At 35.2% G+C, this 72,089-nt stretch overlaps 3 protein-coding genes across 4 annotated transcripts; 2 read left to right on the top strand and 1 right to left on the bottom strand.

Annotated features, from left to right (window-relative positions):
- Window positions 1-30,327: 30,327 nt before the first annotated feature.
- On the top strand, window positions 30,328-40,283 carry LOC108343505 (uncharacterized). Of its 2 annotated transcripts, none has more exons than XM_017581830.2 (8): window positions 30,328-30,578; window positions 30,847-31,329; window positions 31,506-31,677; window positions 36,668-36,971; window positions 37,654-37,726; window positions 39,363-39,453; window positions 39,559-39,638; window positions 39,775-40,283. In XM_017581830.2, exons 1-8 carry the CDS (start codon window positions 30,510-30,512, stop codon window positions 39,970-39,972), a joined length of 1,470 nt encoding a protein of 489 aa, XP_017437319.1. In that variant the 5' UTR covers window positions 30,328-30,509; the 3' UTR covers window positions 39,973-40,283. The 2 variants fall into 2 exon arrangements, with proteins under 2 accessions (XP_017437319.1, XP_052735293.1); XM_052879333.1 differs by having other exon boundaries at window positions 30,329-30,578; window positions 30,893-31,329.
- A 4,036-nt stretch (window positions 40,284-44,319) lies between these two features.
- LOC108343096 (uncharacterized) lies at window positions 44,320-64,063 on the bottom strand. The gene is made up of 11 exons (XM_017581160.2): window positions 63,745-64,063; window positions 63,558-63,640; window positions 63,384-63,459; window positions 63,209-63,276; window positions 59,445-59,529; window positions 56,501-56,622; window positions 56,319-56,402; window positions 54,576-54,722; window positions 45,233-45,341; window positions 45,028-45,147; window positions 44,320-44,664 (listed from the first exon to the last, which is right to left on the bottom strand). The coding sequence occupies exons 1-11, from the start codon at window positions 63,830-63,832 to the stop codon at window positions 44,600-44,602; spliced, it is 1,047 nt and encodes a 348-aa protein (XP_017436649.1). The 5' UTR covers window positions 63,833-64,063; the 3' UTR covers window positions 44,320-44,599.
- Window positions 64,064-64,638: 575 nt separating this feature from the next.
- Window positions 64,639-65,769, top strand: LOC128197397 (uncharacterized). Its single transcript, XM_052879129.1, has 3 exons — window positions 64,639-64,699; window positions 65,302-65,470; window positions 65,625-65,769. The coding sequence occupies exons 1-3, from the start codon at window positions 64,639-64,641 to the stop codon at window positions 65,767-65,769; spliced, it is 375 nt and encodes a 124-aa protein (XP_052735089.1).
- The last annotated feature ends 6,320 nt before the right edge of the window (window positions 65,770-72,089 follow it).

Here is a 72,089-nt window from a genome sequence, read left to right as displayed (position 1 = left end):
CACAATGCATTCTTCCTATACCTCCATTGTTTCCTCCTTTAAATATTTCTTTCTTTTGAGGAGTTCTTTCAAAAATTTAGCATATTCAGGAATCTGCTGCAGTGCTTCACTCATAGGAATTTTTATTCCTAATTTCTTGGAAATTTCTTCAATGCACCCTAATTGTTTTTCTTTTTCTTTTCTAGAGCACTCTTTAGGGTAATTGAGATTTTTCTCTACGTTTTCTTTTTTTCTCTCAACCTTTTCTTTTTTCTCTCTCTCATTCTCTTATCTTTCTTTTTCTTTCTCAATCAAATTTTCTTTTTCTTTTCTCTCAATTTTTTTCTCGTCTTTTTCTTTTATCTCACTCTCTTCTTTTTCTTTCTCACTCAACTTTTCATTTTCTCTCTCTCTCTCTCATCTTTCATACTCACAATGGTCTTACATTCTTCTTTGGGGTTAGCTTCAATATTAGCCCCAAAACTTTTGATAGGCATCTCTTCCAATTTCTTGGCCATTTGGCCAACCTACATCTCCAAGTTTCTTATAGCAGCTTCATTGCTTTTCTGAGTGGAAAGAGATGCCTGCATGAATTGTTGGAGGGTCTTCTCAAGCATTGTAGTTCTGTCAGATAGAGAGGGTTGTTGTTGCCACTGTTGTTGTTGCTGTTGTGGTGGTCTATTGAATTGTCCACCAATTTGCCCAAATTGGCTTTGTCATGTGCTTGGATGGGATTTCCACCCTTGATTGTAGTTGTTGGGACGGAACTGGTTGCCCATGTAGTTCACATGCTCATTGAGATTCTCAGGCACTGCACATTTACCATTAATATGATCACCACCACATAGCTCACAAAGTTGTTGTTGAACCCGTGAAACATTCTGGCACTCCTTTGATGGTTGAGAAAGTTTTTTTGTCAAAATCTCCAACTGTTGAGTGATAATTCTATTTTGAGCAAGCAAGGCATCATAAGACTGTAGCTGTAAAAATCCCTTAGGTTGTGAGGAAGTTTTTCTTTCATTGTTAATCTCATTATCATTGGTAGCCATGTTGTCAATTAGGGATACAAGAAATTCAAGATAAAAGAAATATGACTTGTGAATTAGGACTTTCAAATTTCCTTAAAACTATAAAACAAAGTCCTTATTCTAAAGTTACTTACATAAAAAAATTCTTTCTTGGATTGATACTAATTGGAGATATATTTGATGCTTATTGTAGATATAGTTTTGATCCAGGAGGAAAGTGACAAACCAAAGTTGTGCTTCTTTATATCTTCTCGATTTGAGGACAAATCTTTTTTCAAGAGGGAGGGTATGATGGAAACCCATTTAGGGCATTTCATTCAAAGAAGTACGAACTTAAGTTAAGGCTAAGAAAGGGAAGTTGGAGAAGGACTTTTAGAAGCTCTTTCTTGATTTTCTTCTCTAAGTCTTAGTAGGATTCTCTTTAATATGTTTATGTGTGTTTTGTATGGTCTAATAAAGCTAGGAGATCATGGATCAAGTAGCCAAGAAGCTTGATAAATCAAGAAGCAAGGAAACATCAAGAATGAAGAAGCAAGCCAAATCTTCACTTGGAGGAATGTTGGAATCTTCACTTGGATGCATAGCAAGCTGCTTTGGAAGCCCACATGAGTCACATTCCAACCAGCAGCTTGGTTGAAGTTGAAGAAAGCCTAGTGCTCAACAGATGAGGGCTTGAGCCCAGGGTCAACAAACGTACCAGCTGCCACTCACGTTTCTTCACCAGCTTCTTACTTGATTGGCCATGTAGCCACTCACATTTCTTCACCCTTCACAGCTAGCACTTGCTCCATTGCATCATAGTTAACATTAGCTAAATAGGCGTGAACTAGGAGCTTTGTTTCTCCTTTAAATAGCTTGTTTCATTCTTGTAAACTGCACCTTTGAATGAAATTAGAGCATTTCTGTTGAATAATTTCCAGAATATCTCTTCTTCAAGGTCACGGCTAGGAGAGTGAATCTCAATCTCCTCTAGCCACCTTCCCTAGTGGAATCACGCTAGGACTCTACTTGTACCTCAATTCCATTTTTCCTTACCTTTACACAACGAGAATTTCTCTGTTTCCAATCCAGTTTTCATCCATTTCACTTCATTGAGCCACTAGAACTATTTCAAATCCTTGTTCTATTCATTCCATTGCACCACTTCTAGATTCAATATTCCTCTTCCTCAACCTTATCTTCATCCATCCTAATCATCATTAATGATTCATTCTACAACACCGAACACCGCTTCACCTATTTCATGTTCTAATAATTTTGCTACTTTAGTTTTCACTGGATGATGCTCATAGAAGGTTCGGTCTCTGCTTTGAACCTGAATCGGCTTGGAGCTTCTTCCATCATCGTGTTTGCTAGATTACGGAAGAAAACATATGGGATAATGATTGAGGGTGGTGGCATGGTTTGTATGGGTTTGAGTTGGATTAAAATGTGCTATTGTGTTATGAATTTGATTTAAGTATGTGTGTTTTGAGTTTAAATGTTATTTGATAATTGTATTATGATAATTGTAATGTTATATGTTAATTTCAGAGGAAGTGAAATAAGAATAGTAGTTTATGGAATTAAAAAATGAGATGCACATTAATTGAGAGTTAAGTTGTTGAAACTGGAATAATGTTAAGTGATCTATATAATTTAGCCATAGGTAATATGAAGTATTGTTAGAGCGGTTGTAGCGGAATGGTTAGCGTGGAACAACAAACCAAGAAGGGGGGTGAATTGGTTCTTAATAGAAACGTGTGCCTTTAAAATTTCTACTCAATTAAACTTACTAAGCAATTAATAATGACAAGTAAAATAGAGTAAGGTTGAGAGAAATTTGCACAGATGATTTTATCCAAGTTCGGATCTTACCAATCCTACGTCCAGTCGCTTATCTCAAAACAAGATAAACAATTCATTAATCACAAAAACAATTACAAACAACAATCACAAAGATACAATTTGTAAAAGTTTAGAAAACACCTCTCTTGATGCCACAATTGATGAACCTACACCTCCTTTGAATCTTCACAAAGGATGAAACACTTCCTCCGAATACTCCATGAAGGATGACTTCCTCTTCCGAACACTTCCTTAGACACACCAAGGATGAACCAGCTATTCCTCCGTCACCGTAGCAGCACTTCACCAGCTCCATAGACAAGAGTTTCCTTAGTTGAGCAAGAGAACACAATTCTCAAAGATTTCTGAGTACTTGAGTGCAAGGGAAGAGTTGTTGTTGAGAGAAAATGAGAGTCTATTTATAGACTCAAGTAAAGGCTCTTCCATTTTTCGTTTTCAGCCTTTCTGACTAAGTTAATCGATTTACTTAAGTAGTTAATCGATTAACCACTAAAAGACAAATCAACGGATAGTCCAACGACTCGAAAACGGAAAATTTTTCAAACGGTCACATGGTTAACCGATTAACTACCCTGGTTAATTGATTAACTCTAATCGATTAACCCCTCTGGTTAATCGATTAACTTGTTGTTGCTGTGATTTTTCGTTTGGCTCTGGAACAATCAATTAACACCCTTGGTTAATCGATTAACCCTGCACATTTTTTACTCTAAATACAATTTTACATCTCTTTTTAGTGCAGAATTAAAAACCACTAATTTCCTAAGTTCTAAACATCAAAATACAATTATTACAAAAGCTATCAGCTATGGTACAACTCTTCAAATAATTCTTCATGAATCTTGGTTGTTCTTGACTTGATTTGGACATCATCAAAACTTCATCTTTATCATTTTGCTAACAATTATATGATTAAATGTTAAAGGGTAAAATATGTTTCTAAGTTGAACTAGTCTTAGGACAAACCTCGTATTGTTTGAATGATAAATAAATATCTTTTGAAATAGTTGTTATTATTGGTTGAACTATGAGTGTGCTAAGTTGAAGTTCGGTTATAGTAGTATGGAAAAACGTTGTGTGAAAAATTTATTCAAGAAAAGACTATTAATAGTTGTACTATAATTAATTTGGGATTGTAGAAGACATGCCAGTATTCTTAAAGAATTCAAGAAGGTAAGTTCCTCAATGTTTATGGGTATATAATTGTACAAACATTGATTGGTGTGAAAATTATTCAATACATGGTAATTAATGTGTTAGTTATTTATATTTGAATGCATATGCTAATGAACAACTTTCAGAGTTTAGAGTGGTGTACTCTTGACAATGCTACTTGTATGATGTATAATATTGTCTTGTTTTCTTTAGTATGAATGTTTAATATTTTATGTTGATTGGTGAATAAATATTGTATAAAGTGCTCCGCTAATAATAATAATTTAATGTTATTGTATTGAGATAAACTTTATTTTATGTGGTGAACTTTATTAAATTTATGGAGGAAGAGGGATGATAGAAAGTTAGAATAATTGAGGGAGAAAAATATAAGGGAGAAAGGTTGAGTGTTTGACCCTGAAGTTCGAGATTCTGGAAGTCATGAATAATTGAAGTTAACGGCGTCATTTGAAAGGCACCCATAGTCATTGGCTCGTGTATGTTTTCGCGGAAGCAGCGTCGCAGATTCCTCTCCGTCACCGTGACGTCATCATTCGGGTGTCATACTTTTGTTTCTTTCATTGTGGGGACTGGGTTGGGTGGGATCCGAGACTCTTTACAAAATACAAAATCTTTTTGACTGCTAAAATTATTTCTAGAAAATTGTAAACAATATTAAAAAGAAATCTAACCATACTTTTGTTATCATAATCTGACATAATTGTCTTTTATTCTTTAAAAGATAATTATACAAATTATTCTTTTAAAATAGTCTTATTTCTGTTTTTTTATTTCCTTACCACTTAATTAATAAAGAAAATTATTTATGCACTTCCTCATGTTAGATTAAACTTTTGGTAATGAAAATAAACATATCTCATCATTTTCTTGTTAAATTTAGATATGATAAAATTTAATAATTGTTCCGGTTGAAATTAGAAGGTTTCAATCTTCTAACTCTTAATATTTGCTTCTTTTTCTTTTAGTATGTTTATACTTCTCTTAGTATTTTCATCTTTAGGATTTTGAGTATTTTTTTTAAAGCTATCTCAACTTTACGAGGTCATGTTTGCTTGGTATGTTAGCAGAGGTTATTTTTTTCATATTTAAGTTATTATGTAATTTTTCAATTACATAATGATAAATTTTATTTTATTTTCTTATTACTTTAATTTTTCTATTCAATATTTAAATTTATTTGATGTTCTTTATGTCCATGAGTTCTACTAGGTGGGGATTAATAAAATTTATCGTGGTGGTGCTCGCTATTATTAGGAAGGAGACCTATTATACTTTTTTTTATGGAATGAATCAACTTGTTTTTTCTCTTTATTTTGATTTGTTTTTCTTCTACTTCTACTCTCCTAGTCTTAGCTTGAGTTGATGCTCTTTGGATGGATATCCATTTAGTTCTCTAAATGGATTCCATCAAAAGGTTTATCTAAAATGCTTACAAACAATTCTACATATTAGGGAGACTAAAAAGGAAACAAAGCAATATAAAAATGGAAAGTAAGAGGAATGTAAATGCTATGTAAGAAAGATAAAAACTAACGATGCTATGTGAAAATGCAAGTGACACTAATCCCTTAACACACCTTCACTTTTAAGAGTGGAAATTAAACTAAAGCTTCAGATTTAGAGGTAGATCTGATATAAGAGAGAAGGAATTTGTGAAGTCAGGCTTCAACACAGTTCAAACATGAAAATCACTCTTTTGATAACTTAATTTGAATTTTAAGTTGGCTTTACAACACTCTAAACTTCCACGCTCACACTCTCTACACAAAAATAGTTTTACATCATATTCAAACTCGTTAAAACATTGGTATTTATGTCAAATCCATATGGATACAACACTTGTTTACTACAACAACCTAATATTTTATTGGTTACTATTACATTGATTTTTACCACTATTTCTGCATAAATCTTGTGTTGTAATGTTGTTCTCCATTGTTTTTAGTTGTTGTGTATGCAAAGAAGAAGAGAAAAATAAGTTCTGTTGTATGATCCAGCGGTAGAATGAACACTAAGAAGGTGCAATAATAAGAATAAAAAATAGAGAAAAATTCTAAAGTCACATTTGTAGCCGCAATCTGAAGTCATGGAGCCAAAATTTGATTTTAAGGTAAAATTTTTTGTTTAAATGGGTAGCAATCAAAGAAGATTACTTAGAGATTACACTCAATAAAAGGGGATACGTAACTTCTCAAGCACAATGAGACCAACAAAGGGAGTAAAGATGAAGCCTACCTTACGTTCTCTTATCACAACATATCAATTTGTTGGATTAGATAAAAAAGATCCATTCAATCATTTAGCCATTTTCTACAAATTGTGTGAAACCTTGACGACGAATTTTAATGATGAGGAAGTTGCCTACCTCAGGTTGTTTCCATTTTCACTTACAAGAAAGGCTAAAAGTTGGTTACAATTCACCCAAACCAAATCTTGACAAGTTGGGAAGATATGGAGAGGAAGTTTCTAGCTAGATTCTTTCCTCCATCTAAGTATATCAATGTCAAAGCTACTATTGTAACCTTTTCTCAAGGACTAGATGAACACTTCTGCAAAGCTTGGGAAAGATACAAGACTTTACTTAAGAAATGTTCTAACTTGATATGGAATAACATGCTTAGAAAGAAATAAGCCTAAGACTAAGCAAGACAATTAAGCAATGGAATTAAAAATATTAAAAATGGAAGAGAGAAAGGACATGAAAACTTAGGGAATTGAAGACACGCCACTTGAAAGGATCCAAGATAAGTGTCAAGGAGATCGTCACTTGCTCTTCACAAGATAAGACCTTAAAAGATGACTTAGAGACATAATTCTATCTCAAAGAAGATAAACAATTCAATGCAAATCACTCTTATATTTATTCAATCAAAGGTATGTACAAAAGGAGACCACTAAGTTGCTTATATAGCCTTAAGGGTGAAGTAAGTGGAGAGAACTAAAGGATGTGGGACTTGAAATTCCTTCAAGTCTGGACAGCAGCACCTAAGAGTGTTTCTAAGTCCCACATCTCCCAATTCTTCCACTTCTTAAGGGTTTATAAGCTTTCTAACTAGTCTAGAAATCAAAACTACAACTATACATGTGCTAACTTGCATTACAAGCAACTTTTATGAGAAGAAGGCTTATTTATTTTCCTTTTTTTTAACTCCAAGCTATGTGAAGTCCCACATTGCTTGCACCTTCAAGAAAAGAAGAATATATAAGCTTATTTACAATCAAACAAAGAGAAAGAAACTATAAACTAGAATAGGCAAAACACAAGCCTAAGAAAACTTATGCTATTTCTTTTTATGCTTCTTGTCACTCTTAAAACTCTCCATTGTTGTCCCATTTGTGATCATATAACAACTTAACTTAACATATTTATAGTGGATTAAGGCCACAAACTAGAATGTTATTGGACACATCAATATGAGGTACAATGATGATGAAGAGTTTTGAGAAGAAGGCTACAACCATCATTGAAACAATATCCATTTGTGATAATCAAGCACAATATGACAGAAATCAACCTTCCAAAAGACAAATACTAGAGCTAGGAATGCAAGATGCTATATTAGCACAAAACAAACTCATTTTTCAATAAATGGAAGAATGGCAAAGCTATAGCTCGAGCCGAAAACTCACAGCTTAACACAACATTTATTGAAATGTGAATTTTATTCAAGTGAACACCAAAATGACCACTACTCTACTATTGAATCTGCGAAAGAAGAAGAGTTACACTACATGAATGATAATAGAAGGTCAAACAACTATTTCAATAGTTGGATATCTAATCAAAATCAAAATTAATATTAAAGTTGGAGGCAAGATGGAGGTTCAACAACCAAATATGCACAATCAATCTACCAAGGACAGTAGCCTCAACAACCAAATAGAATATAAAAAAATTAAGGATGCACTAACACAATTCATCCATGTTTCTACCTCCAATCAAGAGAACACTAAAGCTTCACTTAGAAACTTAGAAGTGTAGGTTGGACAGCTAGCACAATAATTAGCAGAACAACAAGAAGCAAAGCTCACTGTCAATACTACAATCAATGTAAAGGAGAAATTCAAAGTCATCACAACAACGTGAGGAACTGTCATTGGTAAGGGAATTGATGTTGACTTGAGTGATGAGAAAAAGGGTGAGGAATCTGAAAAAGAAAAGCTAAGAGAAAAAGAGAAAGAGAGTGAATCTGAGTATGAAAAATCAAAAGAAAAGAAAGAGAATGACATTGAGTGTGAAAATTTAAGAGGAGAAAAATAGGTTGAGTGTAAGCAAAAATATGAGAAAAAGAGAGAAAAATATTATGCAAAAAAACAAGAGAGAAAAATATTATGCAGAAAAACAAGAGAGTATTCGAAAAGAAGGACAAGTGAATGAAAAAAAAGGAGAGAAAGACAGATCAAGAGGGAATACAAAGAGAAGAAGAGATAAAAAAAGAGAAATCAATCAAGAATGATAACCCCCTATCACGCACATTCCATATCCACATGGACCAACGAGAAAAGACAAAGAAAGACAATTCAAGAGGTTCTTGGATATGATAAAAAAGTTGCAGATCAAGATACCTTTCATAGAAGCTATAGAGCAAATGCTTGCATATATGCAATTCATGAAAGATTTGTTGACCAAGAAAAGGATAATCTTAAAAGAAGAAACTCTGGAATTAGAGGTTAGACATGGTGAAATCATTCAAAAACCTCTACCATAGAAAATAGTTGATCCAAGTAGCTTCACACTATTTGTAACAATAGGAATATTAACGGTTTGAAACAACTACCTCCTCATTTAAAATATGCTTTCCTGGAGGAGGAATGTAGTCAAATAGTGATTCTAAGCAAATCTCTTACCACTATAGAAGAAGAGATGTTGCTTAAAGTTTTAAAGTGCAACAGAAAAGCGATAGGGTGGACCCTCATTAATTTATGAGGGATAAGAAGTTTCTTAGGGCATGTAGGATTTTATAGAAGATTTATCAAAGACTTTGCTAAAGTTTCTAGGCCTCTTTGCACCTATCATCAAACCACCTAATTGTAGTTGTGTTAGGGTAGAGAAAAGAGAACAAATTTCATGTCATTCATTATGCATGCAAGGTTCTCAATGAAGCTCATGTCAATTGTGCTACCACTAAAAAGAGCTTCTAGCCATTGTTTATGGCTTAGAAAAGTTTAAATCATATATAATTGGCTCAACTATCATAATCTACATAGACCACGCAATAATTAAGTATTTAATGAAGAAGCAAGATTGTAAACCAAGACTCATTAGATGGATATTTCTTTTAAAAGATTTTTGTGTGGTAATTAAAGATAAAACATGAAATGAAAACCACGTGGTTAATTATTTATCAAGACTAGAGAATGATGAAGTAACTCGAAAAGAGATAGAGATATGAAAAGAATTTCTATATGAAAAGCTTTTCGCTATGAAAGAGAGACCACGGTTTGTTGACATAGAAAATTACAAGGTTATTAGAGTCATACCACTAGAATTCAATTAGCATCAAAGAAAAAGATTGGTCAAGAATGCAAAAGCAGTTTGTGTGAGATGATCCTTATTTATTCAAAATTTGTGCTAAGATGGATATTTGGAAATGAAGTGAGAGATATCTTATGGCATTGACAAAATTCGCCATATAAAGGTCATTTCAATGGAGAAAGGACTACTACAAAGGTCCTCAAAGCAGGTTTCTTTTGGCCTTCATAAAGATGTTTTTAATCATTGTACAAGTTGTGACAATTGCCAAAGATTAGGTAACTTCTCAAAGAGGCACGAGATGCCTCTACAAAACATAATTGAAGTTGAACTATTCAACTATTGAGGCATAGACTTCATTGGCCCTTTGCCTAAGTCTAATTCAAAAGAGTATATTTTAGTGGTTGTAGAGTATTTTTCCCAATGGGTGGAAGCAGCTGCAATGCAACAAGTTGTGATGGAAACCCATTTAGGGAACTAAATGGATACCCATTCAAGGAGTATTAACTTAAGTTAGGGCTAGAAGAGGGAAGTAGTGAAAGACTTTCAAAGCTCTTTCTTGCTTTTCTTCAAGCCTTAGAAGGACTTTAATAAGAACCATGTCAAGGAAAAATTCAAGAGGAAGAAGGATTACAAATCACATTACTCCTATGGAAAATTAATCCTTCATTCTCTTTTAAATACTTGTATATTCAAGTTTTGTAAGATTCAATAAAGCTAGGACACCATGTACCAACCACCTAAGAGCTTCTCTGGAGAAAGGAGTCAAGTGAGAAAAACATGGGAGTTTTTCTAATTAGCTTCCGGATTAGAGTTACAAAGAGAAATGGCTTTTGGATTCAGAAATTGCCCAAAGCAAACCCTTGAAGCTCAGTGCCTACGAGTGGCATTTTCCACATGCATGCTTGGTTGTCCTTGTGAGCAGGCATGGACCTTATGTTTAGCTAACTGGCCTATCCAGCTGGAATTGTTTGAAATTTGGAGGGAATTTTAGCTCAAATCAGAGGCTCTCCCTTACCTATAATTAAGAGAGCTTAATACATGTAAAAACACACTTTTGACTTAGTGATATGATGCAGAATTGAATTTTCAGCCAACCTTTGCTCAATGGTCACTCTTAGTTTCAAATTCTCTCACTCTCCTCTAGCTTCCTTCATTAGTAGGAAGCCCTTCTAAGCTGTGAGGCTTCATACATACACCAAATCTTCATTTGAACCACATCAAAACACCTTCATTCCAACCATTTCCAATGGAGACCATCTGCTACACCTCTGGTCTGGAGTCTTTTTCTTCATGAATTATGCTTGGAGGAGCTTCCATCAAGTGGTAGGCAGAGCATAGGTCATCCAACCTTCAAGGGATAGATGCCTTTCCATCCGCATCCATGTTGTTCCTTTCAAACTTGTGTTCTATTTCAGTGTTTTATGCTCACTATTTTGGTATTTTTTTTGTCAAATTTTGTGTTGCTCATTCAGTGTTTGTGTAATTCCAATTTTTATTCATGTATCTATTGTAGCATTTTAATCGGTGAAACTGTTATTTTACTGAGTCATTTATTTCGTTTTTAATCCAATTCAGTTTTGTTCATGGTCATATGCACTTGTTGTTGCAGTTTTATCATTGTTTTGGTTTTGCAAATGTAGCCATATATCAACCAAATAAGGTAATAAGATTATATTCTAGCCTTAGTGATATGAGCAAGAACACTAAAAATTTGTTTCATATTCTAATTTTGCTTGAATTTTCAATTTTTGTTTAGGCCTTATTGAATTTTATTCAAATCTGTGTAATATTGTTTGGAGCATTTTTCCAGCACTTTTTTTGTATGGTCAAGCTTGCAAAGGAGTGGTAAACCGAAAACAAGCAATGAAATGCAATTATCATAGCTTGGTTACCTCAAATCCAGAAGCACCTTGTTATTTTGACTTTAATTCTAGCTTTTCACCGTGCTAAAATATTTGAATGGTCCATTTCGAGTTTGGTCATGTTAAGGCTTCTATTTCTAGCTTAGTTCAGTGCATTTCCACTTCTTTGAGTCACTTTTAATACTGCTTTGTCATTTCATTAATTCAAACTTAATTTTGGTGGTGTGGTTGTGAAAAATTCTAGATAATTAAGCCATTAGAGTCATATTTCGTGTTGCTTTATTTTTGTGCAATTTGGCAGTTTAAGCAAGTAAAAATCAATGTTATAAAGCTATTGAAAATTTTCATTTGGAGTTCAAATGACCTCTATGCAATTCAGTATGTCAAACCATCATATTTAAGTCATTTTTGGAACTTGCAAGGTGAATTTGATAAGCAGTTTTGTTTTGAGCCAAAATTGAGTTCAAACAAGTGTATTTTGATGAATTAAAGTTGGTGAAATGGTTATTAAGGTGTCATAATAGCTTTGTAGAAATTCACTTCCAAAACCATCAATTTTGTGTCATTTTTCTAGTGTAGAGTTGAAAAATCGGTTTTTATTTTGATGATTTGGCTTTAAAATTCATTTGGATTGCAGCAAGAGCTAGTTCAATGGCTTAAAGTGAAAATAAATGATTAAAAGAAGTGATACAAAGTGTATAAAAGGCTTTAGATTCATGGAATCTAGTTAAGAGATCAAGTTGTAGAGCAATAAAGTCCAATTAGAGCAATCAAGTTGTAGAAAAATTTCCCTACCAAGGTAACCTCTTAGGAAGTGGAGAGGAAGCTGAAATTGAAGTTAAAGGCGGTTGTCCAATCCAGCAGCATAAAAACCCACTAGAAAAAGCTATTTGCCAATTTGTTTTTGTAGAAGATAACACAAGGCTGATGTTTGAGGCACATACAAGTTTTAGGCAATATTTAAAGTGTATTTGGGTACCAATATCACGAACCATTTGCTATGTAAGAGTATTATATGTTGTTTTGCTTAGTGACTCAGGAAAATGCCCTTGGTGCAATTCCAAGATCACAATTGACTTTGTAATAGCTTAAACAAATAATGCATTAGTGTTAAAGTGTGTCAAGGGACTCCAAGTATCACTTGCACTTTCACTTAGGACCTTCTAGCATTACAACTTTCATCTACATTTCCATTACTTTCCTTTAAATTGCTTGCTTGTTTTCTTTTTTTAAGTCTTCGTGATATCTAGGATTGCATTGCATCTTAAATCAACCTTCTTTTGGTTTAGGAGCATTTGATCTTACATTTGAAAAAGCTTTTGAAAGTTTACCTAGAAGCTTAGGTAAACATAATCTAAGGAAACTCTGGCTAGGAAAGACTTGATTCTTAAGCTTGTCCATTGTAACTCACCTCTCCTTCTTGGGAGCTACTTGGAGCAACTATACATTTAGTTTCTCTCTATAAATCCTTCAATAAGAAACAAGAAAAACTTTGTGAAAATCTTTTACTCATAGCTTGTGAAAGTTCTCTGAAACTTTTTTGAAAATAATTTCTATCACTTCACAAGCATGAGTCAATCAAGTGTACAAGATAGTGTGAGGCATAGCCACAAGAGCATGATACTAAGAGATGAGCTCCAACAAAAGTGCCAATAAACAGATAAAGAGATTAGTGAGCTTAAAGATATGGTTACTTAATTATTGGTTAATTAAAATAAGGGTAAACAAAAGGAAGAATCCTCACATAGGAGGAAGGGTGAAATGTATAAAACAGCTAGGAGAGATATAACATTCTTTTGGTAAGGACGTCAGTGCTTTAACATACTTAGCTTAGGAAAGAGAAATTGATAAGATACATCCCTTCTTTGCTAGAGATAGTGAATCCTATGTTCTTAGTTTATACATTTCTAGATTTGAAGAACATGCATGTGAGTGGTGGAATCAAAGGAAATCTAGTTTCAAGAAAGGTAAAAAATCCTCCATTCATGATTGAAATTAATTAAAAGCTTACATTAAGAAAGTTTGTACCTCCTTCAAATAAGAGAAACCTAGAACTAATGAGAGATCTCATTCAAGAGGGAAAATATACTCGCCCGATGAAGCTCTACGAGAGTGGTGGGAAGTACTATACTTGCCTAGTGAAGCTCTAAGAGAGTGGTAGGAAGTTGGTTACTTGCCGATGAAGCCTTCAAAAGAGTGGTGAAAAATATCGTACTGTAATGGTGTCATAAAGTGTATTGTCCTAGTGAAGCTCTTTAAGAGAGTGGTGGGAAGTGACACTCGACCTTATGATGTATGTGAGTAACCCGGTGGTGATTCAATATATAGTGAGTGGTTTCAAACAAATTAGGGTATGAGTTGGTGAATGATTGAGTGAGTTTGGGTGTGAATTGGTTACTTGACCAAATAATTGTGTGGTTATATGCGGGTCATTTTGGATTATGATAGTACAATTGTTTATGATTTCATGATTCGTGGCATATTGAGATGTGTGTAGGTGTATGGATATATGTATTATTTGGAAATCTTATTCTAATTTGATGTTTAATATATATGTATGTTTATATGACTTGTTTATTTTAGCTCACCCTTGTATGTTGTGATTGTGGTTTCCACCTACGATGATCGTACTTGTACGGGAGTAAACGTTGTTATAGATGTAGCTAAAGCGGAGTTGAGCAACGATATACATGGGAGAACTTTGGGATTTTAATTTCAGTACTAATAGTTTTGTAACACGATTCCATGAATGCTTTATAGTTACATTTGATTTATGAAGTTTTCTAAATTCAGTTAAAATAAATAAAAGTTTTTATTTAATTTGTATATCACAATGGTATCAGAGTTAAGTTTTCAAAAGTTTTTTAAACTCGTGGCATCCCAAAACCTGGGGTGTTAGATTTGGTATCAGAGCTAGGTTTTCGGAAAAAAAAAAATCTTTTGGGGCTTTTGGGGAGTAAGCTCGCAGTGTTTTTGTTTTGTAACAGTGTGGATTGCATGCGTATATGTATTATTGTGTGAAGTGCATGCGGAGGTGCATGACTGTGTAGATCTTTATGTTTAAATGAGTGTTATTATTGTTGTATTATAATTAAGGATGTCGAGCCCAACAAGAACACCTACACCTATCAATGCTACTATTGAGCTTGCACATGCTTTTGAGCAGAAAGCACATGTTCTACAAGGACAACAAGCGCAACTAGCGTAGTTGGCGCAACAAGTGCAGCAAGCTGACCAAATACCCAAGCATTGGGTGGGCATGAATGACTACTTGCGTCCTAATCCTGCTAAATTCAATGGGAAGGCTACGCCAAACGAGGCCGACGACTGAATTTATAGCAATGAGAAGATTTTTTAGGTGATCGGTTGTTCTCAAAGATAGAAGCTAGTATTTGCTACCTACATGTTAGCCAGGGAGGCTGAGTACTGGTAGCGTGATATGCGGTTGGAGATGGATGCTCACGGGGAGGCAATCAGTTGGGAGTACTTCAGAGCAAGATTCCTATAAAGATACTTTCCAGTTAGTGGTAAGTTACAGCGGGAGGCAGACTTCATGACCTTGCGACAGGGGAGTTTGTCGGTGCAGGCTTATAAGGAGTGGTTCGAGTATCTACCTTGATTCTACACTCAGAAGATGAGCGAAGAGTGGAAGTGTAGAATGTTTGAGAGAGGCTTGCGTCACAACCTATTGAAGGCACTCATTCACTTGAAGATAAAACAGTTTCCGAAGTTGGTGGAGGAGGCCACTATGGCAGAAAGGATGGAGGAGGATCTGAGTCGTGTGATGAAGACGCAAAAAAGGCAGTTCCTCTAGGGAAAGACGTCAGAAGAATCCGTACGAGCGACCTCAGCAGTTGGGACAAGGAACCTTGAAATGCTTTGAAATGTGGGGGAGCTCATCTCAAACGGATATGTCCTAGACTCTCAGGTGATAAGAAGGAAGAAAGGACAGAAGGAAGAAAGGACATGCTTCAATTGTAATGAGCCGGGGCATCTGTCTTATCATTCTTCCCGAAAGAAGACGTCAGATAGGGCATCGCAGAGGAAGGTGACGTGGGGAAAGTGGCAAGCAGTTGGCAAAGTGTTCACTATGATAAGAGTCGAAACTGAAAAGGAAAAAATTTCACACGGTAGAGCTATGGGACTCGAGATGTGATTTTGGATTTATAAGAGTATATGAATAAGTAGTATCCATTTATATATATATATATATATATATATATATATATAATAGAACAATTTTCGAGGACAAAATTTTTGAAGTTGAAGAGAAGGTAAGACTCGTAGAAAATAAAAATAAATATATTTTTATTTATTTATTTTTCTAAAATAAGTTATTTTGATAGTGTATTTGTGTTAAAAGGTAGATAAAAATTAATTATAATTATATTATTTGTCACTATTTGATACATGAAATAGGAATTATATTTGGTTGTTTGCATTTATGTTCAGTCAAAGTGAGTTGGTTTAGTGGTGATCCAAAGTGGACGTGGGAAAGTGGAGGTGTTTTATTGGAGAGAGAACATGGAGAATTATGGGTTGCTTTGAAAAGTTAAAATGATGAGAGAGAAAGAGTTTTTTTAAAGTGAAGCAATGCATGGTTTATTTTCGGAAAAGAGATAGATCGTGGACATGAGTACTTAGCGAATGCTTTATTTTACACTAACTGAAAGTTGTAGAGGTAATAGTATTAGGATAACTTACTCAATTTTATTTTTTTAGGTTTAAAAGTGGGAAATCTTAGTATAGTGAGGGAGTTTAATAGGGTGACAAACACCCTTTAGAGGCCAAGTGTTAGGGCCTAGTTGTGAGAGGAATTTAAGAGTTATTAGGTTAGAGTTGGAAGGAGAGCACCATAGCCACGTGAGAGGGAAAAGAAAACCCTAAAACTCGTCTCCACACGTATCTTGAGCGTTTGAGAAGAGAGTAAAGGATCCTTGGGGTTGGCTTGGCTCTTCGAACGTGACAAAGGAAGAGGACGAGAGGGAAGGCGTCTTGCTAAACATCTTTGAAGTCTGGAACGTTTTCAGGAATCCTAGGTAAGGGGAGATAACTCTACTTGTTTGGTTGGATGGTTTAATGTATCTCTGGTTGATTGCATGAGTGTTGTGATGCATGTATCTTTGCTACTTGGAGAATTCGGTTAGGCTTTCTTTTGGTCTTGTCTAGTCTTCATTGGGTTATCTGAAGAATGTTTTTGTGAGCCATATGGTAGGAATGTTAAGCCCTTATGATAATGGTTGTTGTCTTGTTCATTACATTCATGGTTTTAAGTTTCTTGGAAAGATATTGGTTATGCATATGCTTGTCCTGGATGTTTTTCTTGTCCATGAATCTGGTGTTTGTGACGTTTGTGGGATCATAGAATCCTTGGAGAATGCATGGGTTATATAGGTTGGGGTACATGAAGAGTGGAGTTGGGAAAGTTATGTGGACATGGTAAAACAGGCTTAGGAGCACGTTGAATGGGTAGGATTGGTGTTAGAAGAAAGGATTGAAGAGTTGTATGTTGAGTTGAACGAAACTGTGGTGATGGAAGAAAGACGTTGGGTTACTGGAAAATGGATTTTGATGTTTTATGTAATGTAAGAGGTAAGAGAAACCAAATGGTTTTACATGTTTAATATAACCAGGTGCATGAAATAATTGGTGAAGAGGATTTTGGCACGGGGCCACGGCCTTAATGAATGAAAGTGGTATGGGGCCTTGGTGTTTTCATAAAGTAGAAGTGAAGGCCTGGAACATGTGAAGAATGGGAAGGAAAAAAGGTAAGTTACTTAGAGTAACTAAATGGTTAAAAGAGAAAGGTGGGACCATGAGTGGTTAAGAAAAATTAGAAATAAAAGGGAATATGGAAAATGTTGGTGGGTTACGTATGCTGTAGGATTTCTTTTTTAGATCAATGTATACTTTATAATATATTATACTATATTATATATTATATCTTATGCTTATTCAGTTTTTTTTTTGTAGTTTTTTTATACTATATGATAATATATTATATAAAGTTTGTCATAATCATTATTTGATTTCTTCGAATACTATTTTATAATATTAGTTTAGGAAGATACACTGATGTTATGTTTTAGAGAATCTAATTAGAAATTGAATAAACTATAAAAGTATGAAATAAATAAAGTAAACATTTTTAACATTTGGAAAACTTATTTATTATTAATTAAATGGTGGTTTAGATTTTATAATGATATTGTATATGCAACTAAATTAATTTTATGTGTGACAATTCGATGTATTATTTTACAAGAAATTGTAGAGTTTTGTGGTGTGATTGAGATAATATGACAAAATGGATCTGTTTGAAATGGTTGTCGGACTCGTGCTATGGTGTTGGGTATAATTTTAAACTATTGTTATATAGTTTGAATGTTGAATAAATTTGGAAGAGTGGGAAAGTAGTTCTGGTACTTGCCTAGTGAAGCTCTTTGAGGGTAGAGTGGTGTGGGGTGTATACTTGTCCAATGAAGCTCCAAGAGAGTGGTGGAAGGTGTATACTCGCCCGGTGAAGCTCTACGACAGTTGTGGGAAGTGATATACTTGCTCGGTGAAGCTCTAACAGAGTGGTGGGAAGTTTGTTACTTGTCGATGAAGCCTTCCAGAGAGTGGTGGAAATGTAGTAATGTAATGGTATCGTAAAGTGTATCGTCCTAGTGAAGCTCTTTAAGAGAGTGATGGGAAGTGACACTCTACCTTATAATGTATGTGAGTAACCCGGTAGTGATTCAATATATAGTGAGTGGTTTCAAATAAATTAGGGTATGAATTGGTGAATAATTGAGTGAGTATGGGTGTGTATTGGTTACTTGACCAAATAATTGTGTGGTTATATGCTAGTGATTTTGGATTCTAATAGTGCAATTGTTTATGATTTGATGATTTATGGCGTATTGAGATGTGTGTAGGTGTATGGATATATGTATTATTCGGAAATCTTATTCTAAGTTAATGTTTAATATATATGTATGTTTATATGACTTATTTCTGTTAGCTCACCCTTGCATGTTGTGGTTGTGGTTTCCACCTACGATGATCATACTTGTACGGGAGTAGATGTTGTTACAGATGTAGCTAAACCAGAGTTGAGAAACGATATACATGGGAGAACTATGGGATTTTAATTTTAGTGCTAATAGTTTTGTAACGGGATTCCATGAATGCTTTATAGTTACATTTGATTTATGAAGTTTTCTAAATTCAATTAAAATAAATAGAAGTTTTTATTTAATTTGTATATCACAATGGTATTAGAGTTAAGTTTTCAAAAGTTTTGTAAAGTCGTGGCATCCCAAAAATTGAGGTGTTACACCCAGACCATGTGAGGGTCTTTTATTACTTGAAGATGAGTGATGGAATTCTCTGTTCTAAAGTAAAGGAAATTGATATCAAGCTGGCAGAGGAGGTCTGGACCTCCATTGCTAGATTCCACCCCGGGACGAAGACTCATTTGGGGATTGAAGGCTTACACAAATTTGCAATGTATCAAGATTGTCTCAGAGATCCAAATTAGCCAAGAGATTATTCTTTGCATAGAATAGGCGACATGAAGAGGGATGACCGTCTCTGCGCATTTGTGATTGCTTGGATTCTGCTTCCAAGAGGAAGCAATCATGCACAATTAACCACTTAAGACGTGTTCATCACATATGCTCTTAAAGAGAATATTCAGACTGATTGGGCAACAACTATTTCTGACAACATGCTCAAGGTAACAAGACTTGAAGCTTCTAGTTTGCCCTATGTTGTTTTCATCTCCAAGGTTCTTCATCATTTTCATGTTGACTGTGTTGAAGAGTCTTGTGAAACGTGTGGCAAGAGGAATCATGTGGAAAAAATTGCTTTGCATCATATGGGACTTAAGCATGGAGTGGATGGTTGGATATTCAAAGACAAGAATCAGAATAAAGAAGGAGCTCCTACTGGATCATCATCTCCCTCTTTCAGACGAAAGTCAAAATTTGAGAAATACATGGTCAGGCAAATGCATTCTCTATCTACTCTCTACAAATCTTGGCTTGAAAAACTTGACAAGGACATTGTTGTCTGATAACGGTTGATTTCACCGTTATTTGAGAGTAAATTTTGATAACAAATGAACCCTTTTTGACTTAGGAGCTTGCTTGTTCTCTTGTTTTTAGCTTATTTTTGTGAATAAGAGAGTTGAGGTTATACTTGAAGATTTTATCACTAAATTCCCTTGATTTTGTAGGAAATTGGGATGAATTGGAAGAGGAGTTAAATGTCATGAAGTTAGAACTCAGAAAGGACAGAAAGAGCACCAAAAGAGAAGGCTGTTAAATGTCGCAGAGGCTTGGGCGCCCTCCTCTAGGGCCCTCAGCGCAGAAGTCTCGCATTCACGCCTGAGCGCCCTTTCAAGGATGCTGAGCGCCAATTTTCCTGTAACGTTTCACGCTTGGGCTCCCTTCTTGGGGCGCTGAGCGCCACTCCTCTCGCAAGCTCGCTTAGGCGCCCTAAGTAGGGGCACTAAGTGGTGTCAACGTTGGCCCATGATCTAATTCAGCTCTATTTAAGGACTTGGACGTCCTAGAGGGAGTATCTTTTGACAGAATTGACACAAATTCAGTTTTCTCCAACTCTTTGGAGGCAGAAGTGGATGCGGAAGCTCTCCTCTTCGTTTTTAGGGTTTATCTTTCATCATCATTCCATTGTTCATCTAGTTTCCCCATGACAAGGGGGAACTAAATTCAGTTTGGTGTTAGGGGATGATGTAACCTTATGAACTCTCATGTATTTGAATTGATTCCAATTTATTTATGCTTATTTCATTAATTGTTAGGGTTATTCTTCTTTGCTCTATGTTTGTTATGTTTAACTCATTCATGACATGATCATTGATTTTCGTGATATGGACACATACGGTAAACCTAGATCTGGAGAATTTCTCCCAAAAGCAGTATTTCCTAGACATAGGGATATGAGTTTTGATTATCTTAAGCTTCTAATCGTAATGCAGAATGAATTACTAGTGATACAAGACATTGTGATCTAGTAATCAAGGATAGGCTTTCTTCGCCGAGACATCGGGTTTTAAGTAATTTTGAAAGTTATATTAACATTAATGAAGAAGATGAATTCATATATGCATGAGAGTAAACTAGGTAAAATCAAAACCCCAACAACATATTCATCTCATATTTTCAATATCATTCATTCATCTTTGTGTTTTTCTTCAATTGATCAAAAGTGCATTCATATTTTCTTTCTTGTTTTTGAATTCAAAACCTTCAAAATTTTCTTCAAAGTCTTAATTAGTTAAGTAATTACATGACTGTTTAGTGTCGTAAGTCTCTTGGGAAACGATACTTGGTCTTACCAATTATTATTACTTGATACTATTCGGTACACTTGCCGACATCTTAACATTACCATCCAAGAGAAACTGGGATTAAGAGTTTGGATTATGATGGTGAGGATGAAGAGGATTATGATGGTGAGGATGAAGAGGCCATGGAAGAGGATGATAATGAAGATGATGGAAATGATGATAAGGAGGAGATTGAAGCAAATGAGAGCGATGATAACATTCTCCTTAGGGACATGATATAGATTAGGATAATGTTCTGTTTTAAGTTTCGGTTTTAAATGGTTGTAATTAAGCCATAAGGCTTTTATTTCTGAACAATTTACTGTTTGATGTTTGGATGTTTTAATTTAGTTTAATCATATTATCCTGGTTTAGATCAATATATTATGATTAATGTTTGAATGCCATCTGAATGGTTTGAAACTGATATTTGATTGAATCTGGAATCATTTTTGTGAATGAATGCAATCTGGAATATTACACTATCACATTATCATTGTTCATTCATAGATCATACATTACTTCACACCTGTTGATCTTATCATGTTTATCATTGTACTAACATTGTACTCTGCTGAGAAAGTTGTGCTTGCAGGTTGTAACATGATCATCATAGGTTAAATGATCCAAGTCATGATATTGATCATCTCTGTGCAATTTAACAAATTAAAAGGATTCATAATCTGTTAAATAATTTGCACTACAGTTATCTTAATCTATTACATAAATAATTTAATCGATTAAGTGGTACAAAATTGGTTTACATGCTTATAATTGTTGATTGTCATTGCTAAACATGTTTTAAATTTTTTTATATATGCTTCATTAAATTTTTTTAAATTGAGCATTTCATACATGTCATATGTTGCATATTGATAAAAAATGTTTTGAAACTCATTATATATGCTTCATTATGAAAAAGGCACCACTGTGTCATATATTCTTAAACATTTGTTCATATATTTTGCTGTTGAATTGGCTGGTATCATACATTTATACTGTAATAATACTATGTTCATCATCTCATTTGCATAAATCATATTAAGTATTTGTTGCACATGATATCACACTATACATTCATTTTAAATTCAGTATAAATACTCTGATCTCTATACTGTTATATATTGTTATATTGTTTTCAATATGATCAACTGAGCATTGATTCTCACACTGTGATAAATCTTGTATTGCTCATTCTAGTTAAGTGCTACATTGCTTAATGGTAGAGGGATTATCACATTCTTCAATGGTTTGTAAGGATTACTTTTGATGTTTCTTTCATCACTTTATTTTCATGTTACTTGTTCTACTAATTTTTGCTAATGCCCAAAGGGCGATAGTAACTAGAAAATAGATTTCTTGTTATGCATCATCAAAAAAGAGGGATATTGTTGATAGGGGAGCTATATCTAGCAAAACTTATCTCACATATGTGTTTTTGATGATGAACAAAAGAAATGTTTTATAGTTTCTTGCACAAAAAATGGCATAACAGTTGCTTGATCTTTACTATATTTGTGCTTGAAATGATTGGTATATGAATTCATTGTATGGAAATGAATCATAAGTTGAGACATATTGCACATTGTATATGTGGAAGAAATAATTGATTAAACTGTTCATCTAATCTGTTAAATTTCCTTAGATTTCAGTACATGCTTAACATGGGCAAAACAATTGTGAAATAATCGATTACATTAGTTGTTTAATCGATTAAAACACATTGCTATGCCAATATGTGTTTGCTGAGTGCATTGATGTGTTTGGAAAGAAAAATGATTTGATAATTTGCTTAAGTATGGAACTTAACTAATCACATAAGTTTCATAATCGGTTAAAATGTTTATCTTGTGAAAATCATTTTCATTAAAAGCCATAACTACCTATAACGGTCATATTTGTTAGTTGTTGGCTTGTATGATTTATTTAATCGATTGCATGTATTGTTTAATCTGTTAAATCTGATACAGATATAAAACTGTTAAAGCAGAAAGAAAAGCTTAATAGATTACATTAAAAGCGTAATCGGTTAAATTGCGTTAGTATTTGAAAATCCTATAAATAGATGTCTTGCGCGCTGATTCAATACATTGACATGAACTTACATTTTCATAACTTACTTGTTTGTTAAGTATTGATTGTAGGAGCGTCCTAAGACTTCTTTGAGAATCAAGATCATACATTTTGGTGAATTCATAAAGATTCCTGCAAGAAAGCTGAGCTGATACATTGTTGATTATATCTACACTTCTGGTGTATTCTTTGAGGATCGGTGTCCACATTACAATCAAGAGGATTGTATTCTTGTTGTTGTTGTCCCGGAGGAGAACCTGAGTGTTCTGCATTGAGAGTTGGGATTGCTCTCAAGGTGTACAGAAAGATGGGATTGTTTTATGGGTTTGTGAGATTGTGAGGTATTCACATCTTGTACTGTAAGTGATATTGAGTACGAAAGGATAGTGCATTGAGAGGGGATATCTCTATATTCTTGCTTGTATACTCTATCATTATAGTGGTTCCCTTCAACTAAAGTTGTTGAAGGAAGACTGGATGTAGGCTTGGCCGAACCACTATAAATCTTTTTGTTGATCTTTCTCTCTTTTCTCTTTTATTGTGGATTCATATACTTGTCATATTGATTTCAAGAAATCTTGAAGATTTTGCAAAGCTTTTTAAATGAACTATTCTTGAAAACAAAATCCAATTTACTCCCACTCTTGGCTTGAGATATTGGAATCACTTTTTCTATATAAATCAACTAAACTAATATGTGATAATGTATTTTAAATCCTAATAATTATGCACGATTGTATAATTTGATTAGACGTTTTGCAAGTTCCTTCCTTAAGAAAGTAAGAGGCTTCTTAGGAATTGGAATAAGACACTTGAATCTTTGCACAAGAAACATGATTTTAATTAGTGTATATGAATTCCAAACGATGGAGAAAAACAAAATTAGTTAAATCCAAATATTATTGTTTCCTAGCCACTTGTAATATGAGCACGAATATTGTGTGTAATCCAATACATTACATAGTATCTGCACTTATATGACCCACTTTGTCTATTACACTACAATATATCATCATAGTTATAAATAGATAATGAAAATCACTAGAACAAAACAACTATAAGAAAATATGATCAAAATATCAAACCTTTAGAGCCAACCATGCAAGCTTTTTAGTATCAGCAGTTGATCTCCCAAACAACATCATATGTTCTGCAAGGGAACTTGATGAATCATTATTTTGTACTATTCACTTAACTTTCTACACCGAATTGTATTAGTGAATTGTGTTTAATTCTCCATTATTGTCTCATTTTCACTATTTGGACTTAATTTAACTAGTAATTCTTATTTTAATTAATTTGAATTATTTGGGCTTAATTATTTCAATTAATATTTGCAGAACAATTTTGGAATTATTATTGGGACTTCAAGAGGGCTGTCTCATCAACATTTTATTCTAATTTCGTTTTTAATAACTTTTGGCCCATTTTTGGGCAAATTTTGTATAAGCCCATATAAAGGACAAAATTGTAAAATGGTCTTTTAAAACCCTTGAATCAAATTTTAGAAGTCTCTCCTCTTCTCACTTTTTCATTTTCTTAGGCTCTTCGACATTTTCCAACCCCTCCCTCCTTAGGGGTTTAGGTTTTTCTTTCTTTCTTCTTTCTTTTATGTATTTAATTTCATTCTAATTGCAATGTTGATTCACATTTTATGTTCTTGCTTCAATTTACTTCTCCAATTGCATTTTCGTGTTCCATTTTAGTTTGGTTTACATATTTCCAATTCGTTTTCTGATGCAATTTCATTAGCAATTTAATTGTGCAGTTTCATTTTACCAATTCTATTGCGTTTTTGAATCTGTTTTGCAATTCCATTTTCTGCACTTTCGTTCCATATTTAATGTTGTTTTCAATTCTCTTTTTATGTGTTAATTTTGTTTTAATGATAGCCTAAGTGTTATTGGTTGGTCATTAGCAACATTGCATCGTTTCCATGAGATTTCTACACTATGAATGTCATTTTGTTCCTCTTGCCTCACTCAGTATTGAATATGTTTATGCACTTGCAATTGGGTATACGCGTAGTTGCCTAATTGGTGTTTAAACTCTACTTAATTGATGAACTGTGTGGTGCAAAATTGACTGAATATGAGCATTGCGTTTGCTTAATTCGCTTTTATGAAAAGATGGTTAGTCTTCGCTTAGTTGGTTAATTTGTGTTGGATTAAGGGTTAGAGGAGTGGGTAATTGTTGTTAATTTGTTATTGGAACAATGAAATTGAGCTAGTGATCAAGCACTTTCAATTAGTGTTTAAATCCATGCTTTAGTTATTTAATTTCACTTAGATATTTTGTCCAAAAATCACCCCCATCATGTGTTCGATCTAATGACTAAACTAATGTTGGTCCTTGAGAGACGATCTAGGAGTCACTTCCTAGTTTATATTTCACTTTAATTGCATATTAATTTGATTGGATACAGCCTCGATCAGAACTATTAAAAAAACGGCTTTAACATACATTTATATAACAAAGAAAATCCAAGCATTGAGATTCTTACCAATCTACTACTTGCCTGAGATGTTTATGAGAAGACTTGTGCAATGAGGAAAACCGCACAAAATGTTCTTCGATATGGAAACCACAAGTAGATGCCAATGGTGCCTGAAATTGATAATAACTTAACTGTTATATATTAAAATCACAAATGGAACTTTGAAGTTAACAAACAAAACTTACCCATAAGGGACGAAATATATGTCCTTCCCCCTTCCAAAGTTGTTAGTGAGGTATGTTTGGATGTCATCAAATTTATTTCCTTCGTGAGTGCCTTGGGGATTAATGAACCCATAGACATCATTATACCCAAATTGTTACTTACACCAAACATATACCTGAAATCAAAAATTACATTTGATATAAGTAACTTGATATATAAATCAATTTTATATAAATAATTGCACATAGGCTTACATCATCCATAGCTGAATTAATGTGATATTCAACTCTTCTTTTCACGATGCTTCCATGACATCTTGCTCATGCAAGTACAATGGGATCTTAGAGCCTCTCCCAAATACATTAGGATCCCATTTAACCATCATCAACTTATCTTTTATACTTAATTTTCGAAATTTATATGAAATAAGGCTTAAGTAACATTGTTTGCATTAAATTATCAATAAATTTGAAATGGTGTAGTGGTTAGTGCATATATATTGATGTTAGAGAACATGAGTTCAATTCTTATCCTTTTGATCTTGTGAACGTGAATTATGCAGGGGTTGTTCTTCTTTGTTTTTTTTCTTTTCTTTCTTGTTTCTTCCATGCATAGTTAGATCTAGAAAAAATTAAAGTGAGAGTAAGTTAGAATTTTTTTGTAACTCTAGGAATGGTTATTCACGGAGAAGGTAGTGTATTTGTTTTTTTTTCCTCCTTTAATAGTTTGGTATTATGTGCTTTTGCATGGGATTGGAGAGGTGGTTTTGTGAAAAAACAAAACCCGTGTCTGATATGTTTGGGTTTGTAGTGAGCAAAGAAATATTTGCAAAGACTTTGGAGGCATAGGAGGGACTCACCTCATTGTTGTTTTGTTGTGGACATTATTTTTTTTTAGTCTGAAGTTGATTAGAAAAGAGAGGAGGAGGGGCTTTTAAATTAGCTTAATTGGTGAGTCAGAGAAAAACATTTTGCTACTATTCTTACAAAAAAAAAACAGAACACTAGTAAGAGAGGTGTAGAGACTTTGTTCTTCTACTCTTAGTGGAGTTTCAAAGAGGATCCAAGAGGGTGGAGTGACTTTGGGGTACATCAAGAGGAGAGAAGCTTTTGGTCATTTCATTAACATCAAAGAAAACTCTAGAAAATTTCTACAACAAGAGGTAAGGGGAGCTTGTCTTGCTTTATTTAGTTGTGATTTGGTGAATGGTGGGAATGGGTATATATTTGAAAAGGGTATAGCTTGATATATGTGTTGCATGGGGTATAACTTTGATATATGCTTTCTTGGGGTATAGCATGATATATGTGTTGCATGGAGTATAACTTTGATATATGTTTTCTTGGGGTATAGCTTCATATATGTTTTGCATGGGGTATAACTTTGATATATGTTTTCTTGGGGTATAGCTTGATATATGTTTTGTATGGGGTATAACTTTGATATATATTTTTCTTGGTTATAACTTGATATATGGGTTGCATGGGGTATAACTTTAATATATGTTTTCTTGGGGTATAGCATGATGTATGTGTTGCATGGAGTATAACTTTGATATATGTTTTCTTGGGGTATAGCATGATATATGTGTTGCATGGGGTATAACTTTAATATATGTTTTCTTGGGGTATAGCATGATATATGTGTTGCATGGAGTATAACTTTGATATATGTTTTCTTGGGGTATAGCTTGATATATGTTTTGCATGGGGTATAACTTTTATATATGTTTTCTTGGGGTATAACATGATATATGTGTTGCATGGGGTATAACTTTGATATATGTTTTCCTGGGGTATAGCATGATATATGTCTTGCATGGAGTATAACTTTGATATATGTTTTCTTGGGGTATAGCTTGATATATGTTTTGCATGGGGTATAACTTTGAGATATATTTTTCTTGGTTATAACTTGATATATGGGTTGCATGGGGTATAACTTTGACATATGTTTTCTTGGGGTATAGCTTGATATGTTTTGCATGAGGTATTGTTTTGATATATGTTTTGCATGGGGTACACCTTTAATATGTGTTTCCTTGTTATATTTGTAATTTTTCAAGTTATGTTTTTATGGTTTCCATGTGGGGTACCTTCTTACACTCTAAATCTAGAGTGTATGAGGTGTGAAGGGGTGAGTTTTCTCTTCCTTTTAGTGGAAGAAATGAGTGAGTAAGTGAGTTAGGAAGAAGACTGAGCTTAGGAAAAAAAACCAGGGGGTGTAAACTTGGTAATTTCAGGGGGTGCACCAGAAATTTTGTTTTCTGGACACGGGGTATAAACTTAATAATTTCTGGGGGTGCACCAGAAATTCTGTTTTCTGGACAGGGGGTGTAAACTTGGTAATTTCAGGGGGTGCGCCAGAAAGTCTGTTTTCTGGACACGGGGTATAAACTTAATAATTTCAGGGGGTGCGCTAGAGATTCTGTTTTCTGGACACGGGGTATAAACTTAATAATTTCTGGGGGTGCACCAGAAATTCTGTTTTCTGGACACGGGGTGTAAACTTGGTAATTTCAGGGGGTGTGCCAGAAAGTCTGTTTTCTGGACACGGGGTATAAACTTAATAATTTTTGGGGGTGCATCAGAAGTTCTGTTTTCTGGGCAGGGGGGGTGTGAACTTAGTAATTTCAGGAGGTGCGCCAGAAATTTTAATTTCTGGACAGGGATGTGAAATTAGTAAATTTTGGGGTTAAAAAGAAAAAGTATTTTAAAATATTTTTTGAGAATTGTTGGTTATTTTGTGTGGCCTATATTTCGTTGGTTTTATACATGTTATTGAGAACATGTATCAGATTGTGATCGAGCGCGATTAATTAAATTCGTTGGCAATCATATAGTAGATTAAGTTAATTTACTTGTTCTTTTGTAACAAAAGAAAAGAAAAGGTGTGAGAAATTCGATACGATTATAGATTTGAAGATCAGAAATTTGAGTATCACTTCTTCTACGTGAGAAGGTGATTGTCTCGCCCATGACTTCGGCTCGTGTTGAGTATAGTCCATTTGTACGCGTAATACCAATGTGTTTACTCGTTAGTCCTTGAGGAGTCAGGGAAGACAGGTATGAAGTTACGATGAGAAACGATTTTCATCACCGCTATTGAGAGCAGGTTGTGATGACGAAATGTGAAGAAGGATTGGTTTTCCCTATAGGATAATCGATTGTTATTGAGAACAGGTGGTGAGGACGAAAATATAAAGAAAACGACATTGAATTATGAAAGGATAGATTGTGGTGATATTTTTCGCGTCAATATATGTTATTGTGATTTTTTTGTTGTTGTATGATCTGTGTATAATATGATATTTCTGGTTGCTCACCCTTGCATGTTGTGGTTTTGGTTTCCACCTGCAATGATCGTACTTGTACGGGAGCAGATGATATTGCAGATGTTACTGGAATGGAGTAGCTCAACGAGAGTGTTGGGAAATAAAACTTGTCTGGGATTTTCTTTAAGTTGCTATTTATCGGCGTGTTTAATTTTTATTGTTGTAAAAGACAAATAATATGTGTTTTCAATATGATGTAAGAACATATAATAAGTAATGCTTTGCTTCCGCATTTTAAAAAAAAATAAATCTGTATTTGGACGAGAATGTTTTCAACGCTTGTAGTTTGATCTATTTTAAGTAACATCTTATTAAGGGGCGTTACATCACACACTCGTCTAGGGTTCTCAGGTCGTTCAATTGTAGTAGTAAGAATATCATAACGACCTTCTGGAGTGAATTGACCTTGGCAGCTCTTCTCAACCAAGGGTCTTGTAACATAACAAAACACCATTATGCTTTAAAAAGTTCAATGTAATATGTATAATGAAACTATTACTATTATAGGAAAAGCGATATCTTACAATTCTTTTTTATATTTCTCGTGCAGTCTCAAAAGTGTAGGAACCTGATGATCGTAGACGGGATAACTTCCACTTCTCATGCCATGATGGTAGTGAAGGAGGTTGGTGACTACCACCCTTAGGAAGTGCGGGTTTACCTTCTGTCTTTTTCTTGATGATTTTTTATTCAAGTTTTTTATACCTATCACGAGATAATAAGTGGAGATTTTTATTTTTAGCACTTATACCCTGTGCTTTTGTCCTTGTTTCCTATAAAATTGTTAATGAAGAATTGAATAATATCAACTACATTAGTTTGTCATGTTTTTGATGTCCGACTCTCTACAAATTGACGTCAAATCTCTTCATCAATTATCTTATATTTAACACATAGAAACTCATTTTTTTTTCTCAAAAAATATCTCAAGATCAATTTAATCTTAAAACTTTAAAATTTGTAAACAATAAAGGATATCGCCTGTCATATGCAATAAAGAGAATAAATTTGGATAAAAAATTATGTGTAAATCAAAACCTATTACTCATGTTATCATTATAAACATGTTTCGATTCCCTTTAGCTGCGATGCAAAACTGATCAAATACAAAATCAATGTTAAATCAATAAAAAAAATAAACCGCGGCTTTAATCTCTTCATAAAATAAAATTCAGGCTAAACTACTAGATATTTAATTTTTTTATTTATTTTACATATAAACTTATTTTTATTAATGAATCTTAAATTAAATTATTATATTTTATTGAAGTTTTTATATGTACTTTTAATATTAAGAATTTATAAATTTATGTTTTAGAATTAAAATAGTTTTATTAATACTTCAAATGATTAAATTTGGAAGAAGTAGTTTAATCAGTTTAACAAGAGATTGGAGTCTGAAAAATTTGAGAGTGATGATAGAGATAGCGGAAGTGGAAGTGTTATAAAAGTGACAAATGACAAGTTGGCGGATGATAATAATGGCGTGCCAATTCTAAAATGCTAATTCTCAAAAAATCATAATTTCAATTATTTTAATATTCTCCAAACTTTAGTTAGCACATTGTTCATGCTACAACCCATCATTCCTTTCTCTTTCCTCTTCCTTCACTGCAAACACCATTATTCTATTTTGTTGCATCTGAGGGGTGATGGTATCACTGTTGATGACTTCAGTTTTGCCCCTTCTTCTCAGAACTACCATTTTCCTTTTCTCAGAATCTTTCTTTGATGGACAAGGCAGCTGCTGAACTTCAACGTGAGGCAGCAGATCCTTCTACTCTTCGTCACCATCATCAGGTGATTTTGCCAAACCCTCTTGTTGAAATCTTCAATGGTGAAAACTGAAACCCCTTTTTACTTGTGCCATGATTGCTCTTCACACCAAATGGGTTTCATTTGGTTTGAGCCACAAAGGGACCAAGATAATGCAAAGTTCATTTTTTTTACCATATGGGTGAAGGAGAATTTTGCCTTTTCTTTTCTCCTTCTTTGGAAAAAGGCAAGCTTTAACTTCATTATGTGTGTTAGTTTACAGTGAAATAGTTTTGATGCCCTATTTTTTTAGTGTTGTGCTGGAAATGGGATTGGTGACAGTACCTCCTTGATTCTAGAGTCCAGAAGACCACGTCTCTCCTCTCTGCAAATACCAGCAAGGTCAGTGGAAAATGCATTATCCTCTTTCACAAAGACAGATGGTCCTACATTGATATCAAGTCCAGGTTCCAGTAGAGGACTTCCCCCAAGGCCAAATTCAGCCAGAGTCAAGTCCACTATGAAAAGTTTGCTCTCTGAGAGGAGCTTTAGGGCTAAGAATGGTTCACAAGATAGTGAAAGGACAGTTCTCATTGTTCCTGATAACTTACCGTCAGATTGTCCTGTGGACAAGCCTTCAACATCTAAGCCTTCAACTTCAAGGTCTCTTTCTCTTAACAAGATTCTGTATGCTTCATCAACCAAAGCCACACATTCATTGCCAGTTACTCCAACTGCAAATTCAGGTGCAGAGATTGTACAAGGAAGACATCCAGGGTGTGATTCTGATTTAAGTGTATGATTCTTCTGTTCCCATTCTTGTTTCATGGCCTCAAAACAAATACTTTCACACCAATCTAAATAATGTGGGTGTTAACACATAGGCAAAGCTTTTCTACATTTTTTTTTCGTATAAATGGTATTTGATACTTCAGATATGGTGCTTCGATGATGAACTTTCATTCTGTACAGAAAATGGAAGTAAATCAGCACATTACTCGATCGGTTTCCGTTCCTGTTAATATCAAAGCCGCTAATTTAAGACGTACAGATTCTAGAAGGTTGGTTCGTGTAATTTCGGCAAGATCACTTCTAACAACTGGTGAAGGCATCTCAACTCAGAATGCTTCCGGTTCAGAGATTGGTAATCTTCATAATATATGGATTCTATCTTACATTTTTTCTGGGTATCTCAATTAGAATTTTCTTTTTTCTAAAGTAACACTTAAGTGTTTGGCAAGCAACATTTTCTCTATGAGACACTGAACCATAAAAGATTAGCAATGTGATCCATAGAGGAAGGAAAAAATAGGAGTAATAATTAGTTGAAAATAAGACTTATTTTATTATTCTCAAATCATAAAAAATACATTCTCATACCCTCTATTTGTAATAATCTAGTTCTCCTAAAAAGGGAAATAGGTAAACTAGAAAAACTAGGAAAAATAAAAGATTATGTATCTATTTCCTCTAATTAGGAAGATTCTAAAGATATTATCTCAAATTACAACACTCTCCCTCAAGTTGGTAAATGAATATCAATCATTCCCAACTTGCCTACAAGATCTTGAAATCTATCCGGAGGAAGCCCTTTTGTAAAAATATCTGCTATTTGAAGTTCTGTAGGAACATGAGTTGTAATCACAAAACCTCTGTCAAGATTATCATTGATGAAATGTCTGTCAATTTCAATGTGTTTGGTTCTGTCATGCTGTACTGGATTATGGGCTATGCTCATAGCAGACTTATTGTCACAGTATAGTTGCACCAGGTTCTCCACTTTGACTTTAAGATCATCCAAAATGATTCTCATCCAGAGTCTTTCACACATTCCTTGAGCAAGGGCTCGAAATTAAGCTTCTGCACTAGAACGAGATACTCTATCTTGCTTTTTGCTTCTCCATGTTACCAAACTATCTCCAAGAAATACATAATACCCAGAGTAGATTTTCTGTCAGTAATAGAACCTGCATAGTCAGCATCAGTATATATCTTCATAGTCAATGTGTCTTCTCTTTTGAATAATAGCCCCTTTCCTGGACTTGACTTCAAGCATTGGAGAATTTTGTCAACTGCTTGCATGTGTCTCTCTCTTGGATCATGCATAAATTGACTCACTACACTAACTGCATAAGCAATGTCTGGTCTTGTGTGTGATAGATAAATCAATTTTCCCACCAATCTCTGATATTGGGCCTTCTCTATAGGAGCACTTTCTTCACTTCCTATTCTGTGATTCTGTTCTATTGGAACTGTTGAGGTTCTACATCCCAACTTTCCTGTTTCTTTGAGGAGATCAAGTACATATTTCCTTTGGGAGATGAAAATTCCGTTCTTGGAGTAGGCAACCTCTATTCCAAGAAAATATTTGAGTTTTCCTAGGTCTTTCATTTCAAATAGAGCTGTCGATTTTTCTTTTAATGCCAATTTTTTTGTTTCATCATCTCCTGCAATAATCATATCATCCACATAGACAAGCAATAGAGTGAGTTTACCTGTAGAAGAGTGCTTTATGAATAGAGTATGATCTCCTTGGCTTTGTCTGTATCCCAAGGAAACCATTGCTTTTGTAAATCTTCCAAACCATGCTCTAGGGGATTGCTTAAGACCATACAATGCTGTCTTCAAGAGGCATACTTTGTTTCTTTCATTTTTCACTTCAAAACCGGGGGGAATCTCCATGTACACTTCCTCATCTAGATTTCCATGAAGAAAGGCATTCTTCACATCCAGCTGGTGTAAGTCCCAACCAAAATGGGCAGCCAAAGCGAGAATAACTTGAACTGTATTCATCTTTGCCACTGGGGCAAATGTCTCCTCATAATCAATCCCATATGTTTGGGTATATCCTTTTGCCACCAATCTAGCTTTATATCTTTCTATTGTACCATCTGTCTTATGTTGTTTCACTGTGAATATCCATCTACACCCTACTGCCTTCTTGTCTCTTGGCTTATCAACAATCTCCCAAGTTGAATTTCTTTCTAATGCATTTATCTCTTCTTTCATGGCTTGATTCCAATGTTCAAGTTTCATGGCCTCCTGGATTGAGTTAGGAATTTTTGTGGCAGCAATAAAACTTCTGTGTTTATCAGAGAGATTGTTAGTGCAAACATACTGAGAAATAGGATATTTAGCACATGATCTTCTTCCCTTTCTCAATGCAATGGGTAAATCCTCAGTAATACTTACGGGTAAATCCTCAGTAATACTTACGTTCTCCTCATTGATATCTTCAGGGATCCTCACCTCCGGAGTAGACAATTTTTCTTGCTCGAGAGTCGAAGTGGGTTATTCTCTTCTTTCATATTTTTTGCCAAAAAAATTGTCTTCTTCCTCTTCTTCCTCTTCTTCCTCACTGTGGACTATGGTAGCTTCATTGCTCTAGACTTGGACATCCTGCAAAGACAAACATGGTAATGACAAGAAAGAGAGTTCATCCACTTCAAGTGTTGTCTCCCCCTGAAGTGGTGGACTAACATAAAAGGATTGTGTTTCATGAAAGGTGACATCCATGGTGATAAAGACACGACGACTCTATGGATGATAACATTTGTACCTTTTTTATTAGAAGGATACCCAATAAAGACACATTTAAGAGCTCTGCGATCTAATTTACCACGATTAAGATGATGAGAGTGAAAAAACACAACACATCCAAAGACCCGACTAGGTAGACTCGTTAGTAGGGAACAAGAAGGAAGAAAAGACAATAGAGACTCTATAGGACTAATGTCATTTAAGATAGGAGTGGATAACCTGTTGATGAGATATGTGGCCGTTAACACAACTTCTCCCCAGTAATTTTTTGGAACAGACATTTGAAAAAGAAGAGCTCTAGTTGTTTCAAGAAGATGACGATTCTTTCTTTCTGCAACCCCATTTTCTTGAGGGGTGTTAACACAAGTTAGTTCCTGAACAATACCATTATGAAACAAAAAATTGAGAAATTCATGATTCACATATTCAGTACAATTATCAGACCTGATTCTTTTGATATTTTTTCCAAATTGATTTTGGACAAGATGGAAAAAATTAATAAAAGTTTGAAAAACTTCGGATTTATTTTTCATAAGATATGTCCACGTGACACGGGTACAATTGTCAATAAAGGTAACGAACCATTTGGCTCCGGAAATAGAATCTATGACATAGAGTGAATTAAATCAAATGGAGAAATACTCTTTTTGTGACTAATAGGATAAGATGCACGATGATGTTTTGACAATTGACAAATATCACATTTAAAAGACTCAACAGACTCTTTGGTAAACAAGTGAGGAAACAAGGACTTGATAAGACTAAATGAAGGATGCTCAAGCCTTTGATGATGTAACCAAATTTGAGATTTTTCCCACCTCTCAGATGTAGCTTGTTGACTCATGATTTTTGTATTGCTTTGGTCATTAAACACTAAAAAATACAACCCACTCTGCTCCTTAGCAGTTAAAATTGTCTTCCCCGTGGCAAGGTCCTGAAAAACACAATAAGTTGGAAAAAATGTTACTGAACAATTTAAATCCTTTGTGACTTTTTGCACAGAGATGAGACTATTAGCTAATTGAGGAACATGTAAAACATCCTTTAATACAATAGATGAGTCCAAAATTATATTCCCAGAGCCGCATATAGGTATACCCTGACCATTCGCAACTGTAATAAGTTGTTCTTTATTTCTTTTACCATATGAGTCGAAGGACACACTAAAAGGTGTCATATAATCAGTTGCACCTGAATCAAGGATCCAAATAACTTGTGACACATGATCAACAGAATTGAGACAAATCTTACCTTTTATGGACAGAGTACATGATCCAAAGGGCTTACTCATTGATTCATCCATTGCTTTCAAAGGAATAATTTTTACTTCAGACATCCCGTAGAACGCAACCAGGAGTCTCCAAGACGATGACGGCCTATGAGTCACACTGATAAAAAAAGGAGCAGAACTTAAAACTCGGATCTATTCAAATATAGGCCAAACGGGTTGTCACCAACCCTAAAAACAGACTCAAGAGGCTCCGGCGACTCTTCTGTGGCGGCGACGACGAGTGGGTCACACCGAGAAAAAAGAGCAAAACTTAAAACTCAGATCTACTCAAATAAAGCCAAAACGAGTCGTCACCGACCCTAGGAATAGACTCAGGGGGCTCCGATCTACTCAAATAATTGCCTGAAAGAATCAAAGCAGAAACAGTTGTTTGAAATCATGACATTCCCTGCAGTAGTAACTTGCCACCATTTTCAGGCTTTGTAGTGAATATCCCGTTTACATATCTTGAATTTATTTATTAGCTCTCCACTCTTTCTTGAAATTCATACCAGATCTGGCTTTCTATGTGGGTTAGGGTCTGCATTACCTAAGAAAAATGGAAGTATTTTATACATGTAACAGTCTTACAGATATTGGATTGGTATTTTAAATCATAAATGTGCCGTGTATTCTGTTTGCAAATAATCCACATTCATCTTATTCCATAATGAGAAATAGAATTGCCAAAGAATTTGTTGAAGGTTTTAATTTTGCTAAATGTAATGGTAGATGAAAGATAAGCAGTAAATAGTACTTTTGTTCACTGTTTATAATATAACCACATCATAATAAAAGTACAAAAGTTTCTTTATTCTAGAATACTCTATAATAACAACAGCAACGAAACCTAATTTTAGAATTCTCCTTTTTTGAAGCAAAGGTGTTTTAATGGTTTGTCGTAAAGTTTATTATGTTGTCACGATTAAACTTATTGAATAACTTTTATATTCTTTTTCTAACTCTTGTATGGGCGAAACTCGGCATATTTTTTATAATGAAATTTTCAGTAACTTTGTATTTATTTTTTCCATTTCCCTATTCTTTTACCTTGGCCTTGTGTTCTCTGCTTCTGTGGTCATGTGCCTCATTGTTCACATATTGCATACATGGATGTTGATTCCTCTTGTCCCCATTATGTTCTAACAAAAGATGGCATCAAACCATACTTTTATTTTTAGTTTTGATATCTTCAAAGATGCTGTATGAGCATTCCATAGAGGTGTTATTTCCTTGGATTATTTGAACATTGCTTATGCATGAAGGAGAATTGAAATTGTATACTATTTCCTAACCTAGTATTTTCTCACTGTTTCATTTCCAGTTGTTGAAGATACTTCTGAGGATATTCCAGAGGAAGATGCAGTTTGTAGGATTTGTTTGGTAGAGCTTGCAGAAGGAGGTAATACTCTTAGGATGGAATGCAGTTGTAAAGGTGAGCTTGCACTTGCTCACCAAGACTGTGCAGTAAAGTGGTTTAGTATCAAAGGAAACAAAACCTGTGATGTCTGCAAGCAAGAAGTCCTTAACCTCCCCGTAACACTGTTGAAAATTTCTAATCCTCAAACTGTTTCTCCACAGCCAATGAATGCACCACGATCCCAGCAGAGAGAGGTGACTTCTTATAGGTAAATTCAATTTCTTCAATGATACAGCAATTTTGTGTTCAATATCAAACCAACAAGTTAACATAGGAAAGATGAAAAATTATTGGACTCAATTGTTGGATCTTGTGATCTAGACATTAAATCTTCTAGGACAATAAGTTCCAACTACAGTTTTCATTATTTTAATTTTTATTTTGACACGAAGACCAGTTGTAGGGGTTTCTAGGTTTCATTAGCTGCAAGTTAACTTACATATTTAATCCTCGAAAAACTGTAGTTCATAATGAGAAGCTGCTCCAAACTATGGTGAAAATTCCAAGCTTCACCAAACAAGTTAGAAGACTAATCCATATGTAATGTGCTTATGGCCAGTGTAACAAACTCTTGAAGTCATGGGGAAAGCTAAATTGTATGTCTAAAGCAGACCATAATAGGATTGTATTATAAACTCTTAAGCATAACAATAGTAATGATCTCCTAATAGGTTTCAATGGATGCACTAGTTGTTTTTAAATAAGGGAAATGATTTAGACTATGGAGAAAGTCCCAAAACTCACCAACCAACCAAAAAGCTTACTTCGTATTTGGCTGCTGAGTTTTGTCATAAAATATGTGCAAGTTATATCTGAATTTGAACAATGTCAAGGAGTTAATTCGGTAGACTAGTTCCGACTTTCTATTCTAATCATAATGTACCGTGCAGGATATGGCAGGATTTATCAGTACTTATCTTGGTCAGCATGCTTGCATACTTTTGTTTTCTTGAGGAACTACTGGTATGGTACTGATCTTGGTGACATTGGCAAAAATTGTTGGATACTTTTTTGCTTGTATATAGCAAATGAAGCTAACTGAGTAGCCATGTACACTCTTTAATGTTATAAGATTTATTGTGAAAAAACGGAAGTCTCATTTTGACTAGAGATAATACCATAAGACAATCCTTACTTTACAAGTTTATTTTGTAGGATTGTATTAGGCCTAAATCACTTTGTAATTTGATATTAGAATGTATCGTAGATTCACTATAAAGGTCAGTCACCATGTTATACTCGTACCAAAACAGTAGTCCTGGACACATTGTCGGATGTATTGGGAAAACCTAAGTCCCACATTGTTTAAAGATAATACTAAAATATAGTATATAAATGGTTGTTACGCTCAATTGACAAGTTAGTTTTGTATAGTTGAGTAGGTCTATACAATTTTGTAAGAAGCTTAAAATTGAATAATCGATCCAGAAAGGATGAAGGAGAGAGTTTCAAGCTATTTTAGGGTAAAACTTTATGGCTCTCTGGCCTTTTCTCATTAATTATACAAAAATCAGATTCTATTTATCATCATTATATTGTGTCTAGTGTTATCCTATTTATCAAGTATTCATATTGTGTCTAGTGTTATCCTATTTATCAAGTATTCTTGTATCAATTTATTCTTATAAATAGAAGATTATGAGAGGGTTCAATATAGTCCTCAAGAATTATTTTAAAGTTTCAATCTCAAGTGTTATTTTATAAAAATTACTAACAGCTGGGCTAGATGGTCTGGTATAAGTCATGAACTTTTTGAAATACTCGGTGATAATCGTATAATGTATTATACGTGAGCAAATGATGTTACACATGTTCTAAAGACATGATAGATTCGTGAGATGGATCGAAAAAAGTAATTAAGCCTTTATGTAATTAGGGAAATTTTGTTCTCTAATTTGATTATAGGTAGATTGATTGTGATCCCTGAATTTATAGGGTATTAAGATGGAGAGGAATATTTATGTAATTAGGGAAATTTTGCTCGTATTTTGTTATAGGTAGATTGATTGTATTCCCTGAATTGATAGGGTGTTAAGATGGAGAGGAAACAAGTATTATCGATTGAGTGAGACGTATACATTGAAAGGTGAAGTAGTTCCCAGTTACTTAAGCCCTGTATAAAGATCAGTGAATTACCAGAGTGCTGAGCTGTAAACTAACGAAACCTTTCAGTTGCAACTGACTAAGAAAAGAGAACAGCAAGAGTAAAACTAACAAAAGAAAATACGTCTTAGGGAACTCAAGCATAATACTGGTAGGACGGATCACAAAGGATGGTACTATTTAGATACCATGTAAGAAATATGAGATTTTTAGTACAGTTAGATATTTTGTGCTGTAATGTATTACAATAAGATGTAATGTGGTGATTAAAGGGTTGACCTTTGTTTGTACTAACCAATTAAGGAAACAAATCATAAAATATTAGAAAAAAATGGAAAAACTAAGAAAATAAGGAAACAAAATGTAAAGCATTAGTTATTTCAATTATCTAAAGTATAATGCTCTATAGTCTTGCTCCATCTTCCCCTCTATTATCTTGTTTTCTCCAAACATGTTTTGTTGGATGGAAATATGACTCTATTTTTTATTGTACCAGGTTTCAGATATGGGCACTCATGCTCTTGCTATTTCATTGCCTTTCTCCTGTGTTTTGGGACTCCTTTCATCTATGATTGCTTCAACAATGGGTAAACTTGCTTCCTTTTATTTTCCTTACCATATCAAAGTTATTTTTGTTCTCATCATGTTCTGTTTCAACCATGGGTAAACTCTCTTGAATGTTTCGGTTGCAGTGAACGGTAGTTACATGTGGGCCTATGCTTGCTTCCAGTTTGCAATTGTCATCCTGTTTGCTCATGTGTTTTATACCATAGTAAGAGTATTTGGTTTCTGACCTATCTTAATGTTTCTGCACCTTATTGAAAAGTTTATCCAAGTAGGACTTGTGTCATTTTGGTGCAGGTAAGCAAAATTTAAAATATGTAACACCCTTCTTTTTACTTTTGTAGCTTAATGTTAATGCCATTCTCTCAGTTCTTCTCTCCTCATTCACTGGATTTGGGATTTCAATCAGCTTGAATACTCTGGTAACGGAATATGTTAGATGGAGAATGAGAAGATTGATTCAATCTTCTACGACACAGCAACTGCGTCGTGATCATGCACACCAACAACAAGAACATCAAAGATTGCATCCTCAACTGTAAAGGCCGCAGCATGAGCAGCACCAATGACAGTATCCTTTGAAAATGTGGAGATTTGTTTGCTTATAGTTTAGAAGCTATCAAGATTTGGCTTTTCCACTTTCGTGTGGAGCAAAATATATGAATGAATCTATCATGAGCAGAATATTTTATAAACTGCGAAGAATAGAACGTTTTTGTTTTGGGTATAACTTGAAAGGGTGGTGGGAGCTTTCTATGCTTACCATAGATGTTATGTTTTTTTATCATTACTTTCATGCTTCAAGATTTGTACGGAACTAATTTGAAGATATGGCTATTTCTTGGACGGGCAATATTTTCTCATGCCAATTGAAAGTGTAAATTGAAGTGCTCCTTAAATTATCACCATGCTTGCTCGAGAATGTAATATATTTATTATCCTTCTCCACCGACATAATTGTTTTATAATTACATAATTTTATAATCATAGGTTTATGGAATTTTAAAATTATAGAATTATAAAACCATAATGAAAAATTATAAATATATTAAATTATAAAATTATGAAACTATAAAACTACAAAATTATAAAACTAAAAATATATAAAATAAAAATATTATAAAATTTTATAATTTTATAATTTTACAATTTTATAATTTAATAATTATATAATTTTATAATTTTATAATTTTCTTGTAACATTCTATTTTAGTAATACAAAACCACTCAAATGAAAGCTACTTCACCCTCAATCCTTAAGCTGAGACAATTGAAAAGATGTTCTCTCTAAGTACACACTCATTAAGATGAAAAGAGAGAACAACAAACAAAACAAAGCAAGAATAAGCTTGAATAAAAACACTTAATGATATATACATATATGTATATATATATGTATATGTATATATATATATATATATATATATATGTATGTATATGTATATATATGTATGTATATGTATATATATGTATGTATATGTATATATATGTATGTATATGTATATATATGTATGTATATGTATATATATGTATGTATATGTATATATATGTATGTATATGTATATATATGTATGTATATGTATATATATGTATGTATATGTATATATATATATATATGTGTATATATATGTGTATATATATATGAACATTAAAATATTATACACAAGATAAACATATCATATCAAAACAACCAAACACTTTATATATGACAATACTTTGACTTGATTGTCCGGATTTAGAATGAATGTCGAGTTAAGGTGGGTTGTACATTTGTGGTGGCTTCTTCTACTTTGCAATGTCATTGTCAATGAGTTTCATCCTACCACACTCACAAGATTAGTTTTCTATACGCCTTAGATCATACTGGAAGCACCCAAGACTAAGACCCCGTGTCACTCTCGCCACATATGTCAATCATCTCTATTTGATAATGAATGACCATTAGAATGTCAGGATAAACCCCAATAAAACTTTAAAGATTTTAAAAAGTTCTTGAAAGAACAATATTTTAAAGAGGAAAACCAATTCATCATCTTCTTGGTTGAGATTATTGGCCTATCTTTTTTACATAAATGTTTAAAATTATAAAATTATTTAACAATAAAACCATTGAAATTTCTATAAAATTGTAATTTATAAAATTACATGTGACAAAAAATCAATTAAAGTGACATGTAAGATAATGCTTAGGTTAACAACCTAATTAACATTACAATCTGGACTCAATGGAAATATTTTAAGTTTTTTATTACTCAATAAATCAAAAATTTGATAGGATCTCTATTTATAAATCACAAACTTCAAAAAGATTTAAAGCTTAATTAAGTATAAAAATTGTTAAAAATTCAACATTGATAAAAGATAAGACCGATTTATAATATATAAGTGAGTGCAAACTTTACCTTACAAGACAGTTTTGTGAGATTGAGTTAGGCTTAAAATTCATTTCTTAACAAGATATCAGTGTCATTGTTAGAACCTATTCAAAAAATATTTGTGTTGTTAGACATACTGTACCTCCTACTATCAGACCACCTATTAATGTCTAGTCATACACTCAAGATGTATACACCTCGACGTGAGAAAATAGATTGGAAGTTTCACATTAACTAAATATAAGATCAATTTATATATATGTACATATGTATATGTATATATATGTGTATATGTATATATATATATACATATATATATATATATGGGTTTGCTAACGCGTGTACGCTTGTTTTTCAGTTGCTACATTTTAGCAATGTGTATCGGGTTTTAGTAGACAAAAATACCCTTATATATTATGGATTCTAAGTTTTAAGGTTAAGGGTATTTTAATAATTTTCATTCTCAAAACTAAAAAGAGAAACCCCAAACCCTTGCTCATCTCCCTCATTCCTCTCAACCCTTTCTTTTTCATCTCTCCCACTGGAACATTTTCTTCGTCATCCTATGGCAGCCCCAACTGAAAAAAAAAACAGAAATTTTGTTAAACAATCTTACAAAAAATGATTTTATAATGAGTTTTCATTTTATAATTTTTGTCTTATCTAATTTTATCCAATTTTCACAAACATAAAGCTATTGGTAATTAATCTGGAAAAAAAATCAGAAATACTCGCGCTTAAACAATTTCTTACAAAAAATGATTTTATAATGAGTTTTCATTTTATACTTTTTGTCTTATCTAATTTTATCCAATTTTCACAAGCATAAAGAAATTGGTAATTGACCTGGAAAAAAATAAAAAATACTCGCAGTTAAACAATTTCTCACAAAAAATGATTTTATAATGAGTTTTCATTTTATAATTTTTGTCTTATCTAATTTTATTTAAATTTCACAAGCATAATGACATCAAAGAAATTGGTAATGGGCCTGGAAAAAATCAGAAACACTCGTTATTAAATAATTTCTTATAAATGATTTTATAATGAGTTTTCATTTTATAATTTTTGTCGTATATAATTTTATCTAATTTTTACAAGCATAATGACATCCGAAAGAATATGTAATTGGCATGGAGGGTTTTTATTAGAGATGATGATTCAACATATGCAGATGATGAAATTAGAGAGGTTAGTGAAGATGGTGAAATTGAAGAAATCTTAAATGAATCTTTGTCTGAAGATGAATATGTTAGTGACTCAACTCTTTACAAAGACAAATTGTTTGACGGCAAATGTTTCTGATTTTTTGAATTGGGACTACAATAGGGATGACAGAGAAAAGGTTGGAGTGAAAGAGAAAGGGTTGAGAGGAATGAGAGAGGTGAGTAAGCGTTTGGTTTTTTTTTTAGTTTTGAGAATGAAAATTATTAAAATACTCTTAACCTCAAAACTTATAATCCATAATATATAAGAGTATTTTTGTCAACTAATACACATTGCTAACATGTACAAACTGAAAAACAGGTATACGCGCGTTAACAAACTATATATATATATATATATATATATATATATATATATATATATATATATATATATATATATATATATATATATATATATATATATATATATATCTTAAAAGTCAGTTTTGTGAGATTAAGTTAATTTTAAAATTCACTTCTTAAAAGACATCAAAGTAATTAATTAATCAACACAAGTAGTGAAATAAGAAACACTTCATGCAAAACACTTAAATATCATCTAAACACCATCGAATAGACAAAACTGACTAATATGTTGTACGAAAAGAAAACACTGATATCCAATTTTTCACCGTCAACAATTAGACAAAATAATTAGTTTATAGTGTTCACAAATATGTATTCAGCCATCTAAATCCAATTTGTTTCAAATTTCACTGACATTGAATTGTTTCTTAAAAACCGTCAAGTCTTAGGAATTGTGTTTTCCACATTCATGTAGATTGTCATATAAATCCAGTTTTAAATCGTAGACAAATGAAAAATTAAATATGGCAGTTAGTAAGTAGTGGTTGAGGGAGTTAGGAGGAGTTTCATAGTAGTTAGGGGTAGTTTTTGTTTAGTAGTTGACGATTTTCTGTGCTTTTCATTTATGTTTTTTAAAGAGGTGGGTGTATATTTTGGTAGTTGTGGAATGTTTTGTTACAAAAACTTGTCCTGTGTAAGAGAATGTTTTTCTTTGATTGTTGTTAATTACTTTTCGTTTATTTCCATTCAATAAAACTGTTTCCTTATAGTGAGAATTCATAAATCAGTTGTGATTATTTGTTTTGAGATAGTATCTAGGTTTCTTGAGACCAAGAAACCTAACACAAACTGACTTAAATACTCCAATCTCTTTTGAGTGCAGTGCCCTACCAACAGAAAAATCCTCTGCCACTTTGGAATAATATAATCAGGGAAATCCAAATACGAACTTGCACAACTACGAGAAATAGACAACCTATCATAATCACTATATTCCAAATTTGAGTTCTACTATGTAAATTCCACAGGCTTGATTGATAAGAATATGTTGTACAATGTTGTCTACCACTCAAATCGAACCCCAAAACATTCATCCAAAAGAAAAGGATCGGATCAGCTAGTCATTGATGTAAGACAATACATGCAACTGTATGAACACGTGTTTAAAACCTCATGCCTGATTAAACTGTGCCACCAATATTTTCTAAATAATTGGCGGCAGTAAATTCCATACAGTGCCTGAAATCCCTTGGTTGAGGACGTATAATGGCTTTCATGATCTACCGTTTAGACTTTGATTTAGTCAGAGCTTCAATAAGTCTGTACATCCAACGGTCAAGCATTCCTGTCGTTATAAATAAGCTTTTAGACAAGAACGTGAGTCAAAGAAACAGAGTAGACTGCGGCAGGAAGAATTTAAGCGGATAAAGACTCCAGAAAACTAACATATGATATCAGAACTAATTTTTGAAAATCTTATAATTTTGTAATCCTTTTGATGAAATCATATCAACTAATGTGGTTTGACTTAAGTACTATGCTAAAACCAGCAGAAATGATCATATGGCGGAAACTTTACTATTTTATTGTCCCTGGAGTACCTAAAACAACAATTCACTTTTGGGGCGGAAAAATATAGGCCAACCGTGTGGATGGATGCAATGATCAATGGAAGAAGAACAGTAGAGTAAGTAATTAAGAACAAAACCTGTCACAGCAAAGGTTCCACCTAGCACAGCACATAGCCGAGTAATAAAATGGAGAAAACTCCGGCGCTCTTCCTTGATAGTGACAGTAATGGGTGATAGATCATACAAAAAGTAGACAGCTGCATGCAAAGTATAAATGGAAAACAATAATGAAGATCTAGACCAAAACATTAACAAAGCCAATGTTAAATATATAAAACGAACCTGGCCAAGTCCGATCATACTGATTAATTGGTGAATAATATTCTGATACTGAGAACTGATTAGTTGGTAGAACTTCTTTTGAGATATATCTATATTCGGTTGGAACAACCTGCATCAGTTTAGGAAATTTATGAATTTTACAAAATAGATGCTGGAATTAAAAATTACAGTCACTAAATTATACTAAAGGTTAAGGGCTATGTGATTATTAATACCCTCAATTCTGACTTCAGGAGTTGCTAGTTTTTCCAGCAGATTAAAGGAAGAGAAGTTGGGCATTCAAAGTAATATTTACTTAATTGTGGCTGATAAGAAAGAAGTCTGACCAGTACTATAAATTGAGGATATATAAACCAGACTTTAAATCCGAGGGGGTGATTGTATTGAGCATTCTACAAAGAGCAACTCTGCTAAAAACCAAAATCATAAACTGATGCTGGATTTCAATATAAACAAATTACTTAAGGCATATTACCTTATGTAATTATGTTAATTAGAGTACCTTTATATTCTTGCATTTATTTATAATTACCATTGCATTTATGATTCTTAATATAAATATTTTCTCTGCTGTGAAATTTAAACATGGAACTCACCCCCAAGAATCTCGCTATTTTCTTTAACAAAATAAAGAATATGTTGGTTTTTATACAAGTTAAATTTCTATTTGACTCAAAATCCGGAAGACGACCAAAATTTAGAAAAATAGAAATCCAGCTCTTTCCAGCAAAAATTCCACGTTGTTTGTACATTTACAGGCTAGAATCACCAAACCAGGTTCTATAATATGCATCCAACCTTGCTATTCCACTTGGGTTGAATTCTTTCAGATCTTGGTGTTGTCTTTGCCTTTTTATGAGTTCTACTGGTAGGGAATGTTAAGCTTAAAGTTCAATTGTGTTGGTACATGCTAGTGTATATTGGACACTTGCACTTCAACCAAAACATTACAAGTGTTCTCCCTTTCTGTGCACTCAGACTCTTAGGCCTTTCTGTGCACTTGATTGATAGATGTTAAGTTTTTATTTCCACAAATTAGTAACAGACAATCTGTTAGGAACACAGAACTGAAAAGAGAAAGAAGAGTAATATTTTTTACTGTATAGACTAAAAAGAACACAAAATAGGAGAGCACTCTCTCCTCCAAGGGTTTCCCCTTCACAAAGAGCTAAAACTCAATCTATAAGGTGTGTCTCGGGGATGGGCAGAGGAAGACCACCCAAGGATGCTGTAACGACATCTCGTTGGTCCTGGAAGGAGTGGAAGTTATGGTGAAATTCTACCTATTCGAGCTAGGAGGGGTAGATCTCATATTGGTTAAAATAAACTTGGGAAATCTGACAATAAAATTTGGTCAGAAAGATGAGGAGGTGTTGATCAAGGAGGACTCTACCTTAACCAAAAAGGTGGTATCCCCAGAGGCATTGTTGAAGGAAACGGAGATAGAGGTGGTTACCTTGATCTTGGGTTGGGTCAGACAGAATTAGAAGATTGAGGTGAGGGAATGGCGTAGCTGACCCACGCTCATGCTGAAGATTTAGAGCAAATCCTAGGCAAGTTTGAGGGGATTTTCAGGGAACCCCAGGGACTTCAGGGAACCCCAAGGACTTCCTTCGGTCAGACTTTTAGACCACAAAATACCCAGAAAGAAAGGAATAGATCCAGTCAATGTGAGACCTTACAAATATCCGCACTTGATGAAGACTAAGACAGAGAAGAAGGTGGCCGAAATGTTAGAAATGGGCATCATCGAGCCTAGCAACAACCCTTACTCCAGCCTTGTGATTTTGGTGAAGAAAAGGGATGGCAAATGGAGATTCTATATTGATTACAGATATCTCAACAAGGCGACACTTGAGAATTAAACTGTAAAATAATTCTAGAGGGCTTGATTGATCCCTCTCACAATCTTCTATTTATAAGAATAAATTGATACAAAAGTACATGATAAATAGGGTAACCCTAGACACAATATAATCATGATAAATAGGGTAACCCTTGACACAATATAATCATGATAAATAGGGTAACCCTTGACACAATATAATGATGATAAAATAAGATAAATATCCTAACACTCCCCCTCAAGCTGGAGCATACAAATTGTATGTACCAAGCTTGAAACAAATAAACTCAGTCTGAGGACCCCTTAATGACTTGGTCAATACATCTGCGAGTTGATCGTTTGACCCAATAAACTCAGTACATATTTCTTTAGTCAACAACTTTTCACGAACAAAATGACAATCAATTTCTATATGTTTAGTCCTCTCATAAAACACTGGATTTGATGCAATGTGGAGAACAGCTTGATTGTCACAATACATCTTCATAGTATGGATGTCACAAAATTTAACCTCTTGAAGGAATTGTTTCACCCATATAAGTTCACATGTTAGTGATGTCATTGCCCTATACTCAGCTTCCGCGGTTGATCAAGCTACTACCTTCTGTTTCTTAATTTTCCATAAAGTAATGTTTCCTCCCAGAAAAACACAATATCCTGTAATAGACCGTCTATCAATAGGTGAACCTGCCCAATCTGCATCACAATACCCAAAGACCTGAATGCTTCCTTTATCTTTATATAACAATCCTTGCCCGGGAGCCTTCTATACATACCTTAGAAAGCGAATGAGAGCTTTCAAATGGTCAACACATGGAGTCTGCATGAACTGACTAATCACTCCAACTGCAAAGGATAGATCTGGCCTTGTAATAGTGAGATAAATCAGTTTTCCAACCAGCCTCCTATACCTCTCTGGATCGGAGAATAATTCACCTTCTTCTGTCCTTAATTTCTGGTTTGGGTCCATGGAACTGTCTACTGGAGGTTGCTCCTCAAGATCACCATGTAGGAAGGCATTCTTGATATCCAATTGATGAAGTGGCTAGTGACGAATGGCTGCCATGGCAAAGAAGAGGCGAATAGTAGTCATCTTGGCTACAGGAGAGAAAGTGTCACAATAATCAAGACCATAAACTTAAGTGTAACCTTTTGCAACAAGCCGAGCTTTGAGCCGATCAATTTCACCATCAGGGCCGACATTAACTGCATACACCCATCGACAACCAACCGCCTTTTTGCCTGGGGGAAGGGGCATCAGCTCCCAAGTATTACTGTGGTCAAGGGCCTACATTTCTACAATCATAGCTTGTCGCCATCCAGGATGATCAAGTGCTTCTTTCACATTCTTGGGTATAACAACAGAGGACACTGAGGATAAAAGAGAAAAATAGGAGGGAATCAATCGATGATAGCTTAGAAAATTATAAATGGAATGAGGGTTTCGAGTGGAACGAGTACCTTTTCTGAGGGCAATAGGCCATGCTAAATCATTTTCACCAGGAGGCGTGGGAGGAGGTGACGAGGGAGAAGAATCTGAAGTAGGAGATTCACCATTGTCTTGGGGAGGTGGACTATCCATTGGGGCCCTGTGTGGGATGATCTCAGTATGTAGAGAAACGGGTGTAGAAGGATTGTGATCAAGACTTGGAATGATAGAGACAGTGGAGCTATTTGACTCAGCCATTGGAATAGGAAGGACCTGTTGGAGGATAGAAACATCCTGAACAGATGGAGAGAAGTAAGGAGTATGTTCAAAGAATGTGACATTGGCAGACATGTAATACTTCTTAGTTTCAGGAGAGTAACACCAATATCCTTTTTGAAGTCGAGAATAGCCTAAGAAGACACATTTGAGAGCGCGAGCGGAGAGTTTGTCTAGACCTGGAGACATGTCATGAACAAAACATACACAACCAAACACTCAGGGAGATGTATGAAAGAAAGGTTCATTAGGAAACAAAATGAAGAAAGGGACTTTATTATCAAGAGAGGAGGAAGGCATCCTATTAATAAGATAACATGCAGTTAAGATGGCATCCCCCAGTGATGGACAGGAATATGGGCACCAAACAAAAGGGTACGAGCAGTTTCAACCAAGTGTCTATTTTTTCGTTCTGCTATACCATTTTGCTACGGTGTATGAGGACAAGTAGACTGATGTAAGATACCATGGGAACTCAAAATGGCAGAAAAGGAGGATGAGAAATACTCTTTTGCATTATCACTTCTTAATATTTTGATTACTTGACCAAATTGATTCTTGATTTCATTCAAAAAGGATGTAAAGATAATTAACAATTCAGAACGATTTTTCATAAGATAAACCCAAGTACATCTTGAATATTCATCAATAAAGGTAACAAAATATCTAAAACCAAAGGAGGAGATACGACTAGGTCCCCATATATCAGAATGGATGATGGAAAAACTAGAATTACATATTGATTGAGACCTTTTAGGAAAGAAAGATCTAACATGTTTTTCTAATTGACTCACATTCTAAGGTTTGGAGACCACTAAGTTCAGGACACATCTTTTTTAATTTGGACAAATGAGGATGGCCAAGTCGATCATGTAGCACTTTAGGATTAGGAGCAGCAACACAGGACACCCTTGGACGAGATCCAAAATGGTATAATGCACCAGCTTCATATCATTCTCCAATCTGTCTCCCCGAACCATGCTCCTGTATAACAAAAGATTTATGATCAAAGGTTATTGAACAATTTAACATTTTGGTCAACTGGCTTAGGGAAATTAAATTAAAAGGACAATTAGGGACAAAAAGGACTGAGTTGAGATTGAGGGAGGGAGACAAAGAAACATGACCGACTCCTTTGGAGAAAGTTTTAGATCCATTTGCAAGGGTTATAAAATGAAGTTTTTTTCGAAAGGAAATAGATAAGAACAAAGAGGTATTACCACAAATGTGATCAGAAGCACCTGAGTCAATTACCCATGAATTTTGACCTTCCATAGATTGAGAAACGCAGACGGTTGATGTACTTGGAGATTCTGATGGTTGTGCCAAGCTATTAGACTTTAACCTTAAATACTCTTGATATTCATCCTCAGAAAACATAGAAAACATAGAAGTGGAAGTTTCAATCTTCGAAATATTGGCAGTTTTGGAAGCGAAACCATTTAAGGAGTAGCAATTCTCTTGAGTATGACCCATCCTTTTACCGTATGTGCATTGAGGACGTCCCCGACCTCCTCATCCTCCACCTCTAGTGCCACGTCCTCCTCTTCCTCGTGTGGCAACCATGACAGATGGTTCCACTAGTTCATGCGCTTCTTGAGTTTGAGGTACCGGGGCACGCAGAAGGCGAGTGGTCAATGTTTCCATAGAGGGGACCTCATGACTAGTTAGAAGTTGATGTCTAAGATGATCAAAATCGGGATGTAGGGCACGAAGGACAACACCATGAAATTTGTCTAGTTTCGTTTTGATATCCTCTAATGGATCCACTTCCAAAAACATCTTGAGTTCTTCAACAGCAGATTGGGCTTCAGCCATGAACGACACCATATGATGGTCTGCGATTTTAAGAGATGCAAGCTTGTTCGTAGTGTCATAGAGACGTTGAATATCGTTGGCATAAATGCTTTGGGCTTTCTTCCAAAAGGAGTGAAATGTTATGAAAGCCCTCAAAGATACAAGAAGTTTGGGTTCCACTGATTGCCATAACAGGGCACACAACTGGAAATCTGTTTGTTTCCACTGGTAAGCTTTTTCAGTAGGGCACATGGCTTCCATCTCACTCAAGGTGGTCATAATGCCCTTGGCCAAGGAACCACATTTCAACGGTAGCAGACCATGATAGATGATTTTTTCCATTTAGCTTCTCGGAGGTAATTGATGGACTTCCGAAGAAGGAAAGAGTACTGCCAGACGCCATTTCTGAAGAAGACAAATAGTACCAGCGAGGAACAAGAAAACCCTAAGGGTTTAGACGAACGGAACTGTGACAGCGACGGCGGATGGTGGCCAATGGCGGATGGTGGCCGGACGGTGGCCGGCGGCGAACGGTGGCGGGCGACGACAGACTATGGCGCCGGACAGATATTACGAGACAGAAACCAGAGCGGGATCGACCCGCTTTGATACCAACTTGAGAATTAAACTGTAAAATAATTCTAGAGGGCTTGATTGATCCCTCTCACAATCTTCTATTTATAGGAATAAATTGATACAAAAGTACATGATAAATAGGGTAACCCTAGACACAATATAATCATGATAAATAGGGTAATCCTACACACTATATAATCATGATAAATAGGGTAACCCTTGACACAATATAATCATGATAAATAGGATAACCCTTGACACAATATAATGATGATAAAATAGGATAAATATCCGAACAGCTACAATACCCAACAAATTTCTAATATCGGTGATTGAAGAGTTGTTGGATGAGCTGTAGGGTGCAACATACTTTTCGAAGGTGGATTTGAGAGTTGGATACAATCAAATTCGTATGAGGGAGGAGGACATCAAGAAAACAGGATTCAGAACTCACCAAGGTCACTACAAGTTCCTAGTTATGCCATTCGGGCTTTCCAATGCCCCTGCGTGATGAACACCATTTTGAGGCCTTTTCTGAGGCAGTGTGTCCTTTTCTTCTTTGACAACATATTGATTTACAGTAGGTCATGGGAAGAGCTTAAGAGACACCTCAGACTGGTGCTGGAAACGTTGGCCCAACAACAATTCTTTGCAAACAAGTGTAAATTTGGAAGGAGGCACATCAGGTATCTAGGTCACATGATTTCAGAAGCGGGGGTGGAGATGGATGGAGAAAAGGTGTTTGCAGCGGTAGATTGGCCGAAACCTAAAAACATTAAAGAGTTGAGAGCCTTCTTAGGCCTTACGAGCTATTACAGGAGGTTTATAAGAGACTATGACAAGATAGTTAGGCCGTTGACTGATTTGTTGAAGAAAAGGCAAATCAGGTGGCCACAACAGCACGCGGCTACTATGAAGGCCTTAAAGGAGGCTATTACCACAGCCTTGGTGTTGCCCAGTCAGCCTGGATTCCACGCTTGCTGGCCGAGTTTCACGCCACCCCTACCAGAGGACACTCAAAGGTTTACAGAACTTTCAAAAAGGTAGCACAATCACTGTATTGGATGGGCATGAACAAATCAATGACTGATTTTGTGGCAGCATGCTTGCTTTGCTAGTAGCACAAGTACCTAGCATCATCCTCCCAAGGGCTGCTACAACCACTACCCATTCCTCAAGCAATATGGGAGGATATCAGCATGGACTTTATTGTGAGGTTACCCAAATCCCATGGGTACGACGCAGTGTTAGTAGTGATGGATAGGCTGAGAAAATATGGGCATTTCATACCCATCAAACATCCTTAAAAACCAAGTCCATAGCAGAGGTTTTTGTAAGGGAAATCATTAGACTTCATGGGGTACCAACTTCAATTGTGAGTGACTGGGATCCTACATTCTTAAGACTCTTTTGGAAGGAACTCTTTAGGCTGCAGGGTACCCAGCTTCTTATGAGCACTACCTATCATCCAAAGACGGGTGGGCAGACCGAAGTGCTCAACAGGATACTAGAGATTTATCTGCGTTGTTTTAGCTCGGTGCAGCCAAAAAATTAGAGCTTGATATTGCATTAGGCAGAATACTGGTATAATACCAGTTATTAGGGAGCTGCCAAGTGTACTCCCTTCGAGACAGTTTATGGGCGATCTCCACCAACTCTAACATGTTTTGTGCCAGGGGAAACAATAGTGGAGGATGAAGCATTGAACCAGCTTAGATATCATTTGACAGGAGTGTAGGACTAGATGGCTAAGTATGCCAATAGAAAAAAGGAGACTAGCGACTATAAATGAGGGGGACTAGGTTTATCTGAAGATCAGATCCAACAGACAAGCGTCACGCCCACTAGGCTGCATCCAAAACTCTCAGCATGCTACTATGGACCTTTCCAAGTGATTAAACAGGTTGGACCAGTGCCTTTCAGACTTCAGCTTCCGGAAACAGCTAGAATACACCTCGTATTCCATGTATCCCAACTAAAGCTGGCAGTAGGTACACAGTAGGTACACAGTAGGTACAGAGAGACTTGCCAGAAGATTTACAAGGAGGAGGGCCAATATGTTGGCCACTCAAGGTGTTGAATAGAAGGAAGAAGCAGTAGAAGGAGGATCTGGTGCCACAGGTGTTGATTGAGTGGCAGGAAGGTGGAAAAGAAGGAGAAACTTGGGAGGATGAGCTTACCATGAAGGAGCAGTTTTCGAATTCAACCTTGAGGACAAGGTTGTTCATGAGGCGACAGGTAATGATAGGGTATTAAGGGTTTATGAGAGGAGGAAGAGAAATTATTGAAAGGGTTAGGCGTTTAGGGGTTGGTTGCAACTGTTAGCAGTTCGATTAGTAGTTGGTTGGGTTAGAGGTGTCCTTTATAAGAAGGCTGAGAGCTATGGTTAAGGATTAGCTTTTGATATTCTTTGTATAGATAGGAGGTTGTTGCTGTAAAGGGAAAGTGTTCCCTTGGAAATGTGGTGTTGTACATTCATATTTTTTGAATACAAGAATAATATAGAGTTTGTTTTCTAGTTTTTTGTGCTTGTGAGTGTTAAGTGCGAGTGAGATAGATTCCTATAATAAAGAAATCTATCATAAACCTAGACAAGGGCCAACCCAACTAAATATCTTGATGTTTAGCAAACAACGTTACTTTTATATTTAGTTATACATTTTTGTACTAAAATATAGTAATTGGTATTTCTTTATCCTTCCATTTCAAAACTTAATTCTTAAGTAGTAATACACTATTTGGTCTCATTAGAAAGCGACAAGTGACATGCACATCCATTTAAGACATGTAAAACATTGTACCTAGTTCTAAAGAAAGCATGCGCCAAATATAAAGAACTAGTTTGTTTTTAGATTACTAATTAATTGCATATTTATTAAATGTGAAAGATTATGACAAAATTTCATTCTAAATAAAAAATATTCTTAATATATATATATATATATATATATATATATATAGATGTATGTAGGTATGTATGTATTACTTTAAAACTATTTTAGATTTCAAACCGATTTTGAAAACAGTGTCAAATTTAAAATTGGTCTCAAATTTTTATAAACATCCAAACTATTTTCTTTTAAAAAATATGTCTTTCAATTTAAAATCCAATTGAATTATTTAGATTTACAAAATTCAAAACTGAACTTTCAGAAAATATTTTTGAATTCAATTCCAATTCAATTATCTGGATTTATATTGGATCTCAGTACATGGCTATACTAAGAGGACGCAACAAATATTTGTCAATCCATTTCATCAGAAGGCAGGCAAGAATCAATCTAGACAAAGGAAAAGGAGGAGAAAAATAGATAATTGGCATCCTCCAAACTATCAGAGCAGCATGGAGGAATAACGAGGGCCACCTGCACTGTTGCTTAGGCTAAGTAGAAAGGTTACTAAGAGCTCAAAGCACAAACCTTTATATAATATTTAAATGTTCCACTGGTATCATGCAGAATCCTATTTGTGTCATCAAGTGGGTTTTGAAGTCCTGGATATTTGGGGCCAAATGATAAATCATGGATGACATGACTAACATTCACATTCTTTGCTCCGTCAAAGATCTGCATAAAGCCATCACAACTGAGTTAACTATCAGATATAGTAGAATTCATCAATACGACAGGCATCTTTCTAAGCAAATTTTAGACAGGAAGGTCAAACAAGGTACAAAAAAGTCACATTGGTATAAATTTATGTGCGTATTCCAAATTAAGTCTATAAATGGAAAATATATCCCTGAATGAGTGGATATAATTTGCAAATACATGGTAATAGTTTTTGAAAGTCCCAACTAGTCGTAGAATTCATCAATACGACAGGCATCTTTCTAAGCAAATTTTAGACAGGAAGGTCATACAAGGTACAAAAAAGTCACATTGGTATAAATTTATGTGCGTATTCCAAATTAAGTCTATAAATGGAAAATATATCCCTGAATGAGTGGATATAATTTGCAAATACGTGGTAATGGTTTTTGGAAGTCCCAACTAGTTGTGCTGAGTTTCAGCATTGTAATTGCTCTTCATCTAGGGTGGGGGTCTTTTTCTTATAGTTGGCCTTGACAAATCAGTTATATCCAGGATTGAAAGCTTTCTTATGGGTCGGCCCTAAACAGAAGGTTTATCTCTTTATAGAACCGAGCTTCTCTTACCCTCCCTCTCACTACACATATAAACATGAGATGAGATCCGTCAACACCAGGTAAAGAAGACATACACCAAATCTTATCCATTAAAATAAACTAATCTAATGGCTAAAACTATTTGACTTATACTAAAGATTAAAGGATACACGTGACTCTTTATTAAAGTACTGTATACTCTTGAGACAAAATGACTCTATATTAGAGTACATTACGTAAACAGTTCAAAGTGTGTTAGTTTGTTAGACCTAGACTCAATCTGAACAGTAATACCAAAAAAGCTAACAAAAGACCTACACCTAGGATCCTATTGGATAGACAGGCACGGCCAAAACAACTTTCACAAAATAACCTAGAAGACAAAAAGCCTTTTCTATGCAGTAAGGTTGTAACATATGAACTGAGTTTGAGGTCCCCTTAAGAATTTGGTCGGAACATAGGCAATCTGATCATTGGACAGATTAATTCAGTATTAATTTCCTTGGACAACTACGTACCCCAAAAAATGACAATCAGTTTCTGGTTTGGATTTGTTTATGGAACTTGGGAGTAGAGACAAATTGAAGGGTTGCTTGATTTTCACAATCTTGGAGAAGTCGTTGGATCCACACAAGATCGCAGGTTGATACAAATTGTCGTGAGTATAGTTTGTACTTTTGAATAGTGCAGTTTATAACAGGAGATGATATGCCTAACAATCAAATTCTGATAAATCTAATTATAATAACATATTCCTATAATAATAAGATCCTAATTAAATAAGAAAACAAGTCATAATATTTAAAACAATATTTTAAAATATCATCTAACACACTCTAAAATATTCTAAGATGATATCATCAAATATTTCTCATATTTCTTACTGTTATCTTAACCACTTCAAACTTACCCAAACAAAAACTGATTCTGATTTTATTATATAAATAATTGATTATACATATAATTTAATTTTCGCAGCTATTCCAAACATATCCTATATGTATACAAGATTAATAAAAAAAAATTAATATTTTACCATTTGTGCAACATATATATTAAGTCCATGTACTGAAATATGGAAATTTCCAGCAACCCTTTGAACATCTAAAACGCCATAAACCTGCCATAGGATTAATAGTATCAAAGAAAATGTCAAGAATTTTGAAGGTTAAACGCAAATTCACCAAAAATAATTCATATATTGCAATTTATTCATACCCGGCATCCTTCCCCATTTTTTATTGCTTCCTTCACTTTCTTGATAATATTTTCCGTAGATTCATCAAGATTTTGCAAATGAATCTTCTGTTCTGAATGCTCATCATGATCTTTATGATCATCTGTTCACAGTTTTTACAAGGCTGTAAGTGGTGAAGAAAAAACGTAACAAGAATATGATATACACAATCAAATGTTTAGCCCTGAAAACCACACTAGTTAAACTACAGTTTGACTTTAGAAGAATATGACTAATAGAATATGTGAGCATAAACCAAGGTCAGGGTAAGAACAATCCAGAAAATGCAGAAGCACTAAACAAGAAAGGTGCAGCAAAGTGTAATCACCAAACTACAGGAAGGGAACAGGGGCAGCATCCAAACAAGAGGGTCCTTCAAAAGAGAGATCAGGTACCAAAGATTGTGTTGATAGGGGGAGCTTAGCTTCTTTATATCTCTGTTTTTTATGATGAATAGCTTAATTGTTTAAATGGTTTCTTGCACAACAAAATGGCATAACAAATGTATATATCTTTAACATGTTAGTGCTAGATGTTTGAATCCATTAACGATGAGTAAATCAAGCCTAAAATAGATTAGAAATCTAGTTTCTGGTATAAATAATCGATTACATAAGTGTAATAATATGTTAGATTTAACCAGAACACTTAGAAAGCTAAACAGGGACAAATCACTCTGTTATAATCGATTATATAAGTTACATAATCGATTAAAACACAGAGAAAGCCATAATTTGTTATATAAGTAACATAATCGGTTAAAGATGACAAATAGATGGCTAATATGGTTAAATGTCAATATCATCGATTGCATAAGTTTGATAATAAATTAAATCAGAAACAATAGTCTAATCCATTACACAAATAGCCTAATCTGTTAAGACTGTTAATCCATTACACACATGAGATAATCTGTTAAAACAGAAAGAAATGCATAACAGATTATGCAATTAACATAACCAATTATTCTGCGTCAGGATTTGAAAATCCTATATATATGTGACTTGAGACCTATTTCAATAACGTTACAATTTTCAAATACTAACAATTTTGTTGAGCTTTGATTACAGGTGATCTCAAGAAACGTTCTGGGAGAGTCTAAGCTTCATTCTGTGATTACAAATCAAGAACTCATTCAAGACTTTGGACTACATTGGTTCTGATTCAATCTGCACCTTGGAGAGTGTGTTAAAGATCAGGTTCATCAACAATCTGTGCATACAATTTGTGCATTGTATACCTGTGTGAGGATAGTCAAGTTTGAGAGCTGGGATTGCTCTTGTGTTTGTAAGAGATTGAGGGTGTTTATCTCTTGTTTGCTATTTTGATTTTGAGTGGTGAGAGGAGTGCAATTGAGGGTTGTCATTGTATTCTTGTAAAGTCAATCATTATAGTGGATTCCCAACTAAGGTTGTTGAAGGAGGACTGGATGTAGGCTTGTGATAGCCAAACCAGTATAGATTGTTGTGTCTTGATCTTTCTCTTTTCCCTCTCTACTTAGTTGATTCATAATTATTTGATTATTGATTTCAAGATTCAAGAACTCAAAGATTTGAAAAATATTTTTGAAAGGTCATAGAAAGAAGAAATAAGGGAGAAAGAAAAGACAGCTAATTGATTTGATTCAAACGGTTGAGAAATCTGCTACTGGTTATATTGTTCCATTGGGAAGCTTGTATATATAGGTGCTTTTTTGGGTCTTGGGAGATATGAAAAGATAGTTGGTCAGTGGGAGATTTCTAGACCCTTAAAGTGCTAGAAGTGTATGTGTAAAATTTCGTACTTTTGAAACTTTTATACACAACTCTTAGGTTTACTTCTCAACTGTTCTTTCCCTTTTTGAGTTTTCTGATCCAGCTTCTATAAATTGGTATCAAAGCTCAATCCAGGCTTTGCAGGTTATTACACACGATGCTACAAGAATGATGGAATCAAGAGTGGAGGCATTGGAGAAGACTCTAGCCACTAGGATTGACCTACTTGAAGGTTTTGAAGAAAGATTGAATGCAAGATTATCCCAAATGGATGTGGATTTGGAAGCTAGAATTAAATAACAAGATTCTCGAATGCCTCAGTTGAAGTGGCTTGTGGAAAAGGGTTGTGAAAGAAGGATGTGGGAAAAGTGTGAGGGCAGCAATTTCTACGAACCAAAGTCTTTGAAGGTATACAAGAAGAATTTGTGAGTGCAACATCCTTGGAAAACAAGAATTGTGACAAATGAAGGATATTCCTATATTTGAGGGAGATGTTGTAACTTGTAAGATGGATAAGAAAAGTTTGTCGCCTTTTTCTGTTTGAGAGGGGTTCAAGAAGAGGAGAAAGTGGTAGCAATTATGGTGGCCATGGAAGGCAATGCACTATTTTGGTTTCATGGTGGGAAATGTGCAACCCAAATCAATCTTGTTTTGGTTTCAAAATGCTCATTCAAAGTTTCCAACCAGTTTTGATGGGAGACCCTTTCGAATGGGTGTTGGCTTTTGTTGAAATAAGTAATAAGTAGTGCATTGGGAACCATTTATCTGTTGTAATTATGATTAGTACCTAGTCTTGTACCTAGGAGTTTAGTGCACTCTATGAGTTGTACCTAGGAGTCTAAGGTGGTCTTTTGATCTTTTATCTTCTCATTGTATCAGTTTTCTATCATTATAAATAGAAGATCATAGGAGGGGTCTTTCAAGCCCTCCAATTTTAGATTCTCTCCTATTAATCTCAAGTGCTCTGATGCAGGAGAATTCGGTAACTGAATTTATAATATAGTTTAAAAGACTTGCTAGAGTTATTAAGGGGTTGGACAGGCAGTATTTGATGAGGATCTTTTCGAATTGGTTGCAAGAGGAGATTAGAGTAGAATTGAAGTTATACAAAACTAAAAATCTCTCATAAATGATGAACAAAGTCCATGCTATTGAAGGAACAAGAAATTACCATGCTTATGATGGGTATGCTCCTTTTCAACAAGATCGGATATATATTCAGTGCCAATTATATGGCCGTCCATGTTCAAGCGAAGCTGCAACAAGTTCAAACAAAGGGTAAATAATTATTAATCATAAAAGAATTTAACAAGTAACAACTATTAGATAAATTTACTTGATACAAGACAATAATCATTGTTTACGGTTGGAGATTCCACATAAACTAGAGATATGATCAAATTACAACATATAAGTCGATGCAACCTCGCTTTATAGGTGAGTTTTGTACCATAATAGTACATTTTATAAGATGGTATCAAAACCTATCTTTGCAAACTTTATTGGACCTATCATGCCACCTGTTATTAGACCACCCACGAATATCTAGTCTCACACTTGAAATATTCAATCCTTAGCATGAAAGGATGTGTTACATATCCGAGTGGGAGACATAATTAAACACGATCACATTAGGTAGAAAAGACAATGAACGAATGATAATGAACGAATGAATTTCTTTTTTGATGGTAATATCTGAATAAACAAAAGTAAACAAGGTAATTGGGAGCATAACCTCCTTCAATTACTTGGGAGCATAACCTCCCTCACAGGAGCGTAGCCGCCTGTCAACAAACTCAATAATCAAAAGCATGCCCTAAACAATAGCATCTAGCTTTATTTATATTAAATATTTCCCTAGAATATAATTATATTTACTATAATTAACTTATACGGAATATTTTCCTAGGATATAATTCTATTTACTATAATTAACTTATATTGAATATGTCCTAAGATATAATTCTATTTACTATAATTAACTTATACTCAATATTTCCCTAAGATATAGCTCTATTTACTATAATTAACTTATAGTGAATATTTCCCTAGAATATAGCTCTATTTACTATAATTATTTCTCGCTCATCCTAACTGTTGTCCCAGTTATGATAGTCACTCTTCAACCGATCGGCTCCAGCTCTTCACCTCCTTCTGTTCGGCTTTGCTTCCCCCTACCTCTTACTGTTCAACTCCAACTCTTCACCACCTTCCACCGTTCGGCTTGCTTCCCCCTGCCTCCTATCGTTCTGCTCCAGCTCTTCACCGCTTTCCATGTTCGGCTTGCTTCCCTTTTGCCTCCTACCGTTCGGCTCCCCTGCCTTCTATCCTATTACCCAGTATCCTATCATTACACCCCGCTGCAGAACAACCTTGTCCCCAAGGTTGGAACCGGGGAGCTTGATCTCATGGCTCCTCTTCAATTCAAGTATGGAGGTTTGGGTGGTGGCAATTCCTCCTCGTCCTCTGCCAATATCACGACTCTCAAACTCCTGTCCAGGCAGTGGTGACCAGGACCGAACGGTTCCCCACACCTGATACACCTTCCCTCCTCTCTCCGTTTCAGGGCTTTTGAATAAGGCATATTCCTGGTGTTTCTCCCATTATTATCACTACCCTCCTTCTGTACTGACCCCGCACTCTCGGCGACTCCCGATCGGACTGGGTTATAGTGATTGGCTTCGGACCGCTCGGCGACTCCCGATCGGCCTGGATTATAGCGATTTGCCCCAGGCCGTATCTCCTCACTATTCGTTCGTTCCAAAGACGATGGGTTCTTTGTCACACTCCAGTTTCTAGCCTTTGTCCCGCCCTGGGCCTCCTCAACATCCCTTGCAATTCTCATGGCGATCATCAACTCCTGCAGATTAAGCAGCCGTACTTGATTACGAATCCCCTCCTGTAATCCTGCCATAAAGTACCCCATCGGTTGTTCTTTGGGCACTCCTTTCGTCTAACCCACCAAGATTTCAAAATCTTGGATGTATTCTTCCACGGATCTTGATTGCTTGCTGGCCGCAATCTTTCGAAGACTGACCCCCTATTTCTTCCTCCGAATCGAATCACCATTGTCTCCTTCAAAGCCAGCCACGAGCGGTCCCTGGTCTTCTCCCTCCAAAATCTGAACCAGTATCTGACACTGCCCTCCATACTGATGTAGGCTAGGCGCACCTTTTCTTCCTCTGACACCTCTTGTAGTTCAAAAAATTTATCAGCCCTAATGACCCAATTCAATGGATCACTCCCTTCAAACGTGGGTAACTCTACCATTTCCCTCCAATTTGGTTGCTCCTATGCACCACCCTCTTTCTCGCCTTCCTCTTCATCTCGTCGGTCCCTCCTTTTTCCGTTGACAGACCCCTGGCTTCCATCCGAGTTGTCATCTAGTTGTTGGTCTCGGCCTCCCATCATCCTCATCAGTTCTTGGAAATTTTTTTGCATTGCCGCCTCCAAAGCCCCCATGGACAACTCCAGGTTTTCCAACTTCAGCCCCACGTTCTCCAGTTTCCCTTCGATTGCATTCATTCTTCCCTCCATCTCGCCTTTCACTCCTCTCACTAGATCCGACAGTTCCCTCTGTCACGCCCTTTTCTCCTCCCTATCGATCTGGCAGGTCAGACCAATTGTTACGTATCCGAGTGGGAGACGTAATTAAACACGATCAGAGTAGGTAGAAAAGACAATGAACGAATGATAATGAACAAATGAACTTCTTTTTTTTATGGTAATATCTAAATAAACAAAAGTAAACAAGGTAATTGGGAGCATAACCTCCTTCAATTACTTGGGAACACAACCTCCATCACAAGAGCGTAGCCGCCTGTTAACAAACTCAATAATCAAAAGCATGCCCTAAACAATAGCATTTAGCTTTATTTATATTAAATATTTCCCTAGAATATTATTTACTATAGTTAACTTATACCGAATATTTTCCTAGGATATAATTCTATTTACTATAATTAACTTATACTAATTTTCCTAGGATATAATTCTATTTACTATAATTAACTTATACTCAATATTTCTCTAGGATATAGCTCTATTTACTATAATTAACTTATACTGAATATTTCCCTACGATATAGCTCTATTTATTATAATTATTTTCCGCCCATCCTAACTGTTGTCCCAGTTAGGATAGTCACTCTTGAACCGATCGACTCTAGCTCTTCACCTCCTTCCGATCGGCTTTGCTTCCCCCTACCTCCTACTGTTCGGCTCCAACTCTTCACCACCTTCCACTGTTCGGCTTGCTTCCTCCTGCTTCCTACCGTTCGGCTCCCCTGCCTTCTATCCTATCACCCAGTATCCTATCAAGGTGTGTAGGAGATTCTAGGATGCACAAATAATATATGATGAACCATGTGTCTCAATTAGACAATTAACAAATTAATATGATAAATACAATGATAAGATTTCCTAATTATTAGAGCATATAATTTGGCTAACCTCTAAAACAATGAATCTATACATATTTATAAATAAATGTTTTCATTGTTCTCTTTCAAGCTAGGCATACCACTACAACTTCAAATTGGTAATCTGCAGCAATCAGCACCACTAAAAATCTCAACAATGTGACACCTATAATAAAACGCTACCACAACACAGTACACAGCCTGCCAATTAGCACAGAACACTCAACAATACATGAGCAACACTCATCTCAAAAATTGAGGCCTCTTCATGAAGCACCTTTGGCCTACATCAAGACACATTGCTACATCTCAATGATACATTACAAGGTTCTATCACACCACATCCCAACACCCAGGCCTAGACATATCTCTTCATCTCAATGACATCCTTCAACTTTCGGCACTACATCCTAAATATATACTTTGACGTATCACTATATCTCAACAAACACATGACACAACATTCTAAACACTTCAAACGTGGTACATTATTACGAACCACAAACCAACTTACTTTCCATATGTTAGTATCAAGATCCACCTCGTGCTTGCCCGACATGTCAATGGCGTCTACACTCAAAACTGCCCGCAAACACAGAGAACAAACATTCAGAATTTCATACACACACAACCCCCACATCATTACCGAAAAAAAAAATCAAACAGACCAAAACACCTCACTAACTAACCATCACAAGGCAAAGAAGGGAACGTCATGTTAATATGAATTGGAAGAGTTTCCCCCCGCTTCAAGTCCACTGACATCTGCACAGGTCAAAACCATTTTTTAGTTATCTATTCAATCATAATATTTGTTTACGAATGCAATTTCAATTTATGAGTGCAGAAAAGGAAAAAAAAACCTGGTGAACGGTGTAGGTTGTAAGATAATAACCCAGCTCGTGCACAAACAATGTGGCCATTATAATCAAACCAATTACGGATACTGCAACAAAAACAACAATGCAAAAATTAACATTAAATTGAAGAAAAAGTTACAAACAAATAACTAACTCAAATAAAACAAATTGGGAGCAAAAGGGGGAATACCAAGAGCCCCAGATTGGGTTTTCTGCAACAAGTGATCCTCGGCGCGTGGAAACGCGTCGAGGCTTTTAATGACTTGTTTCATCCCCATCTTCTGCGTTCAGCGATCGACCCAACCTCTTTTGATCAGAGGGAAAGGAATTGTGAGGTAATTGGGAAGGTAAAAGGAATTTCAATCGGAAAGAAGAGAAAAGGGAACCGAAACGGAACGGAAAGAACGAACGGGGTTCCCTTTTCTGAATTCCTCGATTTGGTCTTCCAATAATCAAAATACGCTCTACAACGTTTAGGAATATGCTTATTTTTTGTTGCATTTTCTTTCCTTTAAAACATTGTTTTATACATTTAGCTACTGTGTGTTTTGCGCGTCTACTGGCGTTATCAGGGAATTTCTTCCAGTACTTCCATATTTTCTTTGGGCACCCGTGCCTTTTAAAATTCCAATTATATGACTGTTAAAGATATAATTTTGTATATATATATATATATATATATATATATTTTGGATTACACACTTCATAATCTAAATTTACATTTTAAATTATACAAATTATAATATAAATTTTAAAAAATTATAAAATGTAAATTACATTTCAAAATATAGAAAATAATGTAAATTATATTATAGATTATATAATTTATAATATAAATTTGGAAATAAATCCGAAATAAAAATTATATTTTAAATTGTATAACTTATAAAACAAATTTACATTTTAGGTTTTAAAATTCGCAATACAAATTTAAAAATAATTAAAATTTTAAATTATATTCTAAATTGTATCATTCATGACACAAACTTATATTACATATTATAATTCATAATACAAATTTGTATTATGAATTACACGCACAAATGCGCATGTATTATGGACAATATCATTAATAATATCATTAATGCTAAAGAAGGTGGAGGAAGGTATGAAGGTGCGGTTGGAGAGAAGGGAAAAAGATGAGGGTAAATTTGCCTTTTACTTTGTTTATTGGGGGTGTAGGAAGAAAACATGAGGGGGCAGAAAGAGAAAGAAACTCCCAAGTTCAGAATATAATAACTTATATTCTTCCTCACTTCAAAATCTAGACAGTTGATTTGTTAAAACAATATTAGTCCTTAATCCGTTGGTGTGATTTTTACTTTTTCTGAATAAGTAAAATTGCAGTACAAAATAAACTAATATTGGATACAATATTTGATTAGTAAGATTATCTTGTTATTAATAAGAGAAAATAAAAGAGAATGGATAATTCTTTATTTTTTAAGGTTTAATGTCTCGGTAGGTCCCTATTTTCGGCGTGAATTTTAAATAGGTCCCTTTTCTTTTCGGCGTCTCAATTGGGTTCTTTTTTGTGTAAAATTGGAGCAATTAGGGGTCTGCCGTCAAATTACACAAACGGCCGTTTAAGTTTGCCTACGTGTTATTAAAAATGATTTTGAATTAATTTTTGTATTAAAAAATGGATTTGTTCTTCAAGGGCAAAAAAGGCAAACTGGGGCAAACCCTTTTCTTCTTTTCTTCTTCGATTGGAAGCGCGGACCCAAGTCTCTTTCTCTCTGACTAGGAAAACCTAGGGCTGGGAGGCACGCCGCCGCCACCTCGGCTGGAACCGGCCACCGCCACCTCCGCCAAGACCACGCCTTGGCCTCGCCGGCGACAACCCGAGCCACCGGAACCACCGTTGGCCGCAACGCCTTTGCCCTCCCTCTTGCTTCTCCGCTTCTTCGAAGAAGGTGACCTAGGGAGGTTTGCCTCCCCTGCGCGCACGCACCATCGCCACCACCAAGTCGAAAGATGGTTGCATGCTTCCTAGATTGGGCGAGAATGAATGAAGAGTGAAGTATGGGTTTTGTTTTGATTTCTGTTTCTGAGTTTGGTTGATTGCAGGTTGAAGATGGTGTTGTGTTTGAATTGGGGGAATGGGGTTCGGAAGGAGACGTGGAGTGCGTGGATGAGGGAGTGGAAATCAGGGGGAGGTAGTGCGTGTCATGGCGGAGGATGTTGGTTTAAGATTGGGAACTCAGACAAATGAAGGTTGCAAGGGTGGAAGATGGTTGAAGAGGATGAAGACACTGTTGTACCCTGACACTCCATTGCTTCCTGCTCCAGCCATCCCTGTCTTCCGCGCTTCCAATCGAAGAAGAAAAGAAGAAAAGGGTTTGCCCCAGTTTGCCTTTTTTGCCCTTGAAGAACAAATCCATTTTTTAATACAAAAATTAATTCAAAATCATTTTTAATAACACGTAGGCAAACTTAAACGACCGTTTGTGTAATTTAACGGCAGACCCCTAATTGCTCCAATTTTACACAAAAAAGAACCCAATTGAGACGCCGAAAATAGGGACCTACCGAGACATTAAACCATTTTTTAATGATTAAAATGAGTTGGAGATTTTTTTTTGGCTTAATATCTCTTTTGGTCCCTCTTTATAAGGGTAATGTTGAAGTCCGTCCTAACTTTTTTAAAAAGTTCAACGTGGTCCCAACTTGTGAAAAAAGTGTACAATTAAATCCTTTTTGGTCACGGCGTTAAATATTTAACGATCCAGCTGACAGCGTGGAGTGATCTGTGCAACGTGGCTGTTTAGGTTCATAACGTGGCAGTGACAGTGTTTTTCATTAAAGTTCATGTGGCAGTGGCAGTGATTTTCATTAAGAGGGGTTAGGGTTTGGGTTTGGTTTCCTCCCAATTGGTCTTTAAGGATTGGGAAGTGTTTGGGGAGACATATGAATGGGTTCCCAAGGGTGTTCTTCGTTTTCGAAAAGCTGGGCCAAAGGATCTTCTCATTTGTCCCATGGTGGTGCTTGTAGGGGAGGTGGGTTAATCCCTACTTGTTACTGTGGTGATATTGCAGTAATCAAAGTGGCCAGAACTACGAAGAATGCTGGGAGAAATTTTTGGGGTTGTTCTCATTACAAGGTTTGAAGTATACCCTTCTCAGTTAATGTTTTCTTGACTTGACTTGATGCATTTGTTCATAGATTCCCTAACATGGTGAATAAGAGGGTGGATCTTCAATTGGGAGCTGCTGTAACTTTTTCAAGTGATGTTGTGAAGACAACGTCGATGAAAAAGATTGCACAATTCTGAAGAGAATAAGTGAGCTGGAAAATGCAGTGAAGGATTTGCAGAAAATGCAGTGAAGGATTTGCAGAAAATGCAGAAAAGGATGAAGTTGTTAGTTGTAGCTTTGTATGTGTGTATTGTGGTTGACCTTGTCATTTTCAAGTTGTGTTTAGGTTGATTTAGTTAGATCGTGAATTTGGGTGTTTGTTATAAGTTGGCTTAATACCTGTTATGTATTTGGATGCTTGAAAAAAGTATGTTGACAATGCGAAGGTGTTTTGGTTGGTATAACATCAGTTATGCAATGCAATGTACAAAATGTTGGAATCAGTCCCCATTTGGTTTAAAAATTCATTATATGAAGTTAAATTCTGTGGAGATTATTCGAATCAGTCCCCATTTGGTTTAAAAATATTGAAATAGGTCAACCCAATAATGCATATGATGATGACTAATGGCACATATTACAAATCTAAGTACAAGCTTTGACCAAAACATGTTGAAACCACTTTGATTCATTAAATAAAGGCAGTACATAATCCCTCCATTTCATGTAAAGACACATAATACCTCCAATACATCATACCTCCAATACGTATCAGTTGACTAACATAAAAGACAATACATATCTGTCACCAAAGTAAAAGTCAATACATATAACCTCCAATTCATCTAAAAAGACAATACATGTTTGTGACCAAAGTAAAAGACAATACATATAACCTCCAATTCATCTAAAAAGACAATACATGTCTGTCACCAAAATAAAGACAGTACAGTACATAATAAAGCAATTCATCTATCTATCTATCTTTTCTTCTGACATTGAATTTTGTTGGACGGGATGATTGGGGACTTGGTGGTTGTGATGGTAGAGGGGTTGGGGAACTTGGAGGTGGCTGTGATGGTTGTATTGTTTCTGCTGATTGGGTTGTTTGTGCTAGCTGGGTTGCTTCTGATGGCTGGGTTGCAACTGTTGGCTGGGTTGCTTCTGCTGGCTGGGTTGCTTCTGCTGGCTGGGTTGCTTCTGCTGGTTGGGGCTGTAAAGGGCAGTTATTCTTGTTGTGCTTTCTCTGACGGCAAATGCTACACTTTTTCCTATGTCCTCCAACAAACATTTGAGTGTCGTCCTTAGTTAACTCCCATGCCTCCAACTTCCTTTTTTTCTTTGGCCACCCAGGCAACTTCCTTATCACTGGTGGTAGTACATCATTGAAATTTATGGTTTGCCATAGTTGGGGACCATTGAGTGGAAAAATTATGGACGCATACACCTCTTCATATGTGGATCTTCTGAAGCAAGTGGGTATAAAATTGTCTGGATCAACATTGGAGTAGTTCATTGTTACAATTGCATGACATCATGGAATGCCACTAATCATCCACTTTCTGCAGCTACACTCTTTAGTGTCCAGGACCACTGTGAACTTGTTCCCAACAGATGAAGTGTGCCTAACCTCAAAAATCTTTCGTGCGCCCAGCTGAAAGAAATGAAGGACATGAACAACGTACGTAAATAACAAAATGTATATAAAAAGAAGGTTTAATAGGTTCAGACGTCCTTATATTTGTGGGTTCGTTTCAATTGGGTCCTCCAATTTTGAAAGTGATCAATTTGGTCCCTAATTTAACAAAATTGAGTCAATAATACATTTTCCGTTCAATATAATGGACGGCATTAACTTTTTAAACATGTGGCATGTTGAGGCATCCTTTTATTTGCAGGTGACAGTTTTATTTGAAGGATGCTTCAACATACCACATGTTTAAAAAGTTAATGACGTCCATTGCATTTAACGGAAAGAGTATTATTGACTCAATTTTGTTAAATTAGGGACCAAATTGATCACTTTCAAAATTGGAGGACCCAATTGAAACGAACCCACAAATATAGGGACCTCCGAACCTATTAAACCTAAAAAGAAATGATAACATTACCTTGGCAGCCAAAATCTTGACAAATTACATTCGTTCTGAAGTCTCTTCTTTATCTTTGGGCATATTGTGAAGTCCATAGATGCCACCTTGCTTCTGTTGGTGGCCCACCTTTTCATGAGATACACTCTGATATCCTCCATCATTATGATAATTGGTTTTCCTCTTGCATGAATGAGAACACTATTGAAAGCTTCAGTGATGTTGTTATCAAGGGTATCACACATTGGTTGACTTGTGAAGTGAGACCTTGACCAAAACCTATTGCACAAAAGAATTCTCAAATGGGTTACAATGCATCTGTGACACTAAAGTGTATATAATGGCTAATGGGTTACCTTGGGGGAATGCCTATGAGGTATTTATATGCTTCAACGTTGACTTCTTTAATTTTCAGCATTTCTCTCTCCCAAGCCTGGGGATATGTGCTGGTTGCAGCACTCCACATCAGATTTTTTAATACCTACCCACCAAACCTTTTCCTAAAGTTTGCATAGAGGTGCCTTAAACAATATCTTTGTTTTGCCCGAGGCAGAAGCTCCTGGATAGCTAAGACTAACCCCTGCACAATTAAATTTAGTAATAAAACCATATCCTATACAAAAGCATTAACTAAAAATGAATATAAGTAGTACATTATACCTTCTGTTGGTCTGACATCCATGTGCACCCTCCACATACTTCAGTGCTCCCGAGGTCTTCAATTAACAATTGCAAAAATCATGTCCAACTGTCTTTGTTCTCCACTTCTACTACTGCATAGGCAAGGGGTAGCATTTGATCGTTTGGGTCCCTACGAACAACAATCAGCATCCTTAAACTCTTCCCTGTTAGTAAAAATAGTGCCCATTTCTCACTTGTAATCTGCCATGGACTTCTGCTTTGCATATTTTGAGAAAGGACCTACATATATTGTATCATCATTGTCATCCTCCTCACTTGCACTATTTTTAGGAGTTAAAAGCTTATCAGACTCCCAATCATCATCTGACAAACCCCTACATTGTTGGGTTTCTTTTTCACTGTCTTCATTCACGCATTCATCACCACTCAGATCATTCATTCCTGCTTCATCATCAATGTCCACTTCCACTTCCACTTCTTCTTCACTATCAACCTCCCCTCCATCCTGAATGTCCACGTCAACTAGTTGTTCACTTTCGACCTAATTTCATCCTCATTATCCCCTTCCAATGCTTCTTCACTTACATCCTTAACTTCATCCTCATTCTCAACCTCTACTGCAACCTCAACATCTTCTGCATCCTCATGCTCAACATCCTCATTATCCACTAAATCCTCCTTCTCAACCTCCAATGTATCGTCATGCTTAACATCCAGGCAATCCTCATTGTTAACATCCAATAAATCCTCCTTCTGAACCTCCAATGCATCGTGATTCTCAACATCCCGTGCATCCTCATTGTCAACATCCACTACATAGTCATTCTCAACCTCCACTGCACCCTCCATTACGTTTGTAATTCCTTCTTCACCACCCTCAACATGTGCTTCTCCTCCCACACCACTACTCTCACCACTCTATGCATGACCTTCACATAGGAAAAGAATCTCATTCTCATCATTTTCTAAGATAGTTGCTTTGTCCACCCCACGCACAACATATAGGTTCACTTTCCCCAAATACTTAGCCACATTCATCATGTTCATAGCTCCTTTATCATCATCAACCTTATGTAGAACATGTTGGACATTGTAATATAATTCTTCTACTTGCATGTAACCCATATGTTTAAGTGAACCTAATACTCCAAAATAACACCATTTATCGGGGTCTACGTCCCAATTAATTATATCCCCGCCTATATAATTAAAGGGGACTTCTTTGATCAAGGTCCCACCATGGTGGACCACTACCCGAAACATGTCATCACACATCCCTACCCAAACCCTGCAAATGCAAACGGGGGACCACTAATTTCAGTTAAAGTAAGACCTATGGGACCACTATCATGCATCAAAACAAGACAACTTTTCACACAAAACAATTTCACCCATAGTTAAACCCCCTGAAACGCGACAACAATCAAAACATATCGAAAAACCTCAAGCACTTAAAATTATCAAATGTAAACCTTAACCTGATTTGCGGAATTCAATTTGCTCTGTAGATTTCAACTTCAAGATCACCCAATTTGGAAGACAGCTCCTCCAAAATGTTTAACCCCAATTTGCGATTTTTGTAACCCAAACCCTAACTCAGAATTTTTTAATCACTGTCACGTGAACTTTAATCAAAATCACATGTTTACCCCTTATGCAGCCACGTTATGAACCAAACTCTCATAAGAACGAATTTTAATTTTATGTCTAAATTTAAAGACTAAAAACATATTTATCCCAAAATTATAAATTATATAAATAACTAGACCTTCTAATGTAAGTAGTACACATATTAATCTTCATCCTGTTAGAGTAGTGCAGCGAAATGATTAATGTGAACAATAAACCAAGAGGGAGTGAATTGGTTTCTTATTGTAAAAGTGTCTTTAATAGTTTTCTCTTAATTTTAATTTCCTTAGCGAAAAATTAAACAATAATAAAAAGTAAGGAAGAAAGAAAATTGCACAGATAATTGTATACTAGTTTAGATCACAAGGATCCTACATCCAGTTGTTAATCCTAACAAAGATTAGTGTTCCACTATCACAAAACCAATAAACTATTACAATCACACAGAAAGACAAGTTTAAGCGTTTAGAAACACCTATCTTGTTACCAGAAAAGATGAAAATCACTTCTCCTAAAGGCCACAAGGGATGAACACCTCCTCTAAATGTTTCACAAAGGATGAACACTTCCTTTGAATCTTCACAAAGGATGACAGGCTTCACTTAGCAACATCAACAACACTGAATCACACTCCTAGGTAAATTTCTTGCTCTATGTCAACAACAAGTTCTCAAAGCCAAAGCACAAGGGTTACACAAACCTTATATCACACTTTCCACAATTCAAAACAAACATATATGTTTTCATGTTTTTGAATGAGAGTCTAAAACATCTTTATAAAGACTTCACTCAAGGACACCTCCAAAAATCCGTTGTCAGCTTTCTCTCGCATGATAATTGATTATCCACTTATGGTAATCGATTATTCTAGAGACAAAATGAGTTTTTAACAACCTTTAAAAACCTCTTTGTGATAATCGATTATTGCAGAGTTTATGTGACTCCAAAATGAGTTTTGAAGTATTACATACGAGGAATCAACATCAAATAAAGCCTTATACATAAATCTACTTATTACAAAAGCTTTAACATGTAAAACAAGTTTTTATGAAAGTCTTCTTGCAAAGTGAGCACTTGAGACTTGATTTGGGCATCAT

The sequence above is a fragment of the Vigna angularis genome, chromosome 6 (genome assembly GCF_016808095.1).
Source record: "Vigna angularis cultivar LongXiaoDou No.4 chromosome 6, ASM1680809v1, whole genome shotgun sequence".
Taxonomy (NCBI): domain Eukaryota; kingdom Viridiplantae; phylum Streptophyta; class Magnoliopsida; order Fabales; family Fabaceae; genus Vigna; species Vigna angularis.
This window is presented reverse-complemented; position numbering and strand designations above follow the sequence as displayed.

Bases quoted from the DNA above. Each gene is read 5' to 3' on its own strand.
- LOC108343505 (XM_017581830.2), top strand. From the start codon at position 30,510: ATGGACAAGGCAGCTGCTGAACTTCAACGTGAGGCAGCAGATCCTTCT. The intron at 37,727-39,362 runs GTATGGTACTGA...TTATTGTACCAG, and splicing joins GTTTTCTTGAGGAACTACTG to GTTTCAGATATGGGCACTCA. The intron at 39,454-39,558 runs GTAAACTTGCTT...TTTCGGTTGCAG, and splicing joins TATGATTGCTTCAACAATGG to TGAACGGTAGTTACATGTGG.
- LOC108343096 (XM_017581160.2), bottom strand. From the start codon at position 63,832: ATGGGGATGAAACAAGTCATTAAAAGCCTCGACGCGTTTCCACGCGCC. The intron at 63,460-63,557 runs GTTTTTTTTTCC...TGACCTGTGCAG, and splicing joins CAACCTACACCGTTCACCAG to ATGTCAGTGGACTTGAAGCG. The intron at 59,530-63,208 runs GTAAGTTGGTTT...AACTTGTTGCAG, and splicing joins TTGATACTAACATATGGAAA to CTTCGCTTGAACATGGACGG.
- LOC128197397 (XM_052879129.1), top strand. From the start codon at position 64,639: ATGCTAAAGAAGGTGGAGGAAGGTATGAAGGTGCGGTTGGAGAGAAGG. The intron at 64,700-65,301 runs GTAAATTTGCCT...CTCTCTGACTAG, and splicing joins GAGAAGGGAAAAAGATGAGG to GAAAACCTAGGGCTGGGAGG. The intron at 65,471-65,624 runs GTGACCTAGGGA...GGTTGATTGCAG, and splicing joins TCTCCGCTTCTTCGAAGAAG to GTTGAAGATGGTGTTGTGTT.